General features: G+C 41.8%; 1 protein-coding gene, 1 long non-coding RNA gene and 1 pseudogene across 2 annotated transcripts; all 3 read right to left on the reverse strand.

Annotated features, from left to right (window-relative positions):
* Nucleotides 1-4,349: 4,349 nt before the first annotated feature.
* LOC112845580 (uncharacterized) lies at nt 4,350-6,621 on the reverse strand. The gene is made up of 2 exons (XR_003218425.1): nt 5,303-6,621; nt 4,350-4,599 (listed from the first exon to the last, which is right to left on the reverse strand). It is a non-coding gene; the product is annotated as an uncharacterized LOC112845580 (long non-coding RNA).
* An 8,081-nt stretch (nt 6,622-14,702) lies between these two features.
* On the reverse strand, nt 14,703-26,991 carry LOC102080101 (NACHT, LRR and PYD domains-containing protein 12-like). Its single transcript, XM_025904993.1, has 6 exons — nt 26,324-26,991; nt 21,045-21,218; nt 18,950-19,123; nt 18,481-18,654; nt 15,559-15,614; nt 14,703-14,707 (listed from the first exon to the last, which is right to left on the reverse strand). The coding sequence occupies exons 1-6, from the start codon at nt 26,857-26,859 to the stop codon at nt 14,703-14,705; spliced, it is 1,119 nt and encodes a 372-aa protein (XP_025760778.1). The 5' UTR covers nt 26,860-26,991.
* Nucleotides 26,992-59,648: 32,657 nt separating this feature from the next.
* Nucleotides 59,649-72,089, reverse strand: part of LOC102082817 (NLR family CARD domain-containing protein 3-like) — a 16,745-nt pseudogene continuing 4,304 nt past the window's right edge.

Genomic DNA, 72,089 nt, shown 5'->3' on the forward strand with positions numbered 1-72,089 from the left:
CGAGAGGATGTGGAGGGTGAAGGTAACGGTGATCCCCGTGGTAATCGGAGCACTAGGTGCGGTGACTCCCAAGCTAGGCGAGTGGCTCCAGCAGATCCCGGGAACAACATCGGAGATCTCTGTCCAGAAGAGCGCAGTCCTGGGAACAGCTAAGATACTGCGCAGGACCCTCAAGCTCCCAGGCCTCTGGTAGAGGACCTGAGCTTATTGTTGTTTTGCCTGTTACTGTGCTTGAACAGAAGTGTTACACGTTGTTTAGTGAGTGTCTGATAAGTGAAAGAGCTTAAGGTGCAGTAGGCCTTTCCAGGGTGTACACCGACTTTCACCCTGTGGCAGCTGGAACAGGGTCCAGCCCCTCATAAACCCTCAATTTGACAAGCGAAGAGAATGGTTGAGTCAAAGTTTCTACACAAAATCTTTATAACTGGAAGTCACAAGTGAAGTTTCAGATCAACCATTTCATATATTTTCATTATTCTATGTTAAATTAAAATGCACACACACACATTTTCAGGCTTTTTAAAAAAAACATATAGCTTTTCATTTTGTTCACATTGAAGAATGTTCCTACTACAGATTGCACAAATTGAACAAACAAAAACAAAACAAAACTTCTCTCTCTGCAACCTCTGCAACCTCATAGTCACAGTTTTAGATTCCCTGACACATTTAAATTTGACTGAGCTTCAAAGCAAAATCACTGCAGATATAAGTGAGCAGTTTTAATATTCATCTACTATCATTGTTCAGAGTGAAGTGAAATACAAACTCTGCAATGTTTTCCTGATCCTGGAAAAGCTGAAGCAGCGTTATGTCAAGCAAAAACAAGACTGTTTCTCGTGATTGTTAACCAAATATCCATAACATTAAAAAAAACATTCTGTAGTTTAATTTTAAGAAAGAGAACAGTAAATATCGTCCAGGTATTGAGGTAAAAATTATGTCACTGAAAAATGAAAGGCAGAATGAGGTTCAGAAAGGACAACATAGTTTTAGAAGCATGAGAGAGATTAAATACGTTTTGTTTGTCTTTGTTTTGAGTTGTTGTTTTTTTTTTTAGGGATTTTTTGTTTCTTAAATAACAAACTAAGAAAAATTATCTTTCTCCCTGCCTTTTTCAGGCCAATCAGCATTTACACCATACAAGTAAAAGGGGGGCTGCTCTAATCCCTATCACCGCTGGGGTTCTGCTCCACCGGAACGAGTCTGACCGCCACCCTTACACCTCTAAATTCTGCACATCAATAAATCATGTTCATTTGTTTCTCACATTTTTAACTGTTTTTACTCACCAGTAGATTAATATCCACTTCAGTCTTGCTCTCTTTCTCTCTCTCTCTCAACCAAAGAATATTTGAAAATAGGACGTGATTACATTAAGATCGTTTAATTACCAAAGCAACATACCAAAATGCAACAGAGGCTCTTAGATCTAGTGATGTTGAGACAAAAATACTAATATTGGGAATTTTAATTAAAAACTGCTTACAAAAACACACAAAACACTTACAGGTTGTCAACACCAACCTGGTGTTTTTGTAAATGGCTGTTTACAAAACAAAATAATATGCATTTAAAAAAGTAAAATAATCTGAAGCAGCAAACACTATAAGCAATGTTCCACCATGACTGCTCAGCAGTAAACAAAGCAATCAATAAACAAAACATGCTTGTTGCTTCCCCAGTTTAACTGAATTCAGCTGGTTAATAACCAAAGAAGCTTTTAATAAGAATAGTGCTTCTGAATATCTGAAGATCAATCTCAGATGTCCACTTCACTACTTTTATTAAGGTTGATGTTTGCTTAATTTATCTACTTCTTTCACAGAATCTTCCCCTTTTGTCTCTCTCTCTATGTTACATTCAACCACCTGTCTGATTATGTGCAGCTACATCTGCTGCAGTGCTGTGTACAGCACTGTACTGTTACAGTCACTGCAGCATTGAAGCTGTAGCATTTTATCTGCAGCTACTTCTCCACCAGTGTAGCAGCACAGAGACAACAGCTGATTGTCGATGGGGTCTTTCCGCATCACAAAAACCAAAATCACAGCCATGAAAGGATTGAACAGAAATAAATTTACGAAGATTATAGGAATGAGAAAATAAGGTGAAATTGATAAGATATAACCGATCATGAGAGGAAGGAATATCAGACAGTGATTAACTAACAACAGAACTAAGATTCCTACAATTCTCTGTTTTTCTTCAGTGGGCACTGAGGTGACAGCAGGCAGAGTTTTGAGGGTCCAAACCAAAGTGATGACGAACAGGAAAAAAGGGACGAGGTTAAAAAAAATTAACTCAGAGCATGAAATCATTTCGAAGAATGCAACAACAAATTCAGTGATAATAGACAGGATCCAGACCAGAACAGAGAGCAGCACAGAACCTTTGCATTTCCACTGTGGACGGGTGATGACCAAACACCTGCAACACAAGACAGACATACTGGTCAATACAGGAGGACATTTATCTTTAGAGGGACGCTTGAGAATGTGATTGAATGCAATACAGACAGAGAAAGACAGACCAATACCTTTCAGTAGCAATGCACATCTTGAAGCTAATATTAGCAATCACAGCACAGCACAAAATGCCAAGAGAAACATAGCGATAGAGAAATAGTTCACGGGTTTTGTTGATGATAAAAATGATGATCAGCCCGCTGAACTGGATTAGATTGGAGATTAAGAGGTTTGTGTAGTAGGTGATGGGGACTTGCTTCCTTCGTACCTGCAGAAAATATCAATGCAGCAAGTCACATTAATGCAGTAATAAACATGACATTCAGAACTAAACATTTAAATGTTTACAGAAAATGATGTAGAGAGCTAGTCGTCTTTTAATAACAACTGTATTAAGTGTCCAGAAATTTTATTTTTAGTGTGATTTAGACATAAGAAACTCAAAAATGTGGAAAAGCTGCAAAATCTTCTGATGGAATAAAAAAAAGACAGATTGGTGGAAAATGTGCAATGAAGAAGCCTTCTTACATTCATTCAGTCTGCTGTCTGTTTTTTCTTTATCAGGTGATGTTTCCTGCTCCTTTATCCCACCTGACGCCTGGACTGCTGTCTGTGGTCTTCAGCATGATCACAATATGTTATTTATGTATTTTGACTGGTTTAAAATGACAGGACAGTAAGCTTATCAGTGTATATTCCAATAAAAGCATCTAGTTTTAACTCCAACGTGTTTTTCTTTTGGCGTTGGAAAGTCCCCTGAAATTAAGAGGAATTGAAAATCAATTCCTTTCTTTTCTTCTGTGATTATTATGTGCAAAGACTAGCCATAAGAGGAGTCTTTTAGGTTCTACTGATGAGACGATGTAATTGTTTTACTTTTCTACTGGTAAAATCTGAAGGATTATTCATACCATGACACTGTCATTTACTGAGTAGTTGATTATGAAAATGGCGTGATCATACACCATGGCTTTCACAGTCACCTGATGACAACCAAGACTATTCTGTGGAAATTTGACACACATAACAGATAGATAATAGCTCTGTTAAAGTTTCCTAATCAATTCCAGGAAAGTTGTTGCAGAGGCATGTGTTGTACAAATACTTCCAAAACTTGTCTTTGCCTGCTTGTACACATTGCTTCTTTGGTTCAGGTCTGTTATGTGTTTCTACAGAGTTGTGTCTACATGTCTAAGGCAGATTAAAGCCCAACTTAGGCATTCATTAAGTAATCCCAGGACTGCAAAAGAACTACAAACTCAAGGTCTTGCATTGAAAAGAGCTTGAGTCAATATATTTTACAGTATGTCACAATTTCAAACCCTTAGTTGTACCACTACCAATGAAAGGTTAATGGTGTTAGATTTAGTGTCTACTTTTATGTTTTCTTTGTTAAGTATCTACCAGACAATGTGAGCCCCAAAACGCTCTTCAATATTATACTGTCAAAGTACATGTGTAGTATGGTGAAGAGAAAAAAAAGCTAATCAGTGACATATGAGTCTATGAGTGACCTTCAAATCATAGACTCAAGTCTACGATTTGTACAGAACCTACACAAACCTCCTTTAAATGCAAGAAGCAGTTTACGTAGTAGTTTACTCAGATATATATATAGTCCTCTATGAAAAAAGTTCTTTATTGATTTTGTCCACTTCTGCTTGTGGAATATTAAATGAAGAGTTTGTCAGACAGTATTGCAAGAACATCGTGCATTGCACAGCTGAGAAGATCCTGAAATTCCTCTATGATGCTCTGTATAGTGCTGGTTGGTAAGAGCATTTTAGCCTGCATTTTTAAATTACACAAAGCCAACTGTCTCCTAATAGATTAACTGTGTCCTGTCCTTGTATTATGGCAAATTCCCCAATTTCTTGATGCCTTGACTGCTGAACTGTCTACTTATGTTTTCGAGAAATACGGCTGGAAAATGATGTTCGGACACTGAAGTATTTAGAGCGATCTTCAAATGGACATAATACTTTTTTCCCGTCTTTGATGTGAAATCTGAGATGGGCACAGAGTTGTACAGTTTCGTGCAGCATACCCACATCCAGGAACTTGACAGCTGAGGTCACCCGTGAACTTATAAAACTTCTCCTCAGTGGTCTCCCTTCTTGTTCTGTGATTCCTATGCATATGTGAATGAAAGGCAGAAAATGTTCTGAGCGTGGCAGGACAGTTCTCAGTTCCACAAGAAAGCTTATAGTTAGCTACATGTTTGTGGCTTTTAACATGCAAAATGAACAATATAAATTTGTGTGCACGGAAGCCACATAATTTATAAACACACATAGTTGCAAAAAGTTCAATGACCAATTACCTTTCCTAAATGAAAAAAAACCCAGAAAGAAAAATAAGAGTATTGTCAATAGAGACCAATTCCCAGTTTTTACATGATCAAAATGATTAACAAAAGGCTTCAATAAACAGAAAATGTGTGCTGACAAAAGACGAGAGAGCAGTGCACAAAAACGAAAAGATATTTGAGCTTGACGCTTTAATGGGTTTATCATGACTTAGTCAGCACTCCGCACCGTACAGGTAGTACAAGCACACCTGAAAACACTGACCAGCTAACAGCTTTAAGCATTTGGGCGCAACCTCGGTAGTTCACCGATTCACCTGTTGCAAACGTCCAAGTTTCTATCAAGTCTCATAAATCCATCGGCAACTATTACCTAACTAGTCTTTTGAGTCTCCACATTCATAGATATTGACATTTTGTCTTAGCATTTGAATGAAAATAACCTGGCTGGGTAGCTTAAAAGTCAAAACAAACAGAAATAAGAACACATTTCTGACTTCTCTCGAATAAGTGAAAAAACACTTACCTTCAGACTGATTAGCTGGTGTCAGTCCAACTTTAATGTTTCCCATGTCAGTCCGTTTTAGGGAAAAGTGTTAAGTTTAGTTGTTTCATTTACTTTTGAGATACTCCCGCATGGACGAGAAATTTGGAGTCTAGCAGAGTTGTCATGAATAGCATACGATCTTCAGATATAATCCAATCAACCGTGCATTTAACCTGACTGAACTCCATCCAGTTACCTCTGACTACTTCTAAGTTCCACATGTTAACGGTCCGTAAATTGTCTCTGTTGTTCTTCCACCGTCTCATCATCACTCTGTGCTGCAGCGAGCTGGATCTGTGGCACAGAATAGTTGATGGTCATGTTGTTCTCCTGCTTTGCAGCTTTGTTTGAGTTTGAATTGCATCTTAAACGTGCAAAGCTAAGAAAAGCAGATCAATATTTTCTTCTTCTTGTTATTTAATGGTGGTTGGCAACCAGCGAAAGGAGCATTAGCCGCCTCGATCAATATCTTCTATCCGCCATTGTTGTTTTGAAAGTGTGCGCCATACGTCACGTTGTACGTCAGGTAAAGGTGTGGTCTCGACTATTGCTCTGAGATGTGTAACCAGTGCTACACACACCTGTCGCATAACACGCTTTAAAAACGTAACATTGGCTTTAAAAACACAACCCAACGCGCTAAACATGAACAAACAAAAACACCCGTGTTACATTATCATGTATATCCAGGACATCTCTTCTGAACCAAGACGAAGTGGTGCTACAAGGAGAGTGCATTTTATAGCAGTCTGGCCTGCCACAAAATGCACCGCTAAAAATACAGTTTCTGCTTGTCCCAGGATTTATTAAATTTGAGAGTGAAGTTGTAGGACTGATGCTGGTTAGTGGTGTAGGTTTCATGGATGTGACACCTGAACTTGTGTAAAATGACCACCAGAGCATATTCCGAGACTTCTGGTTAGTTCACTGTAGTTAGGCAGAGGTGTCTTAAAAGTACCACCTTATACAGAAACAATGAAGTTCCAGTATAAAAAAGAATAAGAAGAGAAAAAAGCTACACCCTGCTAAATGAAGTAACTTTTAAACATTACTCTAAATGTAACATATAGAAAGGAAATCAGTCTAAGTATACGTTACCTACATTGGCCCCTGTTTTAGTATATAGAGATATCTATAAGGATACTCCTTAACTTAAAAATGATGCTGTATATTGTAGTTTACATGTGATACTACTCTCACAATGAATTGCATTTTATGGTAATACACTCTGAATGAGGATTTAAGTAGTTACTCTTAGATCTACAGTAGAAAACAACAGAAATCCCGATGGTGTAATAGTATAATCTCAGTAACATCACCAATTGTTACATTTCCTGTATTTTACAGCTGTTTCCATGGGTACAGTGAGTTACCGTAAAAATAATGTAATCTCATGGAATTTTCCCACAATTACTTGCAAATTACACTACTAAACTGCAAACATCCTTTAGAGTTTTTTACTGTTGATTTTGCAATACTAAGCTACAGAAATTACTGCAAAGGCTAACAGTGTATGATGGTGTCTCTGGACTCTGAGGGGAACTTTGTTTGGAACAAACTAGATCAAATGTTGACGTCCTGGCAGAGGCAAAGAACTTTGATTTGATATTTGATTAGATTCATGTTTCAGCTCAGACTGACAGAAATATTTGAACTGCTGCTGTGTTAAAGGGAACACTGCTGTTAGAAAGCACCTGATTTGTTTCTGCACACTGAATGTTGCACTTCTCATACTGCAGTACTATTAACATAAGGACACATTACACTACTTTTGAACTCATGATTGCATGTTGCTGTAACAAAGCCATTAATGCTGATTCAAAGTGTTCATGGTTTCCCAGCACAACAAATGATTGCACAAGTGTGACTGATCCACTTTCTAATGTGTGTGTAGCCCACACTGTGTGTCACTGTGTCACAGGTGAGTCTGTGTATCCAGGTTCAATGAGGAGAACAGGATATAGTGACTGAGTCCAGCAGCTTAAAGTCTGACTCCATCCTCCATTTAAATAACTCACACCAACAACTGAACAGCTTTGCCTTTGTGTAGCTGACACTTCATTTTAATGCCCTTCTATTCTGGTTCATCTGGTTTCAGTTTCTATGAGCACACAGGTTTCATCAGGGACTCTGTGACCTCAGTAATCTTTGCTGGGCCTTAATGCTCTGAACAAAGCTGCACATCACAAGACTAAATAGAAACAGTCTTTCATTTCTCACTGCTGTTTGACTTCAGCTCTCAATGTCCCACCATAACCCATGGAAAGAATTACTGTCCATCCAGGCTCCTGAACATGAAGCTGATGAAGGTGGAGTATTGTGAGGGCTGATGGAGATGATGATGAAGATAGTTAGCTGGTCTGCTAGTTAGCTGGTCTGCTAGTTCTAGTGAGCTAACTTACAAAAGTTTGACATCAAAGTAAATCTAATGTCTGTCACCAAATTCCAGCAGATTCTTCATCAGGACCCTTTGTGACAGTTTTCATGTTTCATACAAACTAAAGTGATACACAACATATGCAGTGCTATACACACATATTTACATGTTTCTAAGACTTTGATAACCAAGCTGTTGCCAACATACTGCACCGTGTTCTTGTTCACATGGGAAAAACACAAGACCAGTTTCACATGAGGATTGAAGCCTTTGCTGTTTATTAGATAAGCCACATGCATTATCATCCCTCAACACAATCATATTCTGCTTAGACTTGCATTCAAATCTATTGAGCCAATATTTTCAGCTCATATGGCTGAAACATTTTCAAATGATGAACTTCCAACAATGAGTGAAACAGTAAGAGCATGTGGAGAGTTTGGAAACATCCCATTAAGAAAGAGAAATCAAACATTTGGATTCATTTTAATGAGCTCAGACTTGTTGAAAATGCAGAGGAGCTGGTTGTGAACTGAGCTTCAGAGAAACACAACATACTGAGACTCACTGTGAAGCTTTGAGTGGAAAAAGACAGAAAACAACATGTGGATCCTGGAATAATGGGAGATTCCATCTTTAAAGGACTGAAGAGGAAGAAGTTTACAAGGAATCATTTAGAAGAGTTTCAAACATCAACTGATTGAATCCATGAATGTGAAAACGTCTTTGTGAGTGAAAGAGACAGACATGTACAGACTGAACTGTTCAACAGTCAGAGTGTTTCTCTAACAGGAGACACTCTTTATACTCAGCACAGGGACACTGAGGAATTGAAATAGCATTTTACACCACCTAACATAGGTAAGAGCCCTACCCCAAACCCAGGATAAAGAGTTTGAGTGAATGTGGTGTTGAAGGTGTGGAGGTGGATCAGAGTGTCAGAGGAGACTCTGTAGAAGGACAGAGTGCCAGCAGGACAGTCCACATACACTGCTGCTCTGTTAGAGACAGAGGAGGAGGAGGAGGAGGAGATGGGTGTTTTTATCTTATTGTGCCAGACAGAACAACGACCATCATAAGAGCAGTGGAGACTCCAGGACTGATCATTGCATCCAAACAAACAGTCATCACTGATTCCTTTCCTTCTGATGCTTCTGTAACTCACTGATATAGCAACACCTCCTCTCCACTCGACCTCCCAGTAACAGCGACCAGTCAGACCATTTCTACACAGCAGCTGAAAAGAACCATCAAATCTGTCTGGATGATCAGGATATGACTGAACCTCCCACACATCACGTGTCACCTTCCTGTTGTTGTCAGACAGTTGGAGCTTTGTGTCAACTGTGTTTGTGTCGATTGTGAGTTGACAGGAATCTGATGGAGAGAACAAACACAATCCAGCTGCAGTTATTGATCCATCATCTGTTCATTGATTGACACTTTGATGATGACTCCTGACATGATGAAGATGGTTGAATGTGTGCTGCTTTGTTTTCATGAATCCCATTAAAAACACACTTACACTTCCTCAGACCTGGTCTCAACCATCGGACTCCAGCAGGCTCCACCCTGAAAGGAGGAGGGGTCAGAGCAGCACAGTCTCTTTCAACATGCACACATTTACACAGCCCATAAACAGCATTAGCTTATCAGAGTTTCAAATATTTCCCAAATGTTAGTTGCTCCTGTCTGCCTCTTTGTCACACACACAGACTGAAATTCTGTGTGTGTCCACAAACACACAAGTACGACTTAACATAGACAAAAATTAGATCAACCACATGAATAGTGAAAATATACAGATTTATTAGGAAAAGAAGAGGAGTAGTGATAATAGTAATAGTAATCTGTATTTATTACATTACTATGTAGTAGTTGTGAGGGTCAATGCAATAATGGAAATCATAAATGCAAACTTAGAAGTTTGAGCTCATAATGTTGTGCTAGAGAGTTTCTATATGTCTGTGTTCTTCACACAACTGGACAAGAAGCAGATGTGATTCCAGCAGACTGATGTTCAGCTGTGGCTTTAATAGGTCAGTACAGCACTATCCTGCACTATAGCAGCCTTATGTAACTGCTAGCTGTATGTCTCACCCCTGATTACGTCAATAAATTAAATCATGGTTAAAGTAATTTGTTTGTTTTTAAACATGGATGTCCTGATAAAGTTTATTTTATGTCATACTGAAAACAGAGTTTTTCAAAATATTGTCAATGACTAAAAATCTCTAAGATTAACTAAGTGATTCCATAAATATTCAGGCCTCGTACGTCCATATTTAGCAGATTCACCTCTGGGAGCAATCACAGCACTTCAAAGGGTCCAAGCTCTGTCAGGTTGCTCAGGGATTGGACGTGTTCTCTGTCAACTATTTCTGAGGAACTTTTCTTGTTGTCTTGCTGGAAAATCGATTTTCTCCCAAGTCTTAGTTTTCTTTAGTTCATTTATTAAAGTGTTAAAGGGCCGATGCCTAAGGTCATTGTGCTTTTCAGTCTGTCCTCCTCTCTCATTTCGCACATCCTCACCTCATGTTTTAGCTCCTCCCACCTGAGATGTGAGCAGCTGCATTTAACATGCTTTTGTTTCCAGCCCAATCTGGTTACCGACAAAACCACAGCACTAAAACACCTTTACAAATTGGACTGGTTCTACTCTAAGCACCACAAACGCTTTTATACAATGTGCCTAATTCACCCATTCATACAAGCACTTTGTTCTATGCTTTTGTTATGTTAGTGCTTTCTAACACTCACACTAATTCATCACAGCAAATTGGGGTTAACATGGATTTTCATTACCTTCATTTTGAGTCACAGTTAATTCTAACTTTTCTTCTTAATCCTTCCACTCTATTGGACTTCATTTTTAGTGTCCGTTGTATTTTGTACTTTTATTGTGCCTTGCTTTTATCCACAACATTGTATGCTGAACAAATAAATGCAGACACACATTTTTCCATGCTTGCTTGTTTGTAAATGTACAGAATATGGTTCCAAAAGTTCTAATGATAGAACTTTCCTCCTTCATCCATCTACTCAGAGTCTCAGGGAGATTTTTTTTCTAAAAATAACTGCACAGTTAAACAGAGATCTAACCAAATGGTAAATAAATGAAGAGTGATCTGTCAAAAGTAAGTACTGAATATGATGTCACTTATTTATGTGCGAATGTTTAATAACGAAGAACGATAAAACATTACTGTTGGCCACATGTTGGCAAAGTTGTGTGACATTAGTGATGTTTGTACTTTCAGTGTTGACTTAATTTTAAATATGAAGATAAATATGAAGGCATGCCGGCTCGGACGTCGCCCGGATCAACAAGGTCCGCGTCAGGTGTTGAGGAACCAGGGCACCCTGACGACAAGTGGGCTACTGGAACAAGAAGGCATCGGTGGGCAAGAGATGAAAACAGGGCGTTGTTGGAATGCTACTACGCAAGTAACCCTGGCGGAAGGGGTTACATGAATAGGATGAGGGACCTATGGATTCTTCGATACCCAACATCCACAATGACGGCGAAACAACTAGTAGCTTTCCAACATTCGAAAGAAGGGACTGCTCTCACAGCTAGAGATTGACGAGGTACAACATAAATGCTACGGCAAGGAGGAGTCAGGACGCCAGGTCAGGGGGGAGATATCATCACCCCCACCCGAGATTGGGTACATAGCCCCAAGTGCGATAGGAGAAGGATCGTTGAGTGCGAGAGGAACTGACCTGAAAGATAGGATCATGGCCAAGCTTGAAACCTGGACCCCCGCTAGCCGGTTACCAAGATTACGTGAAGTACCCTCAGAAGGTCTGCTAGATGATGTTAATGACACTAACAAGCTGATCTACACTACGGCAGCAGTGATCAGTGAGATGCTTGGCTACAAGTTGAACAGCCACAAGGGGCAGTACCCTCCATGGAGAAGGAGGCTAGAGGGCAAGATCAAAGTAGCACGAAGGGAGGTTAGCCAACTAACGGAGTTGCAGAAAGGCGCGACAAAGAAGGTGCATAAGAAATACAGCAAGACCTGAGGCCTTGGAAACTGCCAAGCAAAGACTCACAGCCTTGGCCAGCCGCTTGAGGAGGTACACCAGAGAGATAGAAGGCAGGAGAATAAACCAGCTGTTCTCCACAGAACCAGCAAAGGTGTACTCTCAGTGGCAAGGGAACAATAACAGAACAGCACCACCAAGGCTGGAGACGGAGCAATACTGGAAGAGCATATGGGAGAAGGACGCAACCCATAACGGCAATGCTCAGTGGCTAGTGGATCTGAGGGCAGACCATAGCGACCTCCCTGAACAGGGTCCAGTAACCATCACAGTGGCAGACATCCAAGAAAGGGTCTCCAGTATGAAGAGTTGGACAGCACCAGGGCCCGACATGGTTCACGCCTACTGGCTGAAGAAGCTGACTGCACTCCACGAGCGTCTGGCAGCACAAATGAACCAGCTGCTAGTTAACGAGAGACACCCGGAATGGCTAACCGAAGGTCGGACGGTCCTGATCCCCAAGGACCCCAAGAAGGGACCGGTCCCATCCAACTACCGACCAATAACCTGCCTCAGTACTACATGGAAGCTCCTGTCAGGCATCATATTGGCTAAGATGAGCAGGCACATGGGTCAATACATGAGCGGGGCACAGAAAGGGATTGGCAAGAATACCAGAGGCGCAAAACACCAGCTACTGGTAGACAGAACAGTCAGCCGAGACTGCAAGACCAGACTGACCAACCTGTGCACAGCCTGGATTGATTACAAGAAGGCCTATGACTCAATGCCCCACAGCTGGATACTGGAATGCCTAGAACTGTACAAGATCAACAGGACCCTAAGAGCCTTCATCAGGAACTCAATGGGAATGTGGCACACAACACTAGAGGCCAACTCCAAGCCCATAGCACAAGTCACCATCAAGTGCGGGATCTACCAAGGAGATGCTCTTATATCATAATAATAATCTGTCCCCACTGCTGTTCTGCATAGGCCTGAACCCCCTCAGTGAGATCATTAACAAGACTGGCTACGGATACCGACTACGGAACGGAGCGGTTGTCAGCCACCTCCTGTACATGGATGACATCAAGCTGTATGCCAGGAGTGAACGAGACATCGATTCACTGATACACACTACCAGGATATACAGCAATGACATTGGAATGTCATTCGGGCTGGAGAAGTGTAGTCGGATGGTAACAAAGAGAGGGAAGGTAGTCAGAACTGAGGGGATTGAACTACCAGAAGGCAACATTGCAGACATAGAGGACAGTTACAAGTACCTGGGGATCCCACAGGCGAATGGGAACGATGAAGAGGCTGCTAGGAAAGCTGCAACCACCAAGTACCTGCAGAGGGTCAGGCAAGTCCTGAGGAGTCAGCTGAACGGTAAGAACAAGATCCGGGCCATCAACACCTACGCCCTGCCCGTGATCAGGTACCCTGCTGGGGTAATAGGCTGGCCAAAGGAGGAGATAGAAGCCACTGACATCAAGACAAGAAAGCTCCTTACCATGCATGGAGGGTTTCACCCCAAGTCTAGCACCCTGAGGTTGTACGCTAAGCGGAAGGAAGGGGGCCGGGGACTGGTGAGTGTCAGCACCACAGTCCAGGATGAGACAAGAAACATCCACGAATACATCACGAAGATGGCCCCAACTGACAGTGTGCTCAGTGAATACCTCAGGCAGCAGAAACCCAAGAAAGAGGAGGAAGGCGAGGAACCATCATGGAAGGACAGGCCCCTGCACGGTATGTACCACCGGCAGATAGAGGAGGTGGCTGATATACAGAAATCCTACCAGTGGCTGGACAAAGCTGGACTGAAAGACAGCACAGAGGCACTAATCATGGCAGCACAAGAACAAGCTCTGAGTACAAGATCCATAGAGGCTGGGGTCTATCACACCAGGCAAGACCCCAGGTGCAGGCTGTGTAAAGATGCCCCAGAGACAATCCAGCACATAACAGCAGGGTGCAAGATGCTAGCAGGCAAGGCATACATGGAGCGCCATAACCAAGTGGCCGGCATAGTGTACAGGAACATCTGTGCCGAGTATAACCTGGAAGTCCCAAGGTCAAAATGGGAGATGCCCCCAAGGGTGATGGAGAATGACCGAGCTAAGATCCTGTGGGACTTCCAGATGCAGATGGACAAAATGGTGGTGGCTAACCAACTGGACATAGTGGTGGTAGACAAACAGAAGAAGACGGCCGTAGTGATCGATGTAGCGGTTCCGAATGACAGCAATATCAGGAAGAAGGAACACGAGAAGCTGGAGAAATACCAAGGGCTCAGAGAAGAGCTCGAGAGGATGTGGAGGGTGAAGGTGACGGTGGTCCCCGTGGTAATCGGAGCACTAGGTGCGGTGACTCCCAAGCTAGGCGAGTGGCTCCAGCAGATCCCGGGAACAACATCGGAGATCTCTGTCCAGAAGAGCGCAGTCCTGGGAACAGCTAAGATACTGCGCAGGACCCTCAAGCTCCCAGGCCTCTGGTAGAGGACCCGAGCTTGAAGGATAAACCGCCCGCAGGGGCGTGCTGGGTGTTTTATCATAATAATAATCTGACAATACCATAACATATATATATATATATATATCATAATAATAATGTGACAATACCATAACATTGGCTATATTAGGGCTGTGCGATATGACAAAAATCTCATATCCCGATATAAGACATTTATCGTCCTGACAACGATATAAATCACAAAAATGTATTATTTTCTGTAAATTCTATGAATCCCGGGCAACTCGACTTGCGTGAAGTGTTTTCAGCTGGGCGTCCTTTACCTGGAGTCGAGTGTTTTAACCGATGCATGAAACGATACATTTTTAGACATAAGTTGTAACGGCTGCTGTTATCTCTCAAAGTTTGAGTCTAAGGTTTATTTTTTAGCACCTAACGGCTCTTTTTTTGCTTCTCACCCGTAAACACTCTGCATACTCTTTCAAGTGATTCAGTTTATTTTGAAAAGTCTCAACAGGATCTTGAGCTTTATTCTGAAAGGTTTACATGGAAAACAAACAAGCGGAGAGCGGAGCCACGCGATGGTTTTACCGTCGTTGTTGCTAACGACAACATGTAAAAACAGGCGCTTGTCCGCCCGTAGTGTGGTTATATTAAATATAAGAGAAAGACAGAACTTAATATTAATAGTAATTAATATAGACACTACAGTGAGCATCAAAACGATGAAAAATATTGCTGTAAACACACACCACGAAACAACCGATAGCGTAATAGGAAACGATAGACGTTTTTATATCGTCATCCGATATATATAGTTATATCGAACAGCCCTGGGCCATATTATAATATTATATTTGCATTACCACAGTGAGATGACTTTAGTCTCATGAACAACATGAGCTAATTGTTATTTACTAGCTAATCTTAAAATGACTGTTCAGTACAGAAATGAAGCCCAACTATCATGTTTTACAGTCCCGTGGTCTCAGCTAATCAAAGTGATGTCATGACAAAAATGAATGACCAACAAAACATTTTTTCTCCTTCATTTCTGTCAAACAATGCTGTATGTAACGTTTCTCGTGGTTAGTATCATGGTTGCTAGGCAACCTGAACAGCGCGACGAAGGCTAGACAGTCCCATTTCACAAGCCTCTCACTTCCGCACTTCCCGTAGTTTTAGTGAGCACCGTACATAGTACGCGTAGTGTGCATACTTCAAGCGTGCAGACCCTGAATTGGGACACAGACATTCTCTCCATACCTGAGAGTGTCCAGTCTCCAGCCTGGATCCTTCAGTCCAGCCGACAGCAGCTTCATTCCTGAGTCTCCTGGATGATTGTAGCTCAGGTCCAGCTCTTTCAGATGGGAGGGGTTGGAGCTCAGAGCTGAGGCCAGAGAAATACAGCCTTTCTCTGTGATCAGACAGCATGACAGACTGCAAACACACAAAACAACAATCCATCTGTGAGCACTTCAGTGAAGGTTTGTCCTTGTTTTTCTTTTTTTTCTGACATAATCACCCTCATTCATTCCATCCATTTAATTCTAGTTAGCTTAGTTAGCAACAGTGGTCTTAAGTTGTGTAGCAGTAGACTTTGCAATGTTACAGAAAACACCTGAACAATCTGATAATTTCCTTAGAGCAGTAGTTGGCTACAATGGGAAAGAAAAACTTCCTTTATACATGAAGAGAGCAAGAAGGGGAAGCTCAGTAGGTAGAGTGGCCGCCCGGTGATCAGAAGGTCAGGGCTTTAAATCCACTGAAGCCTCTGCCTCCCATTGTACTTTTAAATACTCTAGGAACAACAAGTAGGTGTTGTGTTGGTTTTTCTGTCATTTTATTGATATTTCAGCACAGAAGTTCAGAGATGGACAGATTACAGATCATACAGAGGAGGAATCGTAACAGTTTGAAAACATGAGAAAAAAAACATTCAGCAATATCATTGTTTCAAGTTTTGACTTCTTCTCTTTCTTTATCAGTTCTGATCTTGGGGAGGGTATACTGGTGACCAAAGCCAGCAGTCTGAGAGTAAAGTGGTTTTTTGGACTGACTCTCGAGTCAACAGGGAGCCAATGAAGAGAAGCTAATATGGGAGAAATATGGTTGCTCTTTGTAGTCTCTGTCAGTGTTCTTGCTGCAGAATTTTTGATCAACTGAAAGGCTTTTCAGGGATTTTATAACAGCCTGATAATAATGAATTGGAATTTCAAGATTTTAAGAAGTTTATGGTCATATACACTACAAAACACAAGTGGTTACGCAGAGCAATGAAATTCTTACTTTGCAGCTTCCCTTCACAGAACTAAATAGCAACTAACTGAAATAAAGAATAAACTTAACTCTGAGCATGGAAAATAGTAGCTCATGTGTGGGTGTAGTCATGTGTGTTTGAGTGCGTTTGTATATTGTGTTGTAAATGGTCTTTTCCTTTTGTGAATGAGCAGTGAAACAGATACCATGTTCTAAATCTACATTAATATGCCCCCATAAGTTCCTGTATTCTATCGCCTATATCGTCTGCCGAGAACCCATTCAATACTAACAAAGAAGAACGTAGCACTAACGGCAAAACAGGAGAATGGAAGGAAATACAAAGAGAGATTTTTAAATAATGTAAAAGAATTTCACAGAAACAAAGCTAAATGTAGACTGAGCAAAGTGAAGCTCCCCTTTCACGACACCATGACCACAGTGCACGATATAAAATGCGGTGGAGCTATAATGTCAACACTGAATGTATCAATTTATAGAGTTAAGTTAGTTTATTGCATTGATACCTGGTCAGCTGCTGGGAACATCATCTCAAACGTAAGAGCAAGTTAGACTGAAAAAGATTTTATTTTCCAGTCTATTTAATTTGAAGCTTTATTTAATCTTATGGGCAGAAGCCATTCTTAGTTTCCTATCGGCAAATTATTTTTTGTTTAAATATTACTAGCACTTCAATTTCTATAATCCAATTTCTTTTTTTTTTCATTTATTTCAGGTCTGTGCTGTCAGATTTCTTTTCTGTTGCATTGATTATTATATCACTTTAGTAATTGTAGAATCACAGTTTCACCAGTTTTATGCATGTGCACCACAAATGGGCCTTATCACACATATATACACACACACACACAGTGGGGCTGTCTTAAGTTCATGGGAGACGTTAAAATGATAATGAGACTCTTCCTGCTTATCAGGGATGTAAATCTCCAGGTGAAAGCTCAGTGAAAAACATAGTCGTAATTTTCTTCCTTGAAGGGAATGTATAGGCCTGTGACATGGGCCAACATGTAAGAGTTGTGGAATGTCTTTGTCTGTGTGTGTATATAAGATGTGAGGGCGGTGACCATAGGAAGAGATCATAGCACATTGCAATGTGTTTATTAAGCTCACTTCAAATAAGGCTCACGAAGGGTGTTTGCAGGTTGTTTTAAAACTTCCATGACAGGTCCTATTGAGTAATGTTAAAAATCTGTTTAATTATTTTGAAATTCATGCGTTTCTTCTGTCATTATTTGAATTTGCTCTGGGACGAGAAAACAAGCTGATATTCCTACTGGAGCCTAGAACAGGAGGCTCCACTAGGAAGCTGAGATAGGACTTATTGAAATAATTGTCAACTAATCAACGAAAAATCCTTATCTTTTGGTTACTTACTTTTGGTTGTCGAAAAAACATTATCAACAACCAAAAGTAAATTTTAGTTGCCCTAGTACTGTTGTGAAAATCTTTACAGAGAGTAATTAAGACTCAAATAATCAACCCAAAGGTAAATAAAAAGCACCTCACAATAGCCATATATTTAGTAATGTAAGACTTATTCAAAAATAATGCTGAGGAGGACAGATTGAATCCTAACCTCAGAGTTTCCAGTGTACAATGTAAACTCGGCAGTGCAGCAGACAGAAGCTTCACTCCTGAATCCTCAAGGTCATTTTTACTCAGGTCCAGCTCTCTCAGACTAGAGGACTGGGAGCTGAGAACTGAGGACAGAGATTGACAGCTTCTCTCTGACAGGTTACAGCCACTGAGTCTACAAAAAAAAAACCACACGCACACACACACACACACACACAAACACAAACACACAGAGTTATAATTAAAAGTTTGATGCAGTGATGAGTTACTAGATCTGACAGTGCTTAATGTTTCAGGATTTTCTGTAATTGCTATTTCCTTATTTGAAACATGTCAGAAATTAGAAAATTGATATACAACAACAAATGCATTAAGCTAATATTTACTAGCTAAAAGTTTTCATTGGTTAATTATATAATTTGATGAAAAAATAAATAGCCTTTGATCTGACCTCAGAGTTTCCAGTCTCCAGTGTGGACTCTGCAGTGCAGCAGACAGAAGCTTCACTCCTGAATCATGTAGGTCATTATTACTCAGGTCCAGCTCTCTCAGACTAGAGGACTGGGAGCTGAGAACTGAGGATAGCACTTCACAGCTTCTCCCTGACAGGTTACAACCACTTAGTCTGCAATAAAACACACACACACACACACACACACACACAAAGGGTAAAAATTTAAAGTATACCGATGACGCAGTGATGAGTTACTAGATCTGCCAATATTTAATGTTTCAGGACTTTCTGAAATTGCAATTTCCTTATTGTAAACATCAAAAATCTGAAAATTGAGATTCAGATTTAGTAATATTAAAAAATGCTAAGATACAACAACAAATGGATAAAGTTGATATTTATAAGCTAAAAGTTTTCACTGGTTAATTATGTCACTGGATGAGAAATGAACAGTCTTTGATCTGACCTCAGAGTTTCCAGTTTCCAGTGTGGACTTTGCAGTGCATCAGACAGAAGCTTCACTCCTGAATCTTGAAGGTTGTTGTTACTCAGGTCCAGCTCTCTAAGACTAGATGTCTGGGAGCTGAGAACTGAGGACAGAGATTCACAGCTTCTAGCTGACAGGTTACAGCAACTCAGTCTGAAAAAAACAGAAAATACATATGTGTTTGTGTCATGTTTCATATGTTTTTAAATATTTGCATTGTTTGTCAATCACAATTTACTCCGAGTTTTAAAGACAAAAGTATTTGTAATAAAAGGGATTATGCTAAAGTGCATTAGCTAATGAAATCTGAACTGAATGAAAGATTAAGTGAAGTGTTTTCACGTGTGACTGAATGTTCAAATGTAATGGAATTTTCAATGCTAAAAGAGAGAGATAGAGAGATTAGATGAGGCTGAAGATCAGTGAATCTTATGTAAACACCTGATTTAGTAACTTTATATTAGAGAACGAAAAAAGTGGGGCGAGTGGGCACTTGACAAAGTATAAATTGGGGTTCTGGGACAGTCTCCGGTGTGATCCTTCTCTAATTCTGAAAAGTATTTGGACTTTCATCTTTTTCCAGGTGGATTGCAGCTTCTCAAGACTTCCAAGGTTTCTCACCACCAACCTCTCTCCCCCCAAAAATTAGAACTAAATCAGCATTAGCTCAGAGTGGGTTCAGTAAATAAGATTTAATGTGATTTGATTATTCCGCTGCATTAATAAAATCTTCTGCAATTAAAGTCTAAACTGTGGACATTTGCTTTTTAACCCTCTGTGAAACAGTGAAGGCACAAATCTGAGTATTAATCTGTTTCAGTCTAAATACCTCTAATAGGTTGCTCCAGCCTTTGAATTGTGTTTTGAATTGTGTTACACAAAAATAAGCAAAGTTTTCACGTTGTTCAGGCAGAATTAAGCATTGGAGAATTCATTCACACGTCAATAAACATTTTCATCAGCACAAGCAGGACAATGAAAGTAGGAAATACCCCAAAACTGCCATTTCTCATTCTACAACTTCAACAACTGCACATGGATTATACTTCATACACAGACCCACAGGCTCTGATTGCTCTGAAATCTCACTGACAGCCAATAAAAATAAAGAAAGGTCCAGACTGACAGTCTCTGTGAGGTTAGGTAGTGAACTGCTCACGCTGTGTTCAAGTGCATCACAAACTATTGGAATTGGATCCAACTTTTTGAAGCAGACTTCTTCTGAGCTGCTGTTTTGAACATTTCTCAAATCTTCACGAACTGTATTAAACTCTGTAAATGAACTGAGAACTATTTCTACATTTAAATCTATGGATTCATTGTCCCCATTCACTTCTGTACGTTAGTGTATAAATGAATGTCTGACTGGGCTCCATGGAAACACTTTGGCTGGTCTCAGCCTCCATCTTTCTGTAGTCAGTCCAACAGAGTCCTTTCTCTTCTCCAGCTTGAAATCCTCTCACAGAGCCTGAATCCTGCTTTGTCGTCATGTTTGGGCCTGTGTTCCTCTGCTTTAGCACACACCTCACCACAGCAGCTGTGTGGGTCGTCTCTGTAGCAGCCAGATCAGCTTCTGATACCATGAACATCATCACAGCTCCTAACTTCACCTTTATTAGCTTTGATATTCGTGTATTTCTTTTCTCTCTGTTTCCACACAAGCTCAAAGTCTCTGCAGCCTGTTTTTATCTGCTCTCATCAGATCTTCATCATCCTCATTCACATCCCTCACACACTCTACAGCCTCATCAGTACTGACTTCATCTTCACTGACTGATGGAGCACAACATGAACCTGTGGAGGCTGAAACACTGTCCTGTCAAACATCTCCCCGTCACCACTCCACTTCTGTCAGCCTTTAAATGAACCCTGCTCAAGTCTGTCACTTCTGTTTGGAGCCAAAAGGAAAAACTGTTGTTCAGTCATTTGGAAAGGCACAACATTTCTGAAAGCACTCAAACTTCTTCACATTTGTTTTCAAACACATCCTGAACAGTAAGGAACTAAAGAAAGTTTCAAACATCAAAGATCTGAAATACAGAAAAACAACAACAGCTGCAGTCAGTGAACTCACCTCAGAGTCTCCAGTCGACAGTTTGGACTCTCCAGTCCAGCACACACAAGCTTCACTGAGGAATCCAGCATGTCGTTTACACTCATGTCCAGCTTTGTCAGATGGGAGGGGTTGGACTTCAGAGCTGAGGCCACAACTTCACAGTGAGTATCCGAGAGTCCACAGTCAGTCAGTCTGTGATGATAGAAAATATAAAATGTGTTATTATAAAAGCAGAAAATCTGCATTATAAACACAGACTGAATGTATATGAAGACAAAACAGAGTGAGGTCATCATCTGATGAATCTGCTCTTCACATCTGTGCTTCAGCTCCTCTTACTGTGTTTGACACAACGATTGAGTCTCTCTCAGACCTGCAGACTTTTAATGAGAATCTTGGTGTCATGGTCCTGGGTCGAGCGACCCAGTGTTTGAGTTTATGTATCTTTTGTATTCTTTTGTGCATTAGCTTAGTTCACCTTGTTTATTTCTAGATTGCAATTTAGTCTTGTTCCTTAGTAGTTTATGTTGTCTCACCCTGCACCCAGTCTCCCTTGTTTCTGCGTCTACGTTTCTTGTCTATGCAGTTATGTTAAGTTCATGTCATGTTTTATCTCCATGTTTCCTGTTTTACTTTGAAAGTCTATGTTCAATGTCAGTGTATTTAGTTTCACTTCTCCTGTCCTGTCGTTAGGTTCATGTGTGTCAGCTGTGCTCCCATGTGTGCCCACTTCCCCTGATCATCCCTCATGTGTATTTAGTCTCTGTGTTTCATGCAGTCTGTGTCGCGTCGTCTGTGTTTCCACCCTCCATGTTGTCACAGCCAGTCTTTGTATTTATAATTCTGGTTTCACGTGTCTTCTTAGCTTTTCCTAGTATCATTTTCCCAGTTTAGTTATAGTTTAGTTTGTCACTGCGTTTCTGCCTTGTTTGCACTTCTTGTAACCGGCCACAATAAAGGCTCGCTTTCAGTTAAGTTTACTCCAGCCTACTCTCGTGTGTTCGCACCTGGGTCCACACCCACACACCACCGCACGGTCTGCCTCCGCAGATCGTGACACTTTGTTTGGCTTTAATCTGCAGATGAAGAAGGAAGATGGTGTCACATTTAGGCTTCCATAATGTCCACAGTCTGTCAGTGAGACTTCAGGTGCTGATAACAAGTTCAGATCTGACAGGAGTCTTAAATAAGTTTCTCTTACTCTGAGGAACAGACAGTAATCCACAAAGGTACAACTTAAACATAGCTTTTCTAATTTGACATGTAAAAATACAGGGAGTGCAGAATTATTAGGCAAGTTGTATTTTTGAGGAATAATTTTATTATTGAACAACAACCATGTTCTCAATGAACCCAAAAAACTCATTAATATCAAAGCTGAATGTTTTTGGAAGTAGTTTTTAGTTTGTTTGTAGTTTTAGCTATTTTAGGGGGATATCTGTGTGTGCAGGTGACTATTACTGTGCATAATTATTAGGCAACTTAACAAAAAACAAATATATACCCATTTCAATTATTTATTTTTACCAGTGAAACCAATATAACATCTCCACATTGACAAATATACATTTCTGACATTCAAAAACAAAACAAAAACAAATCAGCGACCAATATAGCCACCTTTCTTTGCAAGGACACTCAAAAGCCTGCCATCCATGGATTCTGTCAGTGTTTTGATCTGTTCACCATCAACATTGCGTGCAGCAGCAACCACAGCCTCCCAGACACTGTTCAGAGAGGTGTACTGTTTTCCCTCCTTGTAAATCTCACATTTGATGATGGACCACAGGTTCTCAATGGGGTTCAGATCAGGTGAACAAGGAGGCCATGTCATTAGTTTTTCTTCTTTTATACCCTTTCTTGCCAGCCACGCTGTGGAGTACTTGGACGCGTGTGATGGAGCATTGTCCTGCATGAAAATCATGTTTTTCTTGAAGGATGCAGACTTCTTCCTGTACCACTGCTTGAAGGTGTCTTCCAGAAACTGGCAGTAGGACTGGGAGTTGAGCTTGACTCCATCCTCAACCAGAAAAGGCCCCACAAGCTCATCTTTGATGATACCAGCCCAAACCAGTACTCCACCTCCACCTTGCTGGCGTCTGAGTGGGACTGGAGCTCTCTGCCCTTTACCAATCCAGCCACGGGCCCATCCATCTGGCCCATCAAGACTCACTCTCATTTCATCAGTCCATAAAACCTTAGAAAAATCAGTCTTGAGATATTTCTTGGCCCAGTCTTGACGTTTCAGCTTGTGTGTCTTGTTCAGTGGTGGTCGTCTTTCAGCCTTTCTTACCTTGGCCATGTCTCTGAGTATTGCACACCTTGTGCTTTTGGGCACTCCAGTGATGTTGCAGCTCTGAAATATGGCCAAACTGGTGGCAAGTGGCATCTTGGCAGCTGCACGCTTGACTTTTCTCAGTTCATGGGCAGTTATTTTGCGCCTTGGTTTTTCCACACGCTTCTTGCGACCCTGTTGACTATTTTGAATGAAACACTTGATTGTTCGATGATCACGCTTCAGAAGCTTTGCAATTTTAAGACTGCTGCATCCCTCTGCAAGATATCTCACTATTTTTGACTTTTCTGAGCCTGTCAAGTCCTTCTTTTGACCCATTTTGCCAAAGGAAAGGAGGTTGCCTAATAATTATGCACACCTGATATAGGGTGTTGATGTCATTAGACCACACCCCTTCTCATTACAGAGATGCACATCACCTAATATGCTTAATTGGTAGTAGGCTTTCGAGCCTATACAGCTTGGAGTGAGACAACATGCATGAAGAGGATGATGTGGACAAAATACTCATTTGCCTAATAATTCTGCACTCCCTGTATATTTACTTTGTTATTTTAGATTAAAATGATAAATTACAAGATAAACTTAATGAAAAATATCAAAGTTTATTGAAAGTATTCATTTATGTGCACTCAGTGTGCAAGTCATTATGCTGCTGGTTACTGCTGTTACTTCTCCTCGCACTACCTTCTCCTTTTTCCTAAAACATGTGGCGCACTTCACACGTGGAGCAGACAGAGACAGGTGAAGTGAAATAATATTAACTGAGCTCTGTGGAAAGGTGTGAGAAGCCCCGATTTATCTCTATCAAACATGACGTAAAGGACTTAACATCCAGCCTCCTCATGGTTACAGTAACACAATAACAGAAAGTATATCTGAATGTAATTCTGTTCATAGTTAATCAGGCATCATTTTAATCATATAAAATTACAACCAGGCATAAACCTGATCAACATGATGAATGACAGAGTAGAAAGTTAGGAATATCAGCTGCACGGATGTGTGGGATAAAAAGAAGAGCAATAGAGCCTTTTTAGACAGGCTGTGTGTGTTAGCTTAAGACAAATCTCTTTGGTGATTGTGGGGTTTATTTCCTACATTCAGGAATGATATTCATGATTCATGATGATATTGTACAAACTGATGTGACTTTAACTTCACAATCACAAGGAAGGATATAAAAAAGTTTATAAAACAGATATAAGTTGATGCCATGGTCAAAAACATGATTGTTTTCAGTCTCCCACAGTCTGACAGTATCTTGACAAATGTAGTGAGATTACAAATATACTCTTTACTCTTATTAAAGATCTTTTGTGAATTTCATCATCCCTTCCATGTACAAACTTTTTCCATGTACACGTTTTTCCTTTCTGATAATTCAGTCATGTGTCTCTGACTTTAAAGTTTGTTTCATGTTGAGCAGTCTTTGCAGTGACCCTTTGACCCTCACTGACTCAAAGACCTCCAGATTTTGACCAATGATGCTTCCAGCCTTGCTGATTAGTTTGTTGATCCTGCTGCATCTCTGCTGATTCAGATAGTCTGTATTGATTCTCGTCATCACACATGCTTTCAATGAATTTTGGTCACTGTCTATATTTTATATAACTGTTTTAAAAAACAGTTAAAAACTTTTCTGTTTAAACAAGCCTTTTGTTGATCTCTTCATATTTTATATTTTTTACATTATTTTCATTTGATCTTTTATATTGTGTACATTGTCTATCGATTTTATTGTTTATCTTAATATTTATGTACAGCGCTTTGTGATTGTCTATCTGCGAAAAGCGCTTAATAAATAAAGTTTACTTTACTTACTTACTTACTTACTTACATATCCTCAAGTAGAGACACAGTGATGTGAAGTGCATCTGCTTTCTTATGCATGACATGAGGCAAGATTTTCTCTCAGTGAGTATTTGGAGAATTGTACAGTCCCACATTCAGAGACATTTGGCAAATCCTGATCCTGTTAGAAATATTCATCTATAAAGTTCTGACTGAAATGATGTTGGAAATGTCAGAGTGGCAGTGAAGGGAAGATTCAGCCTTTACAACATCATGAAATGTGGAAAAAATGTCTCTTCTACAGCTACCTCCCTTTATACATGTGATTAAGCTCAAGCAAACACAGCTTATAAATGCGTACATATTTGTAAGTATATAAATATCTGATTATAATAGACTCAGTTGGTTTCCCCTGTATCTGTCTAGTTTGTATTTTCCCGCTTAAGTCATGCTCTCTTTCAGAGCCTCTGCTGTAACTGCTAAAGAATAAATCATTCCTTCATTCATTCATTCATTCATTCATTCATCTGCCTCCTACATTACTGATGTGATCATCGTAATGTACATTTTCCCATTTGTCATTTTACATTTTCTCTACATGCCCTCATAGATGCTCTCTTTGTTCTGTCCATTGTTTTTGAAATGTATGTTTCATTATCATGAAGAAAAATAAAAATCGAAACAACAAACCAAATTACATTATGATGAAGTTTTTACAAAATCTCCTGTCACAATGATAGACAGTGAGAGATTTTTTTTCACTTCAACAAGTCAAAGAAGGGTCCAGGCTAATGTTTTGACAATACTTTTTTAGATTCAGGTGTTTAGCTGATATCTGTCCATTGACATTCACTAATTACTTTAATCTTAATTACTTATCTTTGATGTTAAAGAAGTTAACAGTGACTTATTCCACATCACTACATGATAAAAATTAATAAACCTGGGATAACCAAGGGCGCATCAAAATTAAGTCACATAAAACCATGAAAACATTATTTATAAATGTATCTTAATGGCTTTGTTAAGTATTCATATAAAATATAATACTGACAGCTAATTTAATTTGGAAATCTGATCTGAAATCTGTAATTTTCCTTTATTTTAATTTCAGCCTTTTCAATAACCTACAGAACCCCTGGTGTATTTCTGCATAAGAAATCTACTGCTCTACCCTTATGATATTGATGAACCAATCTGGACTCACCGAGCCTTCCTGCAGTTGCTCACAGCTGGAATCAGTCTCTGTCGTCCCCAAAATGATGTGTTGTACTTCTGCAGGTCCAACTCATCCAGAACCTCCTCTGACATCTGCAGCATGAAGGCCAGAGCTGAGCACTGGATCTCAGAGAGTTTATTCTCTGATCTGTTCTCTGACTTCAGGAACTCTTGGATCTCCTGAAATAATGAGAGGTGGTTCATCTCCATCAGACAGTGGAAGATGTTGATGCTTCTGTCAGGAGAGATTTCATCACTGTTCATCTCCTTCAGGTTGTTGATGACTCTCTGGATGGTTCCTGGACTGTTCTCTGTCTGACCCAGCAGACCTACTAAGACTCTCTGGTTGGACTCCAGACAGAGGCCATGAAGGAAGTGAACAAACAGGTCCAGGTGGCCATTTTTACTCTGGAGGGATTTCTCCATGGCTCGTCTAAGGAAAACATTGAGAGATGACTCAGTGTAGTCTGTTCTCATGAAGTCCACAACGACCTTTGTTGTCGTGTTGGTGAAACAGTGGAACATGTAGACTGCAGCCAGAAACTCCTGAATGCTCAGATGAACAAAGCAGTAGACTGGTTTCTGGAAGATCACACACTCTCTTTTGAAGATCTCTGTACAAACTCCTGAGTACACCGAGGCCTCTGTCACATCCAGACCACACTGCTCCAGGTCTTCTTGGTAGAACATGATGTTTCCTTTCTCCAGATGTTCAAACGCCAGCCTCCCCAGCTTCAGAAGAACTTCCCTGTCAGCCTCCGTCAGCTCCTGTGGACTCGTCTCATGTCCCTCATGGTACTTGTTCTTCTTCCTCTTTGTCTGAACCAGCAGGAAGTGTGAGTACATGTCAGTCAGGGTCTTGGGCAGCTCTCCTCTCTGCTCTGTAGTCAACATGTGCTCCAGAACTGTAGCAGTGATCCAGCAGAAGACTGGGATACTACACATGATGTGGAGGCTCCTGGATGTCTTCATGTGGGAGATGATTCTGCTGGACAGCTCTTCATCACTGAATCTCCTCCTGAAGTACTCCTCCTTCTGGGCGTCAGTGAAGCCTCGTACTTCTGTTAGCCTGTCGACACATGTAGGAGGGATCTGATTGGCTGCTGCAGGTCGTGTGGTTATCCAGACGAGAGCCGAGGGAAGCAGATTCCCCTGGATGAGGTTTGTCAGCAGCTGGCTGACTGATGACTTCTGTGTGACATCAGACAGCAGCTTCCTGTTGGTGAAATCCAATGAAAGTCTGCTTTCATCCAGGCCGTCAAAGATGAACAAAAGCTGAGAGACAGCCAGCTTCTCTGCTGTGACCTTCTGTAATGTTGGATGGAAAACATGGAGCAGCTCCAGAAGACTGTACTGCTCATCTCTGATCAGGTTCAGCTCCCTGAATGAAAGCAGAACCACCACACTGACATGTTGGTTCTCCAAGCCCTCTGCCCAGTCCAGAGTGAACTTCTGCACTGAGAAGGTTTTTCCAACACCAGCCACGCCGTTGGTCAGAACCACTCTGATGGGTCTCTGTTGGTCAGGGAAGGCTTTAAAGATGTCCTGGCACCTGATTGGAGCGTCATGGAGGGCGTCCATCTTGGAAGCTGTCTCCAGCTGCCTCACCTCATGTTGGGTATGAACCTCTTCACTCTGTCCCTCTGTGATGTAGAGCTCAGTGTAGATCCTGTTGAGGAGGGTTCTACTTCCTGTTTCATCACTTCCTTCAGTCACATGTTCACATCTCCTCCTCAGACTGATCTTATGTTCATCTAAAACCTCCTGCAGACCAACATCTGCTGAAAGAAAGAGAAAGAAAACTCTTCAATGTCTGAACAACAACAAGAAGTCCAGTTTTCAGAAACGAGTCCATCAGCAGACAGATGTTCAGTCTTACTTTGTACACAGCTGCTCTGACTGGCTGTCTGCAGTCCAGCTCTGCTTCTGGATCTTTCTCCACACTGGGGACAGGAGGAGTCTCCTGATGAAGCAGACTGGTCCCAGTATGAGGAGATGCACTGTCTGCAGAACCAGTGTCCACAGCTGGTAGAGACTGGATCCTTCAGGACGTCCTGACACAAAGCACAGCAGGACAGCTGCTCCTCCTCACAGACACCACTCCTCTTCCTCCCTCTGTGAACACATTTCTTTATCACTAACATCATTCACTGACAGATGCTAAAACTATTCAAATTTAAAAGATGGTTAAGAAGTTGTGATGGTCACAGAGTAAAGTGGAGATACTTTTCTGTTTGACGGTCTGGAAACAAAGTGATGCTTCATTGATTTCATCAACACTAATGAGCTGCTTTTCCTGTCTGCCTGTCTTATTAAACACTCAGTGATCTGCCTGCAGTTTGCTATGAATATATACTTCCTGCAAATACTTCACAATAAAAGTCTTCCATCAGAGGGTGCTGCTTATATTCTTCATGTTTTCCAGTCAGTGTGCAGATTAGCTTGGTTTAGTTCATTTTCAAGAAGTAACTGATTAGTTACAGAAACATATCCAAGATGAGCAGGTTCCCCTCCAGCATCAACTCTAAGCAGCTAAAACAAAAGTGTCCCAGCTGTCAGTCAGACTGTACTCGGTGCCACATTACAGATGTGGTTTCTGACAGCTGCTCCAGCTGCAGGATCAAACACACACAAGTCCAAACATCTTTGTCTTTACTGATTCTTTATTATTTAACACAACATGTAAGCCTTGTCCCAGTATTAGTTATGCAGCGTTTAACATTAGCATTGTTAGCATGTCTGCAACAGAAACATGGTCAGAAACTGTTGAGAGGGGACAGCACAGGAGAAGCTATGACAATCAACCCACCGCTGACTCTGTCAGAGTCAGGGGGTCATGCAGTGGGCCAACCCTCTCCCACTCAGTCTGAGGGGAACCCACACTGCACACTGGTCCTAGTGTCAAATCAAACAACAATTACTAAGAAGGAGGAGAGATAGGAAAGACTGAGGAAAGGAAGCAATCAAAGGGAACACTAACAGATCAGCTTCTGTAGCGTCTCTGGGTTGTTGTGACTCCAGTAGCTCCTCTTTATATATTTATTCACTATTATTTATGTGATTCTCCTGTTCTTTTCCCACAACCTCATTTTGATCAGGACAAGTTTTCCTCTGAGTAAAACTAATGAGACTGTTCTCTGCTGTGAGATGAAGGCTCCAGGACATCTACATAGGGTTTAAATATTTTACAATACTTCCTAAGTTCAGTCTCAGGAGTGAAGCGTCACCACCATCATTTTCAAAGTTTTCTCTCCACTGATCACACTACAACTGTTAGATTAGAACTAAAGACTTTAAATGATATGTTAGGAAACTTATTGTCACAGGACAACATGACAGATTGTTTCCATGTTTGTCCAAATGGTTTTTTCATGACTTCCAGCAGTTAATATAGTTTTTAAATGAGTCGTATCCAGGAAGAAAAAGAAAACCTGTTCCAGGTGATCATTCATTGCAGTACGATCCATCTATAAGATCAAATAAATATGGGAAACATTGCTGACAGAATCTGCTGTGACGACTTTGTACAGCAGCTCTAAACATTTCTGTACCTGCTGATCGTTCATGTCAGTTTGAAGCTTCTAAAACATTTTCTTACTTTTCTTTGACGTTCTTTGGAACAATGACTTGTTTGCTTTGTGTCTGTCTTACTTTCTTCAGACACTTACTTCATATACACAATATCCTCGTGAGAAGCAGCCTATTTATGTCCTCTGTAATGGACATTTGTTTTCGGTCTATATCTTTTGAGTTATTCAAGCTGCCCTACTAACTCCTGCTGTGCTAGATAGAGGACATCCTGGGCTTTCCATTGATATCTCATGTTTCGTGGCCTCTTTTAGCTCCAAATAGGCAGGAAACCACAAGAAATGCTCAATTTTTGCCTCGGTTTGAAGGAGGATACTGCCAACAGAATTCACTCACCATCCAAAACACTGAACTCAGGTGTTCCAGTCTCTTCCGTGACCGTATACGTACCAAATCAGCACCTGGGCATGCAGACTGCTTCTACAAGTATCTGTGAAAGAATGGCTCTCAGGAGCTCAGTGAAGTCCCGCGTGGTGGAAATCACAGAGTGGGGTCAGTGGATGGTGAAGTGCAGAGTTTAATTTGGCCTTCAGATGAGCTCAAGAACAAAGTGTCATTAAAGAGGTTTCCATGGCAACCAGCTGCATCCAAGCCTTACATCACAAAGCACACGGCAAGTGGAGACGTGTTCTCCAGAGTGACCAATCACACTTCTCCATCTGACAATCTGACTGAGGACTATAGGTTTGGTGGTTGCCAGGGCGACAGTACTTGTATGACTGCACTGTGCCAAAAATAAAGTTGTCATCAACTCTTGTAGAACAGTTTAAGCTGTTATATGTTGAACTCATAAACTGACATCATATTAAATGCTGTGGATTCAGAATATGATGTCACTCAGGTTTACATGTGTGTGAAGGCAGACGAGTCAGTACTTTTGGTAATATTATAATAATAATAATTATTATTATTATAATATTCTCTATTGAAATCTGCATCGTCCACTCCAAAGGTCACAATCTGAGGTAACATCTGGTTTTGTTCCCTGTGATTAACTCTGAGCATCAGTATGGTGGGATTTATCCACTACATCCACCCACTGTGGTTCAGTGTTGTCCTGATGGAGTAACAGCAGCCAGTATGATCCAGGCTTTAGCTGCTGGGTCTCTGTGTGACCTCTCAGACTGTTTAACAGATCAGACACAAAGAGAATCAGAGCAGCTCTTTAAAGACAAACATGAACCCACTCAGGTCACACTTTCCCCACAGATATGAGCATCACTGTCCTCAAACAGCAAATGATCAAGTCTAACATTTGGATCTTTTCTCTTTCATTGTTTTCTTTTTAATGAATCTTTGTAACAATCTGAGGATGTTTCAGGTCAGATTTATTCAGGAAACACAAACATGTAAAGGAGTCATCACAGCTCTCTGACCTCGTTGGTCCAGGTTCAGCACTGAAGTCTGGATTTTTATCTTTGGACCGGTCACTCCTCACAGACGGACAGCTGGACCCTGCAGACTCTGCTCTGTCCTCCTCTTCCTCCATCATCATCTTCTTGTGGACCTCAGTCAGTCTGAGAGGCAAACCACAAACACTCAGTGAGTTCACATTAACAGGAGTAACTGAGTTACAGTCGCTGACCTCTGACCTGTCGTGTAACCTAGAAACCAGGTCACATGATCCAGATCAGGGATCACAGAAATCTGATCTCACCTGCTGACTCTGACATTTAAGACCTTCCAATAACAAAACACAACAAGCAGAAACTGACAGAACATTAGGAACAGCTCTGAGAGTGGTTTCGGTCGTACCTCTCCAACAGATCTTTTAGTGTTTTTGCGAATCGGTTTATGTCACATTCTAAGGATCTGACATGTGGGGTACCGCAGGGTTCAGTTCTGGGTCCTATTCTTTTTCTTTTGTACATGTTACCTCTAGGACTTATAATTAGGCAGTTCCCTGAGGTGTCTTATCACTTCTATGCGGATGATATCCAGCTCTATTGCTCTTTTAAGCCGATGGAAGTCCATAAACTGTCCTCTTTAATTAATTGTTTAGCTTCCATTGAACAGTGGCTTGGTGACAACTACTTACAGTTGAACTCTGAGAAGTCAGAAACATTAATTATTGCCCCCGACAACCAGATATCTCTAATCAAACAGCACCTTGGTTCTCTTGGCTCATCTGTTCACTTGAGCCTCAGATACCTTGGTGTGATCTTTGATTCTGCCATGTCCCTAGAGCAACACTCTCGACAGTTAATTAGGAATTGCCTTTTTCAGCTAAGGAACATCTCCAAACTGCGAACTTTGCTGTCTAAATCTGAGTTAGAAATGGTTATTCATGCTTTTATTTCATCTCGCTTAGATTATTGTAACAGCCTTTTTCTTTGTTTGAGCAAAAGGAATCTTGAGCGTCTCCAGTTAGTCCAGAATGCTGCTGCAAGGCTTTTAACCAAGACACGAAAAAGAGAGCACATTACACCAGTGTTACGTTCATTACACTGGCTTCCAGTACATTTTAGAATTCATTTTAAAATCTTGGTACTGACTTTTAAAGCTTTGAATTGTGATGCCCCTGCCTACATTTCCGATCTTTTAGAACCCCACACTCCCTCTCGCAGCCTGAGATCTTCTAATCAAAGGCTGTTGGTAGTCCCACGAACTCGTTTTAAGACTAGAGGTGATAGATCTTTTAGAGCGGTGGCCCCCAGGTTGTGGAATGCTCTCCCTCCATCTTTACGTTGTCTTGATTGTATTTATTCTTTTAAAAAGCAGCTTAAGACTCATTTATTTAGATTGGCTTTTAATTAGATTTGTGCTGTATGTTTGATTATTAATGTATTTTAATGTATTTTATGTATTTCTGTCTTATATTACTGTGAAGCACTTTGTGGTTTTTATCCTGTGAAAAGTGCTATATAAATAAATTGAAATTGAAATTGAAATTGAGTGTGATACAGTCAGCTCACTGTAAACTCCGACCTCAGTATGAATTAAAGCTCTTTTATGGGCTCTCAGACACTTTAGGATCACATGATGTTCACACATGATATCTGTGACTGTCCTAGTGAACTTCATGTTGATGCAGATCTGAGCTCCACATCAGCTCTGCTGAATTATGTAGTTTGTCTGACATCAGGAATCAGACGCTGTCATGAACACACCTCCATGTTTCTGTTTCTCTGACACACTGAATTCAAACAGTCTGAGGAAACAAGGATGAACTTGGAGCTCCTGCAGGCTCTGACTTTATTCCTGGAGACACATGAATCACATGGTTTTATCCACATTTGGACTGTTTTATCTCCTCAGTTTGAATTGAAGATGTTTAATCCTGAGTGAAACTAACACATCAGCTGACAGCTGTAATCAGCACCAATCAGCTGTCAGAGAGACTCATTCACATGCAGCTCAAACTCTTCTTTGCTGAATTGGAGAACTTTGTTTCTGTGACTGTGTGAAACTCTGATCCACAGCAGAAGAGTTCACCTGATGTTCACATGAAGTGGATCCACAGTGAAACTTCTCAGTGTAGAAACACTTTGGAGACCTGATCATTAGGGCTGTTCGATATAACGATATACATCGGATGACGATATAAAAACGTCTATCGTTTCATTTTACGCTATCGTTGGTTTCGTGGTGTCGCAAAATAAACTGTTTACGGCAATATTTTTTCATCATTTTGATGGTCACTGTAGTGGCTATATTAATTTCTTAAACCAGAGGTTCCCAAAGTGTGGGGCCCGCCCCCTAGGGGGGCGCAGAGCCATTGCAGGGGGGCGCGGTATGAAAAGAAAAAAAAAAAAGAGCGCTTGGACACTGTGGACAGGTTTTGACGGGGCTCCCACACAAACGCAAAGCAGGAGATGAAGCATCGCCAAATATGTTTCCAAACCAACTTCCTTCCAAGCCAAAGACAGGAAAATATGGTGAAGCATATCTTCCCTTTGGCTTCACCTGCACAAGTGCCGAGGTAGGTCTCCCCTGCAAATAGTTTTCCCTGCGGGAGCACGGGCTGGGCTCTCCAAATCACGGACAAACAGTATCCCACAGCTGTTTGTGTGTTTAAACCCATTTTGCACAGAGAGGCATTTTTTGAAAAATGTATTGATAACAATGTTGAAAATTATTACACAGGGAAAAAAACAACTACACGTAAAATAATCACACCATGACGCCTCTGCCTTTCTAAATGCAGGGACAGTAACTGCGTGTGTGTATGTAAGCGTGTAAAACCTGCAGATCGTCAGATTAACAGTAACAGTGTTTTGTCTCTATCTGCCATTCTGCAATTCATCTCATGTAAACAATAACGTGGCGCACAGCGTGACGTGAAAAGAGGCACATACCTTTGACGTTGCGTGACGAACTCTGTATTCCTCGTCCACACGTAAACGCAAAAAAGGAGTTTTAAATAATCTCCGTTTTCGGTGAATCGCAACGCCGTTTACGTGTTGACGAAAAGCCCAAACTCATAGAAACAGCTGAGTTTTCAAAAATACCCCTGTAGGTGTGGACGCAGCGTAAAAGAGTTAGTAGTTTATTTTATTACTACCTGTAATTTATTGGCGTTTACTTGTATTTGCTTAATTGTTTACTAAATGTTTGAGGTGTGAAATAAACCGCAATGGAGTTTGTAAACAAAACATGGGTGTGTGTGTTTGGAGGATGTGTTTGTGCGGGGGGGGGGTTAGGTGGTGGGGGGCGCGAACATTTTTCTTGTAAAAAAGGGGGCCTGGCAAAAAAAGTTTGGGAACCACTGGATTAAAGTTCTCTCTTTCTCTTATATTTAATATAACCACACTACAGACGGACAAGCGCCTGTTTTTATGCGTTGTCGTTAGCAACAATGATGGTAAAACCACCTCGTGTCCGCTTGTTTATTTTCCACATAAACCTTTCACAATAAAGCTCAAGATCCTGTTGAGACTTTTCAAAATAAACTGAATCACGTGAAAGATGCCGAGTATTTACGGATGAGAAGCAAAAAAGAGCCGCCAGGTGCTAAAAAAATAAACCTTAGACTCAAACGTTAGAACAGGCTTTTCCCCGCAGCACGCTGTGTAATAAATACTCAAAGAAAACGGCGGCCGTTACAACTTATGTCTAAAAATGTATCGTTTCATGCATCAGTTAAAACACTCGACTCCAGGTACGCGACGCCCAGCTGGAAACACTTCACGCAAGTTGAGCTGCCCGAGATTCACAGAATTTACAGAAAATGTTACATTTTTGTGATGTATATCGTTATCGACGATAGATGTCTTAATATCGGGATATGAGATTTTGGTCATATCGCACAGCCCTACTGATCATTGTTCCCATACTGTCCTGACTCAGATCATTTTCTTGTTGCTTAGTTTTATACATTTGTGCACACAGGAAGGGTCTTGAAAGAGAAAATGATCAGAATCTTGAACAGATTTGTGCTGTTTGTGCTCAAAGTAAGAAAGTAAAAGTAACTCGTTTCTACCACCTGTTTTGGTTCAAAGCTCACTGAACTTTGTGCTACAAAGAAAATTAAATCAATGAGAGGTACAATTTGAGGGGGTAGGGAATAAGTGTATACTTCTGCCTACTCCTTTTCAAACAATGGAATTATTTTTTGTAATGATTGTGAATGACCCTGATGAAGGCCACAAGCTGAAACGCGTTGGTCAATTATTAAAGCTGTTTGATAGGTCCGTAGCTTGAACCCATTCGCTGGAACGTTGAAGGCAATGTAATTACACAGCAAAGAACAAGACACAAGTAGGCAACGTTCTTTGTGTTACTCATGCATGAGGAGGCCTGCCTGGAGCCAAGTGTCGTTCCACCTACTTGACCTCCGTCAGACTCTCACCCAGGTTCCCCATAACACTCCTTTTATTGTGGTTACATGAACATACATAGGTTCATGAACATATGACGTTTCATATAGGTATACATGTGGAGAAAGAATACCCTGTGTGTGTGTGTGTGTGTGTGTGTGTGTCTGTCAGGAGTCAGACCATGTTTCTTTTTAGCTGAAAAACCTTACACCCAGGTAACCTGCAGTGTTGAGAACGTGTTTCCCGACTATGTTTGCTACCCTACAATCCGTCCTGCTCTGTAGTAAAGTCAGCGATATTTGACCGTGCTGTTGCTCCCATTGACATTTATACAGCCTATTTAAAATCTAAAACTTAACATTGTCCGTAGCCTGCCGTTGTTACCACTGTCCTGTTTGAAATGTGTGGGGTCAAGATGTGACCCCAGGAAGACTCCCCAAAGCTGGTGCCAGGAGTCTAGCGGTCCATCTAAACAAAAGACTCTTATGCTTAACCAGATACAGAGTAGGTGTCCTCCTATACCATAAAACAATAAGACAAGGCACGGCCTCTCCCATGCTCCCAGGATGTGGGTGTGAAAGCCAGAGAGCTCTGGAATGCACACAACGTGTGTCTGCAGACTACTAAGGATCAAACTTCTATTAATCTACAACTAATTATAAAACTCTAAGCATATATGAGTAGATATTTCTAAGCATAAATGACAATCAACAATACAAAACCTAACATTGTTCTTCTTTCTTCAAGTGTTGCTGGAGTTCCTGCTTTTTGTAATGATTGTGATGCACATGTTTGAAATAAAAATGAACTGGACATTAATATAATAATTAATATCAGTAGATGTGAACACAAACTTTTAATTCTGATTGTTTTCAGCTTGAATCAAACACAGTTCGCCTGCCTCAGTTTTTTGCAGCACGTTTCACAATATGAAAATAACATAATGTCACATGTACAGACCCGATATCTGATTTAAAAACATGTATGAGATTTACATTTACAGTTTATCCAACACTAATGAGCAGTCTGCACCTTTAAATGTAAGCTCTCTTATCCCTGTCCTTATCTTTCTTCAGCTCTCTTTCTTTTTGTCTGAGTTTGTCAGCTGAAGTTTTTGAGCTGATAAAAATGCTGCATTTGAAATTACCTGCAAAATAAATCACTGTCCCACTTTTAACCACTTTTAACCCACGGCTTTGACATACGTCGTCTGTATTTATGTGACATCTCCTGGTGATAAATGAAGGAACAGAAGCCTTTCATGTGTTTCTTTATAGGCTGAGATGTTTGACAGCTCGTAGTGATGTGAAATAAGAACGCCCCAAAAATGTGTTACACAGAAAGTACCTGTTATGGTCCTCTGACCCAGTGTTTATGTGTTCTCTGGGTTCATTAATATTCTTTGATTTAGTGTTAATCATGGTTCTGTTTCCTCTCCTGTGTACAGTGGTGGTTTTTGATACAGGTGACATCAGGGCGGCATCGTGGTGGGGGCGGAGTCAGTGTTGGCATTGGCAAAAAAAGGTTGCTCACACCTGTGCTCCCCCAACATCATGCCAGCACATTTTTGTGATTACATGGGCACCGATCGGATTTCTATCGCTCATTGCGGGGAGTAAAGGCGCCCTCCATTTGTGAAGTACGCCTGCTGCTTGCTGCACATGGGGAGAGGGGCGGGGCGGCGGGGGGATTCTCAGCATCTAATAACCAGCTCGCAAAATAAAACAGAATAAAAACAAACCAACAAACACAAAAACTGAAGACATCATGATAGAAACATGTTTTTAAGAAACAGTTTAAATGGGATTAGAGGGAATTACTTGTTTGCACTCCAGTTTATATCAAACAACATCAAGCAGTTAAATCAAAGAGTTTATCTTACTAACAGCTCACCTCTCTGCAGCAGAGACTTTAAAATCAAAGATGACATCTTTAGACTGGTCACTCTGTAAGGACACACAGCTGGGTGGAGGTCCAGGCTGGTTCCTGTGAATAATGATGGAGCAGTGATATGAGTGCTGAGCTGTGACATGGAGAAGAGTCATGGACAGTTAGAGATGGTCATCTCACCTCTGAGCTTTGGTCTGGCTCTCATGTTCCCCACACAGAGTGCTTTTAGAGGGAGGGACTCCCTCCTCTCTGTCCTCACACTGATCCATGCTGCTCAATTCAGCTCACACACACTTTCTACCTGCAGAAGAAACACAAATCATTCATGTGCACATCAGCTGAGAGCTGCAGAGGTCGTGTCTGATGTGTTGGACTAACATCCATCTGAGACACAGCTTTCATCAGTTCACTACAAAAAGTGTCACAGAGCCCAGTTCAGCCTCCAAATCCTCCATTACTGTAGTCCTACAAAGGTCAAACATGGCTGCAGCTTTATGTCAGTAACAATGTCCAGGACCAAGCTGACTGCTTACAGAGTTCATGCTCTGACTGCTAGCTGCACTGCTAAGCTAACTCATGTTAATGCTGCTCAGAAAATGTTTATAAAACATTAAAGAGTGAAAAGTAAAGCTTGGAGTCACAGGATGATGCTGATGTAAGCAAACAGAGCACTGAGTTCTTCATCATTGTTACAGTTCCTTTCTTTTTCAGCAACAAAAAAAACCTTAAGGAAAAAAATGAAAATGCTGATAAATCTGTTTATTTGTAAAACAAAACGTAGCTTAGTTTGTGGAAAGCTGCATGAAGCTGGCAGCGTGACATTTATCTCAAAACTGCACGTGTGATGGAGAGAAATGTTTTAGATATTTGTGCAGACAGGAAGGTTTTTGATTGGTGAAGCTGAACTTAATAAACTGAGTATAAATGATGAGGATCTATTCAGGTTGGGATGTGTGGATTGCAGCACACACTTGTGAGTCCTCAGATGAAACACACAAATCACTGCACACATGTAAATCTGTGGATCATATGGTTTCCAGTCGAGTTACTCTAGAGACCAGTTTGTCTGTTAATGAGCTGAGATCTTTTATTGGGACTCTTCATCCAAGAGAAACCCTCCCTGTCACCTGTATCCATGGTTACTGACTGTCACCTGTGTGCACTGAGAGCAGAGAGGCTGTGCAGCGCTGACGTCAGTGCATGAGGGAGTTTCTCCTGTTCTCCCGAATAACTCAGTGACGTAATGACGCTGGGCCTGCGTGTTTCTGTTCCTAACTATTCAGGTTGATTCCAAACCATCTGTTTCTGATGTGACTTCATCCCAGACACACGATGACAAACAGCTTTACTTTAACTTTACATTTAAGTCCAGATTCCTACACAAACACTCAGAGCCTGAAACACAGAGACTAACGGAAACGTTTTTTCCTCTTAAAATCAAAGCGACAGCAGAGCGAGCAGAGAAACAAACGACAGAGCAAATATTCACAGTATATTTCTTTTTTTTAAGGCAGAAACATGTTTCCACGTCACGTACAGCGGCCTCACTCAGAGCTCAGGGCGCGGTCAGCCTCTTGGTCCAGCTGTGAGTCCGTTACTCACAGCTATGTAGCGGCAGATTTGTGCTGAACTAAGCTGCACACAGCTGATGTTAGCCAGGAAACATTACACACTGCTAACGTTACCTTAACACGGAGCTTCACACGGAGACGATCAGCGTCAAAGTTCAGGAGAGAAAAACTTCGGGAGGGAAAAACCAGGGAGGGGCTTGTGGGACAGAGGGTCCACAATCCCACAGCCACAAACATTCTGACCAATCACAGCACTCCGTTTCACTCCGCTTTTGTTAAGTCCCCTCCGCTTTTCCTCAGCAGTAAACTGCGTCAGTAACAGAGAGGATGGAGTCAGTGAACGCAGCACATAAGATTTTCTATTGAACGTAGAAAAACACAGAATAGATTAGTTGAGTGAATGAACAGCGCATGTTTGTCTGCACAGACCATAATAATACTGACAGCCGGCTGTTTGTTCAGAGCTGATTTATTTCTGCTCATTTTCCTGTTTGAAACACAAACATCTGTCAGCACTTTGTTTCAGCTCCACATTCATCCAAACATCCTCAGAGTTCTATCCTGACAGTCAGACATTTAACCTGGGAGCAGGGGCGATTTTAGCCCATGAATCAAAGCACCCCCAAAGATTTCGTACTTTTTTTTGACAATATTTGCTGTTTGTGGGATACACTACTAAAAATATAGAAATCATACAGTACGTAATTGAGATGGAACATTTTTACAACAAAAGTATAGATAACCCCTCCCCCCTCCCAAAATGGTTTGTTCCATCTCCGGCTCTCCGCTGCTGCCAGAGCGATGGTGGCTGAGACGCAGCGGAGCGGAGGTGGAAGTGCCTGGCTTAACCTTCAGTTACTCTTTCTATAGTTAGGTATGTATATATAGTTATATAGTTAGGTAGGAGTCAGGCCATGTTTCTTTTTAGCTGAAAAACCTTACACCCAGGTAACCTGCAGTGGAAACCTATGTTTGCTACCCTACAATCCGTCCTGCTCTGTAGTAAAATCAGCGAAATATGGCCGTCCTGTTGCTCCCATTGACATTTATACAGCCTATTTAAAATCTAAAACTTAACATTGTCCGTAGCTGCTGTTGTTACCACTGTCCTGTTTGAAATGTAATGAGAGAAGCTGCTTATTTTGTCATATGTGCTGATATTGAACCCAAGGTACTAACTAGCTAACTGACTGGATGCCCATTAACCTTATAACTCATGTTGTGTGTGTGTGTGTGTGTGTGTGTGTGTGTGTGTGTGTGTGTACAGAGAGACAGCCAGGTTCATAATGCAAGACTTTTAACTAAGACACAAAAAAGAGAGCACATTACACCAGTGTTATGTTCATTGCACTGGTTTCCAGTACATTTTAGAATTCATTTTAAAATCTTGGTACTGACTTTTAAAGCTTTGAATTGCGATGCCCCTGCCTACATTTCTGATATTTTATAACCCCACGCTCACTTCGCAGCCTGAGATCATCTAATCCAAGGCTGTTGTCCCACGAACTCGTTTTAAGACCAGAGGTGATAGATCTTTTAGAGCGGTGCCCCCAGGTTAATTCACTTCCACCATCATTGCGTTGCCTTGATTGTATTTATTTTTCTTAAAGGCAGCTTAAGACTCATTAATTTAGGTTGGCTTTTAATTAGATTTGTGCTGTATGTTTGATAATTAATGTATTTTATGTATTTCTGTTTTATATTACTGTGAAGCACTTTGTGGTTTTTATCCTGTGAAAAGTGCTGTATAAATAAATTGATTTGAATTGATTTGTTAAGGGATATGAGGACGTTTTTTCAAAAAAACATTCAGGTAAAAGTGTAAGATCAAATGATCCATCAATAAAAGATAATGTTGGATCAGTGTTTCAGTATTTATATCTTTTATTAGATGTACATGTGGTTTGGTTATTTGCTTTTTGGTTGAAAGTACACTAAGAGAGGACTTTTTATTATTAGTGATCTTAATAGTATTTTTTATTCTAATAGAATACAATCTATTTGTGTATGATTGTCAGTCCAAAGAGGGAGAGAGGAAAGAGGAGAACATGAGGAGAAAGTACAAGGTCAGGAAGAACCAGGTAAGAAAACAGACAGGGAGTACTAACAGGCAAAACAGAAACCGTTAAACTGGCAAAGGAAAAAAACAACAACTAATTTTACTCATAAAATTAGTAAGTTGTGTTCTCCCTATATTAAAGCTGCTATACAGAATCTGCAAAACAAACTGGGTTGTCAGCCCTGGCACTGCATTACCATATTGAGCTTCAGTCAGAGGAAGGCACGGTTGCCAAAAACGTTTTGAAGCTCAAGAGTGAGGCTGGTGCCATTCCAGATATGTTAACATTGTACAATCTTCTGGATAATCAGATCTTCCCCACACTGAAAACTGTTATTCAGGTTGGCCTAACAAACCCAGTTAGCAGCTGTAGCTGTGAAAGCTCTTTTAGTGTCTTGAGTCAGCTCCATACCTGGCTGAGAAGGACCATGGGTCAAAGCATGAGAGCATGGGTCAAAGAGTAAGACCAAGATAGCGCCGAGTATGGCAGCCTCGTCGCGAGCCCCCCCAAGCAACAGCTGTTTTTTGTGTTTAATTTTACTTTTTCTTTATTTTTTCACGAGTAGCACATGTCTCCTTGTGTACGACCGACAAACCTTACTGGACATAAAAGACGGACTTTCTCATCACTTTCCGGAGTTCAAGTTTTGCAACACGGACCCTCCGTTTGCAGACCCCCCATTCATCTCACCTGAGACGCCTTTGTTCTGGGCCCGTGGAGGCCGCAAACGCCGACGCAGAGGGAGAAGATCTGGTGTTCTGGTTCGACTGAGACGGCACTAACAGACCACCGTTACCCAGCTTATTACTGGCTAATGTGCAGTCTCTGGAGAACAAGCTGTGCGAGCTTCGGGCACGGATCTCATTCCAGCGAGAGATGCGGGACTGCTGCGTGATCTGCCTCACAGAAACCTGGCTATCGGACAAGGTACCGGACTCCGCAGTACAACTACCGGGGTTCTCTGTGCACCGCACGGACAGGTCACAGGAGCTTACTGGGAAAAGCAGAGGCGGTGGTGTGTGTTTCATGATCAACAACAGCTGGTGTGATTATGCGAACGTGCACCCGGTCAAATCCTTCTGCTCACCGGACCTGGAGTACCTGATGGTTAAGTGCCGGCCATTCTGGCTACCGAGGGAATTCACAACAGTGTTTATTACGGCTATTTACATTCCCCCACAAGCCGACACTGACCGAGCACTCAGGGAACTGTACAGCGCGATCAGCAGTGAGGAAACCGCACACCCAGAGGCGGCGTTTATCACGACCGGGGACTTTAATAAGGGTAACCTGAAGAAAGTCTCACCAACACATCCATTTCAACACTCGTGGGGACCGGCTTCTTGACCACTGCTACACCTCTTTCCGGGATGCGTACAAAGCCCTCCCCCGCGCTCCATTCGGCCAATCAGATCACCGCTCCATCCTGCTTCTACCCGCCTACAGGCAGAAGCTGAAACAGGAAGCTCCAACCCTGATGGCGGTGCATCGTTGGTCGGACCAATCGGAGTCTACGCTGCGGGACTGTTTTGATCACGCGGACTGGGAAATGTTTCACGTGGCTGCTAAAGACATTGATGAGTACACAGACTCAGTCTGCGGATTTATCAGGAAATGCGTGGAAGATGTCGTCCCATCCAGAACAGTTAAATCCTTCCCAAATCAAAAACCCTGGATTAACGGAGATGTTCGCACGGCGCTGGCGGGCACGGAGCACCGCTTTTGCCTCCGCGAACACATCGGACTACAAACACGCACATTACCAACTCCGGAAGACGATCAAAGCAGCCAAACGTGAGTACAGGGACAGGGTAGAGCAACAGTTTGACAACCCTCGGAGTATGTGGCAGGGACTAAACACAATCACAGACTTTAGAGGGAAAACCAGCACACCGCAGACCACGGCCTCTCTGTGTGAGGATCTAAACGTATTCTACGCTAGATTCGACACAGCGAACACCAGGAGACCGGACAGTGTGCGCACCGCGGATGACGTCAGTGCGCACACTGTGTCTGAGGAGGATGTGTAGATTACAGCTCAGCATTCAACACCATCGTTCCCTCGAAGCTGGACAGGAAACTGAGCCAATGATCATCAAGTAGTGACTAAAGCAGAGCCCTGACGTTCTGACATTTATCACACAGTTAGAACAAATGTCTGCTGATGACTTCATCTCATGAAATGACTGATAGATGTCAATTCATTGATCAGCTGAGCTGCTGATCTTCATCGTGCACAGAAACATTCAGCTTGTTTCAATCAGTAAATAACTCCCACTACTCTCAGTTTGAACTGTTCCCACTCAAAATGCTGTCAGAACAATGATCATTGTAGAACTTCACAAACATCACGTGTTGTTTTCCACATGTAAGATCAGCAAACATACAGAAACTTCCTGTTGCCACACACGGCCTCTAAAATCTCTTCCACGCTTTCTGTCTGAAGTCCACTCTCTGTGTCGGATCCACAGGAAACAACAAGATCTTATTAACATGGTTTTCAATGTGTCTCCTTCCAAAAAGTCCAACCAATGAACAAATGTGTATATTTGTGGAGGCCGAACAAAAGCATGACACATTTGTCTGTTTCTATAAACTGGTGTCAAACACAAATATGAAGAGTTTCATTGACAGACTCCAAAATGCCCCCGCAGTGAATCACAGGGAAATCCTACAGTGTGGCAGAGAATCTTAATGGCTCCAACATCAACACATCCACAATGTTGGATCCAGTTCTACCTCACAGAGTTACTAAGACACACCCTCTGCCAGCATTACAACAGCTCCACCTGCTTCACCTGCCTCCTCAGCCTCTGTACACCTGAAGAGAAAAGAAAGGCTCCAAAAGCTCAAATCTACAAAGGATTCATGAAGTTTCATCCAACAAGAACATGTTTGCCTTCCACAGTGTGCTGTTAGACACCACTGTACCTCTGCCATTTCAAAAAGAGCAGCTTGGGAACATTTTGGCTCCAAACACTTTGTGTTTAAGTTCCTAATCTTTGTTTTCTTTGTGAACAACATCTGGAGCTTTTTGACTCATAGAAACATCATTTTGTTCTTTAGATGACAGCAGATTGGGACTGAATAATCAATCACTATCAAACCAATAAAGATGCTGATTTTACAGGAACTTTGTTGGAGAAGATGTAAAGACATGAAACTGGTCCCAAACCAGTTGATAGTGCTGATTATTCCAAATAAAGCTGTTTTCCATTTGAGATGAAATGACTTTCTGTCCTGATATATAATAAAGATGTTGGTTGTTTTTGAGCCCCTGTATTAAAAGTAGATCCAGTTTAAAGTCAGCTTGAGTTTGATGTCTTTATGTCAAAGCTGCTCATGATGTTGAGCTGCTGATGGAATAAAAACAGGTAAAAATCTGCCTCAATATAAAAGCATGTAGTCCAGACTTAAATGGAGCCTATTGTTAGCTGAGGTCCACACACAGTGTTTGACAGTGTAAACTGTGTGAAAGGGCTGCTGGTGGAGCTCACTAGGATGAGCAGGTGACCATGTGCCACGAGGTGGAGAGCAGCTGGCCTGGCTTTGATTCTGACCACGCCCCCTTTCTCTCTCCCTCTGCTTTGCTGTCACTTATCTTCACTGCTCTGTCCGATAAAGCTGAAAAAGGCCCCAAATCAAAGAAATCTGCTGCAGCCTCTGAAATGTCTTCTGTTTCCTTCCCGACGGCTTTTTCACCGTCAGCCCATCAGACAGTCCAGCAGCATTTATGATGATGTCATGATGTTGAAGAGACTGCTATGGTGGCCTCCCATGACCCCCAGCCTCATCTACACTGAGATGCAGACATTTGAAAACAACTGAATAATAGTACAACACAACAGTCTGTGTACAGACACACACTGAGCTTTCATAGAGTCAAAGGAGTCAATCACACACAGCTAGTTGAGTCATTTCTTGTGTGAGTCTAAAGTGAATCTAGTATTTGAAAGTCCACTTCCTGTATTTGTTGTTGAAGACTTCTTCAGCTTCTTCTCAAGGACATCAGCTGCTTGTTTGGCAGCAGAGGCAGTTAAGAAGCTTCCTGAAAAACACTGAACAGTGAGTTCACTGTGGCATATGACAAATTCAGCTTTCTATGTGCAAATGTGTCTGTGTCAACCTTTCAAATGCTGTTGAATCCAAAACATCAGCGGCTCCTTGGCTGCTCACTTCATGCACTTCTGTCTTTGTGACAGTCCAATGACATCACAGCTGTTTCCACCCCCAGTGTCTCAGGACTGGACACCTTTAAACATGTGGAGGATCAAACAGCCGTCCAGCTAAACATACATGAAACTATCAAAGCTGACAATCATTCCAATAACATCTAATGGTACATATATATAGACACAGGACTACAAGGAAATGGCTCTCAGCATCTGGCTGTGGGAACAAATGATCCCTGTTTGTCTTCAAATTGTGTGCATGTTTTAGACGTGTGTCACATGTAGAAACACAAAAATCCCACAATGACACAAAGATGTGTTTGACACAACTGTGCAGCTGTAAGTTGTTTCTAATGATTCATTGAAGCTCTTCTAACATTCTGGAGACAATCAGTCCATGAATCTGTTCAACACCACAACAATTTGACTTCAATGTGAACGTTTGCCATTAAATAACCTTCTTCATCCAGCTGACAGCATCCTTCATTCTATGATATGAACAGTTCCTCCTGTTGATGACAAACCTCTGACATGATCTGCTTGAGGAGCTTTTTCATGTGAAGCTCTCTGAGCTCAGGGCTAAGTTGCTGTGTTTCATCTTTAAGAGCTGCTGCCTCCTCGCCGTTCTTCTTCTCCTAATGACACCATTTCTGCTTCAGATCTTTCACTGGGCCTAAAACAGATGAAGAGTAGATCTACTGCTGTTCACTGTTTGTGTCAATATGGAGAAATATGAAGACAAACACAGCACATACAGAGAAATGTAGACAGAATGTGCAGCCAGTGCAGTAAATGGTCTAAATATCAGCTCTTTAGAAAATGATCCTGATGAACATGAAACTAACATCCAATGAGAAACACAGCTTCCTTGTTTCATGTCCAATAACAATAAATGAAGAGCTAATAAAGAGCTATTCTATTGTAAAATGCTGAGATGATTATTAGACAGAACCCAGCGGCTCACCAAAAGCCTGCATTGCAAATCTATATGAAAGTAATCTATGCTCATATATGGCAAAATCCTTTAAGTGTCACTGTGTTTTTCATCTGTGCTCTTGTTGGTTGGACAAGTTTGTAAATGACAAAGAGCTCAGTGGACTTTGCATCCATCAAATCCTGTTAGATGTTTGTTTTTCCTTCACAGCTTTGTGATGAAGGCTAAAGAACAGAGATATGAACTATTGCCAATATGAATCCTGATGCATGACGTGGGCACAGACCCACCAAAGCAACACTCAGCTCACCTCATTCCAGGCGCTTGTCTGCTGGAGACCATGAGCCTTGTTAGTCACACATTAGCACCGTGGTAGGAAACAGCCTCCATCATTTCATTAGATCTGAATTTGGACTGTTTCCCTCTGGATGAGAACCAAGTCTGTCAAATCTATTGATCCAACACAAACTATCAAACACATTGGCTCACAGTCAGATTGGCTTTGTATGGATGGTGTAACAGGGGCTGGGAAAGGATGCTGAAAGCTGAATATAATACAGAACAATAACAGGACATATAATCATGTAGAAACATGATCTTCAACAGGCACACTTCTATTATTCATGATCACAAAGAACTTGTGCAGCCCTGATATCAGCCCTAATATATGAGTGTGTTTGCCCAAAGACTGAAACAGCATCAACATGACAGCTGTAAGAAATCTTCTCTCAGCCTTGTTTGGCAGAAGATCCCTGCAACAAAGATTGTAGCTGAAAGATGACGTGTGTAAAGTTTGTCTTTGGGAGGGTTGAGGCTGTTTTTAGACCTTTGATAGTTTCAATCCAGTTCTGAAAGACAGAAATAAAAACAACATCATTAAGATCAGATCATGGAGCTGTTTCCTGCCTTGTTTCTAGCTTCACATTACAAGACTTTACTACAATAAAGATGCTAACATGTATCTGTAGGAACAACATCATTGAATCTAGAACAACTGGAGCCAAACCAGTGGCTCTGCTGGGATCACTGGTGAGCCAACACTTCCTTGTTGATGCAGATTTCAGGGCTTCCTGTTGCTCCTCCGTTATAACTGTTCTCTCTTCTCAACACATGATGACACAAAGGAATCAGCAGTGACGAAGATGATGCTGAAGCACACATTTCACACATATAACAGAGCAGTGCAGTTACACACACCTCTGCTTGACATTAGGCCTCAAACAAAGACACAAAACACTAACTTGACTCTAAATAGAAGAAACTGGCAGCTTTTTCTGTTCTGTGCTTATTTATATTTGACACACATGCTTCTCTTTGTGCAAACACACATCGCACTATAAGGGTAACCTAGCACACAATGATTGGACAGCACAGTGATGATGCTGGGAGATCCTATACGAAGCAACACAGAAACACTGAGAACTTTAAACATTGATTATATTGAGATAAGCAGCCGACCCAGTCTAGATAAAGGCGAGCAGCTGGGACCGCTGCTGCACCAAAAACAGGTTCAGTGTTTCCATGTGTGTGTGTGTGATGTCTTTACTTATACTGGTCAATAGACTTTAGTCAACACATCATTGAAAGGTGTTACACATGAAATAAAAACAGTGTTTCATCTTTATTCCTCTGAAGCAGCTGCATTATAACCAATCTGCTCCTTTGTGGCCTTTAAAACAGCTTAAATAACTGTTGTTATATTTGTTTCTGCTCCTCTTGGACAGACGACTCTTGAAAAGACATTTTTGAATTTCAATGTGACTTTAACTGGATAAATATGGGATATATAAACGTCCCTCTGCAACAAACTGATTCCAGCTTCTACCTCATGATAGGAATGTTTTTGTGGCTCAAGATGACCTGATATCTTTCATGATGGAGACATTTGACACATGTTTCACATATTATAGACCAACAAGTTATTCATAGCAGTTTAAATACGGGGAGTCACTTTTGGGCCCAGCAGATAAAACAGAGCCAATATTTTCTTCTTTATTTAAGTGACGTGTGTCACAGATGTGACCTAGTAAAGTGTAGCTGAACATTAGTAACGTTATTAACACTCTCAGCTCGTCCTTGTTCCAGACCTGAAGATCCTCTTCTTTCATTCAGCAGCAGCTTCAGGTCTCTGATGGTCCAGGCTTGTTGTTGGGAAACAGCCCTGCTGGGATGATGGTGTCCTCACAGAAACAGTCAGTGATGCTGTTGATCTCCATCACAGAGCACGTCCCAGTCTGCAGTCTCAGTCCTGCAGGGCCTCGCTGGCTTCCTGACTCCACCCAGTCAACAACAGGAAGTGTTTGCAGGAACAAACTGAGGCTGTGGTCAAACAGGAGTTTTTATCTCCTGGCTCTGACTCTCACTGCGGCCCCGCTGCTGTGTCAACATGTGTTTGTGCTAAACAATGATGGAAAGTGTTATAAATGACTTGTTGGCCTCTGATCTGTCACAAACAGCTGAAACGTGTCTCTCATGAGTCACATGAAGGTTTCTGACAGAAAGGACAAAAAGTAGCTGCAGTCAGTTTGTGTCATTTTTATATTTATTCATCTGGGAGAAAAATCTGAGGGACATTAAAATGTGTTTTTCAACAGAGACAAGAACATAAATATAACGTCACAGGTAAATGAACATATTTCAAGTAAACAGCTGGACTGATCAGGTCCAAACACAGAGTGATCAACAAACAGCTGTCATATCTTTATATATAAGCTCTTTATAAATCCTGTTCACTGCAGTCTGTTTACTAATAATGTCAAACTGTTAGAAACACAGAAACATCAGAATCGTCTTTGTTGACATAAACCTGTCTGGGATCCTTTGTTGTTCTTTTGATGCAGAGTTACATTATAAATATAAAGAGTTATTTCAGAGTCTCATCAGTTTTCCTGCATGTCTTTATTGAACACATCAGCAGGGCTGAAGCTCTCATGTTAAACACACACTGATCTATGGACACGTTCATGTGTTTCTAACAGAACCAGGCTGTTATCAGCTGCACTAACATGATGTCACACACACTGAATGTAACAGTGACATCATCACACAATCAGCTGTGATTGTTTCACTGTCATCAAACTAGTCAACAGGAAGTAGAATCAATAGAAACCAATCATTTACTGACAGCATGTCTGATTGAAATAAGTGCAGATTATGTATGAAGTATAACTGCACACAGTAACTGTGTTACAATAAGGACTTAACAGCGCCCTCTGCTGGAGTGTTTCAGTACTGCGTTAACTAGAATACACCACCTCCTCCTCCTCCTCACACCACCTGCTACAGCTCTACTCTTCTATGACTACAGGAAGTGTGTTATCCATGAGCTTCTTTGTTTCCTGCTGTGTTTCCTGTGGACAAACACGAGTGTTTCAGCTGAGGACGTGGTTCCTTCCACCTGTCCATACAGGACATCACGCTGTCTTTTCTCTTTAAATGCAGCTCCAGGTCCTTCCACGTGCTGCTCTGTATTTGTGCAGTTTGTAGTGTGTCCTGGGAAACGTAGCACACATGGTGTTCTTCTGCTGTTTCCTCCTTTCACTGAGTGTGAAACACTGACGCTGTGCTGTTGTTCACAGAGCTGATTCTAGCTGCAGCTGGACTCTGTCATCTAACTGAATGTGTTGGTGCTGATCACGGGGCTCTGAGGGGGGAGCAGCAGGAGGACTCTGGATGCTGACGTCAGTGTATCTGTGGAAGCTCACACAGCGTCTCTGTCATTCAATATTGTGCTATATATTGTATCTATGCAAAGATGAACAGACTGTGTGTTCACTGGTCTCTGTGCTGCTGACTGCTGCAGCTCTGATGTCATCATCACTCCCTCCTCCACCCTCAGCAGTCCCAGCATGCTGCTGTGGTGCACCCCACCCTCACTCTACACCTGAGCCATAGACCACACCCTCCACCTCAATATACACCACAGTTTTCTCTGCTATGGAAATGAGATCAGGAGGAAATCATTATTATTATTATTTAATAAATGCTCACATTAATGTGGGCTTATTTGTTTCATATTAGAAACATTAGTCGAGTGTTTTTAGTATAAAATGGTGAAAGTCCCTCTTTTTGCTCCTCCCCTCACCTGTGGATGGACGGTGCTGTTACCATGGTGACAGCTGTGATGTGTTTCAGTCCTGCCTGGTTATCACTGCAGGAATCTTTCACATTTATTACAGGTAATAACTCTGATTTTTCTGTGTATTATGAACTAAATGTATCCTGATACACACAGAGATGGATGAGCAGAGGTCACATGATGAAAGAAAAAACATGGAGTCTTTGATTTATTTAGATATTTATTGATGAATGCAAACAAACCCTGACACTGAACCATCGTCCAGCAGAACAAACCTGATCACATGACCTGCTGACCCAAACAGTGAAAAGCTCCATGGCAACAACAACAAACAGCCTCACATATGTTAACAGAGGCTGTTAGAAGCACAGAGTCTTTACAGTCTTTCTCCTGTTTGTACACAGATCTCTGCACATCTTCATCACAGTTACTCACAGACGTGCAGAGTGTGTGGATATCAAAGCTAAGTTTCCACCATGTTTGTAGTCTGTACTGGGTATTGCGGCTCCTCCAACCAAAGGCCGCGGCAGGCTAAACATGAGGACACAGGTGACGCGCAACAATAAACGCATAAAATACACTCCTGTAACATTTGCTCCTTTATTCCACATGCACCGTCCAATATACAAATCAGCACATGGGATCAACTTCTAACCAAATACACAAAAGCACAGGCTGCACAAACAAATGACTGCCACTCACAATGATGGCACTAACTACTATGCCAAACTAAAACTTTTCTATGGCATCAATTAGTTCATAACCATACAAAACCATGAAGTTACAGACAAAATCTATCAAATAGCTCAAGTTGCGTTCAGCTGCGGTCAACAGAAAGTTTTGCCTCATGCTCACCCTACCTTCTGCTCATCAACATCAGGTGCTGTGAACAGGTGAGTGCAATCACATTTATCCTCTACCACACCCATGAGACACGCCCCACACCCGTGCACCAATACAGTGAGTCCATTTAAACCAACCCACTTAGACAAAAAGAGCAACTCATATGGCTCCTACATACCGGCCCCTAATTATTTTAGAGCAATAATTACATCATACTTACCATGTAGGAGACATATTGATAAACATGATCAATCCTTTATCAAACGTTCAAAAAAATACAACTTCAATTCAAAATAAGCAAACACACATTAATACAAATAGACACTTGAAAAAGTCAATCTTCATGACTCTTCTGCTTCCTGTAGAAGACGTACTTTAGTGATTGGCCTGTCCAAACAACCAGTCTTTGTTTTAACACGAATCCGACGTACAAGTCCTTTACCGTCAGAAATTGCTTCCACAACTCTACCAGTCACCCAAGAGTTACGAGGCGCAGAATCATCGACAACGATAACCACATCTCCAGGAATGAAGTTCCGTCCGATTCTCTGCCACTTCTGACGCTCTTGAAGCTGGGGCAGGTACTCCTTAACCCAGCGCTTCCAGAACAGGTCAGACATGTACTGTACTTGCCCCCATCGATGTCGTCCATACACGTCCCCCTTCTGGAACACTCCTGGTGACATCAATGGCTTGGTCTTAAGCAGTAACAGATGGTTAGGAGTCAAGGCCTCCAAATCATTAGGATCAGTAGAAGCTTTGGTTATTGGCCTACTGTTCACAATAGCCTCTGCCTCACAAAGAACTGTACAAAGGCCTTCATCATCCAAGTTCTGCACTTTCAAAACAGAATTTAACACCTTCCTGACAGACCTTATGAGACGTTCCCAAACACCGCCATGATGGGAACCAGCAGGAGGATTAAAAATCCACTTTATGCCCTTTTGCAGCAGCATCTCATGAATCTGTACCTGATTCCATCCTTCCACTGCCTCTTTCAACTCAGGTTTGCCACCCACAAAGTTCCCAGAGTACACTTCTTCCAGTGTAACCTTCAGGTCTGGTATTGTGTCATTTCTTCTGGGAATATTCCTGTCCTGTTGCTGTCGGTTGCCACCAAACATGAACCCAAAGTCACCAAAGAAGCTGGAGAAGATATCTCTGTGAGAGCTGTGGTGACCTTCTTGGAGCCCGTGCTCTCCATACATGTCAGACTGTTTCCTTTTCTCCTTATCTGAGAGGACCTCATAGGCTGCCCGCAAGTCTGCGAACTTGTCCAGGACTTGCGGGTCATCTTGGTTCTTGTCAGGGTGTAACTGCAAAGCCATCTTTCTGTAGGCCTTCTTAATGTCCCTGATTGATGCCCCCTTGTGTTCATTTGCACCAACAGCATTAACTAAAACGGCCATTTTAATCTGTGGATCATTTAAAGAGATCTTTCCAAAATCAAGGTTCACTGGCCAATTAATTTCTGGTTCAGCAAGAAACTGTGGCCCTGTCAACCAGGAATCATCTTTGATAAACATCCTTTTAAGGCTCATAGTTCGCTGTTCTACGACCTTATTATTTGGCATTTTTACCTGATTGCACCTAAAAGGTAAACCAATGGTGTAATGACCATCAACCAACTCAGAGTCCATCACTGACTTCATAAACTGCTGATCTTCTCTAGATAAAGCAAAGTGCTCATCCTGAATACATTCTGGAAAATCAGCCTTAATTTGACGTTCCCACAACTCATCCAATCTTGCCACGGAAATCCTATTGACGCTCACATCAAAAATGTCAGTCTTACGATCCTCTCTGAGAGGACCATTCACTGTCCAACCCAGCACAGTTTTCACTGCATAGGGACCTCCATACTGACTTCTAACAACCTCCCATGGCTCTAAAGCCTTGGGCACATTGGTCCCGATCAACAGGTCTACCCCGGAATTTATCTCCAGTATGTTAATATGGCGCAAATGTGGCCATCTGTCCAGATCTTCCTGTCGGGGAATATTGCATTGATGAACAGGCATGCTTTTCTGAGTAAATAAGTCAGGCAAGTCACAGTAGTGATCTAAATCTAAACCAACTACTTCCAAATCTGAAACTACATAGCTACTGACCATTTTCTCCTGACCCATTGTCCGCAACAGAATGCCAGTTTTCCTTCCTGAAAGATTCAGCCTATTCATGAGCCCTTCAGTACAAAATGAAGCTGAGCTCCCAGGATCTAGGAAAGCATAAGTTATCAGTGACTGATTACCTTTCTTGGACTTCACTCTAACTGGTATTATGGATAGAGCACTGTTTTGCTCACCGGCCCCAGTAACACCACTGCTTTGCACAGCACATGAAGGACCTTCATCTGGTGGTTCTCCCCCTCCTATAGTTTGCACTGAAACACTTTCCCTCTGCTTGGAGTGGATATGTAAGAGTGTGGGGTGTTTGTGATTACAGACTTTACACAAGAGACGTTTCCTGCAGTCCTTGCTTCTGTGCCCAATGCGCAGACAACCAAAACACACACCATTCTCTTTCAAAAAAGATAATCTTTCACAGTGCAACTTTCTTTCAAATGAAGGACACAACTCCAACATATGTCCTGCTCCACAAAACAAGCAAACCTTGGTCACAACTGAACCACTCTCTCGCCTCAACGCTGGCTCAATCTTCCCTTCCACCTTGGCCACTGTAGTAGCAAAACTACTCTTCTTAGCCTTGGGGTAAAACTGAGACTTAACATTCCTCGCCTCCTGTCTGATGGCTGTTGGAGGATCCTTTATGTCTCCAAACAATGGGTCACTTGCGATCTTAACTTGCTTTTCAACAAACTCAACAACATCGCTAAAACCCACTTTACGTTGAAACCTCTCCTGCAGATCGCAGGCAACATTCCTCCATTTATCCCTGAGCTTATAAGGCAACTTTTTTATAACTGCTTGCATGTTAGCAGAGACATCCAACTCATGCAAGGACTCAACGTCTCCCATTGCATTGCAACATTGCCTTAATAAGAACCCATATTCCTGCAAAGCCTTCACATCATCAGATTTTATAGAAGGCCATTTACTGACCCTTTCAATGTAGGCAGCAGCAATTCTCAGCGAATTGCCAAAGTTCTCCTGGAGCAAAGATTTAGCTTTAGCATATCCATACTCAGCAGGCATATACTGACAGCTTCTGACCATTTCTCTTGGATGGCCTCTAGTGTATTGCTCGAGAAAATATAAACAATCCTTCGCACTGTGAGCTTGACTCTCCACCATGTGCTCAAAAGCTCTCATAAATGTTTGATATTGCAAAGGATCACCATCAAAGAACTGAATGTCACGCCTTGGTAGCAAAAACAGAGACTGCTGCTCAGCCAATAAAGTTGTAATTTCATTTTGTTTCTTCAAAACGGTGACTAGATGATCATGACCCTCACTACCTTGCTCTGTATGTGTAAGATGTTTTGATTGTACGTGAGACTGCGACATCATCTGAGTAGTCGAAACTACACCTGGAAACACTTGTGGCTTCGTCTCTGACTGTTCCAATGAAATGACCTTGGGCTGAGAAATATTTTTAACCTTAGGCCTTACATCCAATACCTGCGCTTGATGATCACTTGCATCAACACCCTGATATGTTCGCTCTGGTAACACAGGTTTGAACGTCGGAGCATTAGGATTTAAAACGCCTAAACGCCCCTGCTCTCGTTCCAAGTACGAATTCATTCCATCAGATTTACCATTAACGGCACTTGAGACTCGGGACATCTCAGAAGCTTTCAAAACATTCACCTTTGCTGCTGAGGCTGCTATTTCAGTTTCTAAGTCAAGCAGCTCCTTTCTTTTCTTAAGCTGTATTTCTTGTTCTTCCAAAGCATGCTTTTCTTTCAACAACCTCTGTCGAACAAGAAGGGCAGCCATGTCAGCCTCTGCCGTTATGCGTGCTGACAAGGCAGATGAAACCATAGAGCCACTGAGTGATGATTTGCTTTTCCTACCACTTCTGTTTCCAACATTAGAGATGCTATCACCTGGATTAACATCATCTATTGCAGCACCTTTACCAACATTCCCGGTGTGCCTAGAAGCACCAGAACCATTTCCAGCAGGTAATACATCAGAAGATTTAACATCAGCTGGATTTAACTGAGGCAAATCAAGCTCAGACACCTGATTTTTACTCTGAGAGTTTCCCTTTGTATCATGAAGCCATTTCTTTATCCCTTCCATAAACTCAGTATTATGTGCTCGCACACTTATAAACCAAGCAGTTTGTTTTTCTTGCTCTTCTTGCGGAAGCAAAGGAAGCAAGGTTTCATGCAGACGAGTTGCCTCACTAAGCAACACAGACAAATTCTCTAACTGAGCCTGAACAGTGGAAACATTATCTTCAGACTGCTTTAATTCTTTAATCACCTTTATGACCTTTTTAATTTTATTAATCTTAGTGTGACGTTCTGTTTGAAGCCTTTCAATCTGGTTCTCCAAAGCCTTAACAGTCGGTTTCGGCTGTCTTTTCTTTCCGTCTTCATCAACACATGGTATTAATTGGTGTGTCTCCATTTTTCATCAAAGCATTTCAAAATCCAAACGCTGAAATGCACCTATGCCACACAGCTTCATGACATTCACTTAATAAAACCTTGGACACACACAATTAACAGGAGCAATATCCCCCACTATCTGCCTATTAAACCTAACTAACTCACCCTAGTCTTCCGTACATACTAGCGGTGGGTATTTATGTACCTCCATACCGTCAGCTGTGAGGAAGACAAACTGTCTTAAACACAAACTGCGGCGGTACTCCCAAGCCAATGGCTTCAGCCGCCTGATGCACAATAACTAGAAAGCAAACCAGTACAATGCCTAATGCAGCTGTACTGCTAAAACCTAACAGGGGAATAAGACTCCCAAAAGAAATCTGTTTTGTGTCGCCAAAGGCTTCATCTAAAAGCTGGGTGGACAAAGGCAACAGCAAACTATAAAACTCTCACCAATAAAACTCATCTATGAATAAATAATCCAATAAAACCTACAAACTTTTCTGTTGACAAATTATTGCGGCTCCTCCAACCAAAGGCCGCGGCAGGCTAAACATGAGGACACAGGTGACGCGCAACAATAAACGCATAAAATACACTCCTGTAACATTTGCTCCTTTATTCCACATGCACCGTCCAATATACAAATCAGCACATGGGATCAACTTCTAACCAAATACACAAAAGCACAGGCTGCACAAACAAATGACTGCCACTCACAATGATGGCACTAACTACTATGCCAAACTAAAACTTTTCTATGGCATCAATTAGTTCATAACCATACAAAACCATGAAGTTACAGACAAAATCTATCAAATAGCTCAAGTTGCGTTCAGCTGCGGTCAACAGAAAGTTTTGCCTCATGCTCACCCTACCTTCTGCTCATCAACATCAGGTGCTGTGAACAGGTGAGTGCAATCACATTTATCCTCTACCACACCCATGAGACACGCCCCACACCCGTGCACCAATACAGTGAGTCCATTTAAACCAACCCACTTAGACAAAAAGAGCAACTCATATGGCTCCTACACTGGGACTCATGGAGCATCTCTCTATGAGCACTCAGTGCTTTAAACAGTGAGTCCCAGTTTAACCAGCAGCCTTCACACCACACATCACACAGACATGGAAACTTCAAACCCTCAGACTGAAGTCACTGGCAGCCTCTGGCACCAGCGACTGCGCTAACAAACATACAGCAAACAGTGAAGGTTTGTAGAGAAAGCTGGTTGGATAATACCAAGTATCCAGCGGAGGAGGCGGGGTTACATTACTAGATGATTAAACATGGAACTATTTTGCTGATAATAAATGAAACGATTAAAGAAAATCAATATAATTCATAATTTTATAAACTGGAATGATGAAATTATATTGGCTGGATCTGATTATTGGGGGGTCATGACCCCCGTAACCCCCCTGGAAATGACGCGCCTGGTCCTGAGGTCAAATCCACCATCTTTGTTTCAGTGCTGAGCTTCATGTTCTCCCGTGTTTGTGTGCGTCCTCTCCGGTACTCCGGCTTCCTCCCACAGTCCAAACACATGCAGTTAGTGGGGTCAGGTTAACTGTGAGTGGTTGTGTCTCTCTGTGTTATTCCACCTTAATAAATGACTTCCTGTTAGCATTAAGTGCTTCTGTAGGACTGATGTCATTTTCATGGTTGGATCATTTAAATGAAGCTGGACTCAGATGCAGTAAATAAGTTGATTGATCATTAATGAGTAAAGCTGGTCAAATCCATCACGTGGACACATGTGATTGTGTAGTATTGATCCCAATGCTGGTATTAGTCCTGGATCAATAACACTGGATGGATGCGTTCAGCATGGAGCCCTGAGCTGTGTTACAGACAAACATGAAACTGACAGGTCTGTGTCATTCACAGTCTGTAACACTTCTAAACAACAGAGGCTGACCCAAGTGCCTCAGAGCCAGGCACGCTCACATCACAGCTCTCTAAAGAAGTTTCAAAATAAGAGCTGAAAGCTGTGTTTGCTTGTGTTAGCTTATTATTGTGGAGACTAACATTCAGTGATCATGTGTTCAGACTCATAATGATTACTCTCATAAATCCTGATCTTTGTATTTACTGTGTGTTGGATCAATAACTGAGATTCATCGTATCACACAGCTGTGCTGCTGCTGCTGCTGCTGGTGATGTCAGCACATCTGGAACAATACGAGGTATCTGCTACCAGACTGAGCAGGACGTGAGACCTGTGGACTGTTTAAAGCTGTCCCTCCACAGGTCACTCAGACCTGATCCACACCTCAGTGAGATTCTCTGACTTCCTCAGTAGAGACAGAAACCATTCAGATCTGGGACCATCAGCTGACTGATGATGTCACACAGACTGTGTTTTTCAGGAACAGTGATTCTGATGTGAGCCTGCTAGCTGACAGCAGACCTGATGAAAGCACATGTTGACATCTGTGAGGACAGACTGGACTCTTTGACTGCACCTTGGTTCTCCTCAGAGGTCTGTACAGGAGCATGTCCACCCCCACTGAAGATCTCAGTCACTGTGAAACATAGAAACCTGCTTGTGTGGCCTCTGCCTCACATGTAGATGCAGCTACAGGTTTCTCTGTCAGTCAGACTGAAACAGTGTCCTGATGCTGCATCATTCAGCTCTGTGCCCCAGTCAGCATCACTGTGTCTCCCAGTGTCAGTGTTTCTTTTCCTGTAACACTCAGCACAGGCTCAGCTGGTATCCAGTGTTGGACTTTCAGCTGCTGTGATAGATCCTCTAACATAGATCAGCTCTGCTACATGTTGTTAGATCAGTGCAGCTGCCTGTCATGTCCTGATGTTTCTCTGGGTCAGCAGCTTCTCCATCAGAGGTTCACATGGAGCTGATCCAGTATCTCCAGTAACTGTGTTCTGTGCCTCACTGGTTCATCCTTCTGTCTGTGTGACGTCAGTCAGATGTTAAACTCTGTAATCTTCACTGTGTCACAGAGTTCAGTGAGTCCCGTTATTCACAGGATCAATCAGATCATCAGAGATGATCAGCAATCAGTGGTGCCAACAGCGCCTCCTGTGGTGAGAGGATGCAATAATGCAATGTAGCATTTTTACACTGAACACTTGCAGTCATGGAAACTGTGTGTTGGATCTGTGTGACGTTGCTTTCTTGTGTTGCTTTCTTGGTTAGAGTTCCTCACAAATGTCCAGATGATTCTTCTAATGAGGCGTCGACCATGTTTTCAGTTCTTTGGAAGAAAACATCGCCCTTTGCCATCCTTACTTTTCTTTGACTTCTTCAAATGCAGCTGAACTCCAGCTGGTATTTGATTGGACTCTGCAGCTGTTTCTGGTCATCAGTTCATTCCTGCAAACCTCTGAACCTGAACAACAATGATGCTGCATTGCTGGCTGATCCCAAAAGCTTGATTCTGTTCATCTGGACGTTTTCACCTTTGCTCACTGATCAGGTGACTTCTTCAGTCTCAGCTGACTGCAGCTTTACAACCTTACAAACAGCACATTTGCACAATGACTGAAACCAGCAGCACCTGATATATATGATACTAATATAATACATATACATATATAATCCATACTAATGATGAAGGAACTGAGCTCACAGTGTTCATTCAGTGAACTACTCAGTTTATTTTGGCCTCAGAAATGCTCACTCTGTTTGTACATCACTGTCACCAATAGACTCATTCTGCTGTGTGGACAGGAACACATGTGACATCACTTCCTGTTTGTTTGTGACTGAAGAAGTTTACAAGGAATCATTTAGAAGAGTTTCAAACATCAACTGATTGAATCCATGAATGTGAAAACGTGTTTGTGAGTGAAAGAGACAGACATGTACAGACTGAACTGTTCAACAGTCAGAGTGTTTCTCTAACAGGAGACACTCTTTACACTCAGCACAGGGACACTGAGGAACCAGGAGTCCGGAACATAAACCCAGGATAAAGAGTTTGAGTGAATGTGGTGTTGAAGGTGTGGAGGTGGATCAGAGTGTCAGAGGAGACTCTGTAGAAGGACAGAGTGCCAGCAGGACAGTCCACATACACTGCTGCTCTGTTAGAGACAGAGGAGGAGGAGGAGGAGGAGGAGGAGGAGGAGGAGATGGGTGTTTGACTGTTATTGTGCCTGACATAATGAGGACCATCATCAGAGCAGCTCAGACTGCATTCCATCCAAACCAAGAGTCATCACTGCCTCCTTTCCTTCTGATGCTTCTGTAACTCACTGATATATAAACGTCTCCTCTCCACTCGACCTCCCAGTAACAGCGACCAGTCAGACCATTTCTACACAGCAGCTGAAGAACATCAAATCTGTCTGGATGATCAGGATATGACTGAACCTCCTCCACATGTGTCACCTTCCTGTTGTTGTCAGACAGTTGGAGCTTTGTGTTCACTGTGTTTGTGTCGATTGTGAGTTGACAGGAATCTGATGGAGAGAACAAACACAATCCAGCTGCAGTTATTGATCCATCATCTGTTCATTGATTGACACTTTGATGATGACTCCTGACATGATGAAGATGGTTGAATGTGTGCTGCTTTGTTTTCATGAATCCCATTAAAAACACACTTACACTTCCTCAGACCTGGTCTCAACCATCGGACTCCAGCAGGCTCCGCCCTGAAAGGAGGAGGGGTCAGAGCAGTCAGCATGCACACATGGACATTACATGGCTCTCACACACACACTGTTACACACTGATAAAGGAACAGTCCAACATTTTCACAGATACACTTCAATCCATCTGTGCATCAAACTGCTGATGATTGGACTGATCCTTGATCAGTACATCACTGTATTGAATGAAATATGACTGATTCAAACTGTGACCTTCATTATCTTTATATTCCTCTCCTGTTTAGGTGGAAAGGACACCTCCCTGCCTTTGCTGCCAGCTGTTTTTCTCCTCTTGGAAACACATTTAACATGGCTGACACTTTATTAGGTACACAGTGGCCACTGTCTCAGGTACAGTACACCTGTGACCTAATAAAGTGGCGGTCACTTGTTCATGAGCCATCTCCCTTCAGCTTTTTTAGCTGTTTACCTCTAACTTTGTATCAGCAGCAGCGAGTCACAGACCGAGTCCGGCAGGAGCAACGATCCACCACAACTTCTCCAGAAATGACCTCGTCTGGTTTCATTGAGTTATTTTATTTCCACACAGTACAGACTGGATGTTATCAGCACACAGAAATCACATGAACATGTGCATTAAAACATGTTAGTGGATCATCCACCAACAAATGAGGAGATGTTGGACGTGTTAACAGATGACAGATTAGGCCTGGATCTGTAATACTGTTAGCAAACACAGAATATTAACCAGGAACAACTCATTCATTTCCATCATTTAAGTTGGCTGATACAAACCACACCTCATCTCCTAATGCACTGAGCTTTCCTTATTTCTGACTCTAACAGACTGCTGGGTCCATGGTGTTCCTCCCCCTGCTGAGAAGGTGCAAACAGCTGCCTTCTTTCAGTCACATACGTCAGTGTAATGTTATGTGCACGTTGAGAATTTTAGCATCTCCTAGTGGTTAGCTTGGAGACTGCGGTCAAGTGAATTTTTATGTGGTTTGGCTTGTATTCCTATTGGATGTCTGTGGTCACATGAGTGGGGTGATACAGGAAGAGGTTCCTATTGGATGTTTAGAGTCACATGAGGGGGGTAATGCAGGAAGCCATTTTAGTATTGGGATTTGCACAATGAGGCATACCAGAAGTCTCCCTGTTTAATCCTTCAGCATCCACCTGTGTTATGCCATGGAGAAGCTTTGTTTGTAAGTTTGAATTGTGTTTCATCTTTATGAGTAGTGAGTTGTGTATATTTTATTGACTTTATGCATATGTGGAGAGATTTATATAAAAATGCCTAGATCTGTTCGCCATGTGAAGCAAATGCATAATTCTTCATTGAGCATATTTCTTTTTTGTATTTTTGTAGTTTAACAAGTACTGGGAAAGCACTGTAAGATGTACATTGATGAAGACAAACAAGTAAACAGCCCTCAACTTTACTTTCACGTCTGACTCATCATTCAACGCTTCCAGTGCCTACAGCATATGTTTAGCTATCTGTCACTTCGTGTACTAGAACCACGCACGCAGCAGACAGAATAGTCAGTCTGTCCACTGTCATTCTTTCCATGACTTTCCCTACATGAGATGTTAGAGCTGTAGGCCTAAACCCTGAGGTCTTAGTGGGGTCTTTCCCTGCTTTCACAGTTCTTTCCAGCTTCCTGATATATTCTATTATAGAAGAGCAGCAGAGCATCCTCTTAACTGCTTCATCATGATGTAACACACCTGATCCTTCCCAGGTGGAGTCATTTTTATGCATTTAAGAGCTGCTTTGAATTCAAACATTACAAACTGAACATTAGAACTATCCTCCTCTCCAGGATTTTCCTGATTTAACATTTCAATATGATTCATTTTTGTTCTCTCACATCTGCCGTTATCACTTTAATTATTCCCACTGTGGATTTGATCAAATTGTTTGGCCAGCATCTCTACATTTTCCCATCCACACTACCTGTAGCTCATTAATACTGGAAACTGCTGTTGAAGCCTGATGCTGACACTTTCTGGTGAAGAAGTTAACTGCAGTAACAGGACTGATTGGTTTATGATGCACTGGACATTTCCATCAGTGCATTTATGAAGCCACTGTAAGTAATAACAGGTTTATTACCTGTCAGGACCTTTGTGGTTATTAGTTTATTGCCTGACCTGTTAATGTGTGTCGAGACAAGTTGTTGTTGAAGCTAACAGTATCATTATTATTGTAACTGTTTAATAGGTATTATGTAAACTACATTTATATTTCACTCATTGTGGGAGAATCAAAAGTGCTTTGTTTCCTCTGCTCACAGACAACACAGATACACGCATGTATATACAGCACACGTCCAGCTCTGCATGTTCTCCTTCTGCTCCATTTCTATAAACAACTTAACAGAATCATTCTCCATTGTTTCCAACTCAACCAGCTGCATTTAATGAAGGAGTTTGAATTTACTTTACGACAGCTGCTGTTGTTTCTGCATTCATGTTCTTAACTGTACTCCACACATTCTGAATTGGTGTAGTTCTTCCTAAAGTACTGCAGTATTCCTGCCAGTGCATCCTTTTAGTTTTCCTAACTGTTTCCTCACCTCTGATGCTCATTTGGATTTTTTCTCAATGCAAATTCATGCTAAGCTCCTTCATATCCATCCCTGTTTCTGAACCTGTAATAATTCCTTTAATGTGTCTTTGGCCTAATTATGGGTTTGTCCACGTTTGTAGTTCCCCACTTGCTTTGGTTTCTTAGCTCTGATTCTCTGAAATTTGTCCTTGAAATCATTTACTGGCATCTCTCCCTCTCACTCCCACTATCCCCAGAATACCAGAGTATTCATCTCCTGGTTTATCATATGGCCTCTTTACATTTTCTCCAATCATCCCTGCTTCTAGAGTCTTGCCCCATCTGCAGGCAGTCCAAAAGAAACTGCCTCTGCCATTTTCTTCTTCTTAATCTTTGATTTTTCTCTTCACTTTCTCCATTGGGTCTTCTTAGACGCACTTTCCAGAAAGCAGCAACATTTTTTGTGCCCCATTTTTCAAATTGTGCATCTTACTTCAGCTTAATTTGTTTACTGTTTTGTTTTTACACAGGTCATGTAAAAAAAAGTGTCTGACATTCAAAAATCCTACCAGAGGTTCGACAAAGCTGAACTTAAAGACAGCACGGGCAATAATCATAGCAGCACAGAACGTAAGCACACGGTCCATAGAAGCTGGGGTCTACAGGTGTACCAGGAAAAGCTTAGTGGAAAGTCCCACGAAAAAGTTTCACTTGTGCTGTTTCTGTGTAAATTACTGTTTTTTTTAACAATTTCATCAGCTGAACCATAAATACTCCAAAACAATCTCTTTGTGACTCAGTGTGATTTTGCATTTTGTAATATTAGCATGCCAAACTATACATTCTCTACACAGATGAGAAATGAAGTGTATTTAATAATAAAGTTATCTCTCACAGACAAAGTTAGTGTCTCAACAAATCATAAACAAATCATTACGTAGCAGATGTATGGTGCTGCTGTTTACCTGGTATCTTTGTCAAGATGGCGCCGGTGTGTTTGGCAGGCCGTCTCCACTGCTCTCTGCTGCTTCTTACTTTTCTGCTAATATGCTATTCAGGTGGCTCTGCATTGCTAACCTATGACCGGCTTACTCTTTTAAGTCTCCGGCCACCCTATACCTACGGGTCATATTTTCATGGATCGGACCCGTGGTGCAATTTAGGAGATGCTAGTCTGCCGCGGACGGATCACCTCTCAGGAACGTGCCGCCGATCTCTGCTTCCTCCGCTTCCTTCACGCAGGAGACGCTACAGGAAAAGGGGTAAACGGAGTGGTGTCCGTGTCCGCATTAAGGCTTACCTAAAGGCACGGTATGTGGCTGGCTTCGACGTCGATGTGGATCCTCTCCGCCTTCCCCCGACTTTCTGGGAGCACTTTACCTTTAGATTGTTTAGGCATCGATGGATTCGCCATGCTGAATTCCAGGCCCGCCCTGCCGCCGCAGTGGTTTATTCGTCGGCTCGATGTTGGATTAAGCCTCCTAAAGGCGGTGTGTGCTATGGCAACCTCTGCCGCCTGAGACGTGCTTCCAACTGCGACTCGGCGACTTCGACTCGGATGGCGCTATTTAATGTTAGGTCGTTGACGAATAAGACTTTTATTGTGAGCGATTTTTTTACTGCTACAGGACTGGATTTGCTATTCATGACGGAAACTTGGATTCATCCCGGTGAGTCTTTCCCGTTCTCAGAGCTCCTTCCTCCGAATTGTGCCTTTTTTAGCTCACCGAGACCTTCGGGCAGGGGTGGAGGACTGGCAGTGGTCTTTAGGAATAAATTCCGCGTACGGCACCTGCCCTCCCCAATGTTCCCCAGCTTTGAAGCCCAGCTGCTGGAACTTGCTGGTACCCCCCTGACTCTCTGTGTTGTGATTTACCGTCCCCCGAAATATAATAAGACTTTCATTAACGACTTTGGTGACTTTTTAGCATCTCTTTACCTAAATTATGATCGTGTTCTTATCACTGGTGATTTTAACATTCACATTTGTTGCAAAGATGATGTGTTTGCCAAGGATTTTCTAACCTTAGTTGACTCTTTTAATCTTATCCAGTGGGTTGATGCACCTACCCACCTTAAAGGTCATACTCTTGATTTGATTTTTTCTTATGGACTGGACATTTGCATCAGGGACATCAGCAACATTGGAATTTCCGATCATTTCCCAGTCATCTTTGATGCTGATCTTTGCAAATTGGACCAGGGCTTTGAGGGTCCTCGACGTCTTGTGCGCATTATCAATCCTGGGACTGTAGCTGAATTTTCAGCTGCTTTCTCTAAATCTGTTCTCCCTGACATTGATTGTTCTACACCCTCTTCAGTTGATGACTTTGCTAGCTCCTTTCTCTCTACCTGCTCCTCTTTACTGGACGTTGTGGCTCCTATGAAAGTAAAAAGGCCTAGAAGCTGCTCTCAGCCGTGGCTAAATGAGTCTTTATGCGCTTTACGACGCGTTTGCCGCCAGGCTGAAAGACGGTGGAAAAAAGATGGGCTCCAGGTGTCTTTTGATATCCTTCGCAGGACCCGCCTGGAATTTCAGAAATCTGCCAAGTTGGCTAAAACGGCTTTTCTGTTGGGTGTCATTGCGGATAACAGTCACAACCCACGCTTTTTATTTAAAACTTTTAACTCATTGATCAATCCTTGTCCAGAAACGCCTAGATTGGCTTCCTTAGCCCTTTGTGAAATTTTTTTAACTCATTTTACAGGCAGAATCTTATCTCTTAGAGCCTCACACCCCCCTGTGATGAGTCAGGCACCAGCATTAAGATGCTCTACTAACCTCAATCAGTTTAATCCAGTTTCGCTTCCTACTCTTAAGGGTATAGTTGATCACCTAAAAAACTCAAACGCTGCTTATGACATCCTTCCATCTCGCATTATTAAAGACGGGTTTAACATTATCGGGCCCTGTATCTTATCATTAATTAACCTGTCATTGTTATCGGGTTGTGTTCCGGCTGCCTTTAAACACGCTGTAGTGCAACCTTTACTCAAAAAGAGCTCCCTTGATCAGAATGACCTCGCTAACTTTAGACCTATTTCTAAGCTCCCATTTCTGTCTAAAATCCTAGAGAAGATTGTTCATTCCCAACTTCAAGCTTATTTGGATGCAAATAATATCGGGGAAAAATTCCAGTCGGGGTTTAAGCCACGCCATAGCACAGAAACTGCATTACTGAGAGTCTTTAATGATCTTCTCTCAATTGCTGATTCAGGGCGCCCTGTGGTATTAATTTTGCTTGATTTCTCCTCTGCTTTTGATTTGGTGGACCATAGTGTCCTTTTAATGAGGCTTGAGCATCTGGTGGGAATCACAGGCAGTGCCCTTAGCTGGTTTAAATCCTATCTCTCAGAAAGGTCTTTTTCTGTCACCATGGGTACCTATGCCTCCTCCATTGCCCCTGTTACCTCTGGTGTCCCCCAGGGGTCTGTGCTGGGTCCCATGCTGTTTTCATTATATTTGTTACCCTTGGGTCGAATCTTTGATAAATACAATTTCTCTTTTCACTTTTATGCGGATGACATTCAAATCTATTTTGAACTAGCTGAGGATGTCACGTCGTCATTGCAACACTTCTCTGATTGTATGAATGAAGTTAAAAACTATTTACTGAGCAATTCTCTTATACTAAATGATAAGAAGACTGAAATTCTAATCTTTGATACTCCCTTCTCCCGGGCTGAATCAACTGGTGTTTTTGGGCCCTTTGCTGATTCCCTTTCTGACACTGTGAGGGACCTGGGTGTTGTCTTGGATAGTTCCTTCAAGTTGGACAAACATGTGTCCTCCGTAGTTAAATCGAGTTTCTATCAACTACGTCTAATCTCTAAGGCCAGGCCCTACATACCACGTAAGGACCTGGAGAAACTTATCCATGCCTTTGTTACATCAAGGTTAGATTATTGTAATTCCCTTTATACTGGTCTCCATTCTGCCCTCATTCATAAACTGCAGCTTGTTCAAAATGCGGCTGCGCGTCTCTTAACTGGAGCTGGCAGGTTTGAGTCTATTACTCCAGTTCTTTCTGACCTGCACTGGCTCCCTATTAAATTTCGTATTGATTTTAAAATTTTATTGCTCACTTTTAAAATCATAAACAACACCGCGCCCAGCTATCTTACGGATCTCCTCAGTTTTTATATCCCTGGGAGAGCGCTTAGATCAGCAGGCCAAATGCTCCTGGTGCAACCGAGATCTCGGCTCAAGACCAGAGGTGGCCGCGCATTCGCCGCTGTCGCACCCTACCTCTGGAATAACCTCCCCCTAGCTATTCGGGCGTCTGATTCAATTCAATCTTTTAAATCTCGATTAAAAACTTATTTGTTTAGCCTTGCCTTCCCCAGCTCTTAGAGCTCACATCCTTAGTGTATTGGAACTTATTTTTATTACTTCTTAATGATTATAATGTTTTAACCTTCAGCCTTTCGGGTTGTGCCTACTATGCCTGGTCTATTATTGGTTAGTTATGTCACCTGCCTGTTAGTATATTTTATGTGTATTTTGTATTTTATGCTTTATATCTGTATTTATTATTGCTCTTAACTCATTTTGTGAAGCACTTTGGCATGCCTGTGGTTTTTAAATGTGATATATAAATAAAATTGTATTGTATTGTATTCAGGTCTGTATCTGTGTAGTCTCAGACACATGCAGTGCTCATACTTGCTGTTTTATTTGTCACTCAGACCTCTTCCTGACAGGGGCAGCAATTCCATTTAAAGCAACATTAACTGATACAGGCTGCTAGAGCTCTAACCAGGAGGGTACACACATGATCCAGGGGAAAAAATCAGGTTAATGTTTTTGTGCTGAAACTTGAACGTATGTTCTCTTAGATAAATATTAAGAGGTCCTGTGTTTTACTACAAAATCAAAGTAGTAAAACACAGGACCTTTGGGTTAGATATAAGGTGATTTGACAAATCATGTCTGTTGTAAATGAGTAAGCCATTTATCGACCTCACTCAGGTTTTAAATCATCAGAAAAGACTGAATCCTGACCTGAGAATTGTACACTTTGGACTCTCCACTGAAGAAAATAGAAGCTTCAGTCCTGAATCCTGCAGGTTGTTGTTACCCAGGTCCAACTCTCTTAGACTAGAGTACTGGGAGCTCAGCACTGAGGACAGCGTTTCACAGCTTCTGTCTGACAGGTTACAGCCACTCAGTCTGAAAAAAATGATGAAAAGAAGACATGAAACACTTGTGTTAAAGTATATTCACGGTGCTCTGACCACCACCGTGAATATAAATGATGATTAAATGATGTTAATCATCATTTATAGCTCAGCCACCCCTGAGCTACGGGGTGGCTGTAGCTCAGGTGTCAGAGCAGGTCAGCCACTAACCAGAAAGTCGGTGGTTCGATCCCAGGCTGCTCCAGGATGCATGCCAAATATCCTTGGGCAAGATACTAACCCCATGTTTGCCTACTGGTGGTGGTCAGAGGGCCCGGTGGCGCCAGTGTCCGGCAGCCTCGCCTCTGTCAGTGCGCCCCAGGGCGGCTGTGGCTACAATGTAGCTTGCCATCACCAGTGTGTGAATGTGTGTGTGAACGGGTGAATGACTGAATGTAGTGTGAAGCGCTTTGGGGTCCTTAGGGACTAAGTAAAGCGCTATAAAAATGCAGGCCATTTACCATTTAATTGATTTAAAAAATCGATATTGCTTGATCTGACCTCAGCGTTTCCAGTTTGCAGTGTTGACTCTTCATCCAAGCAGACAGAAGCTTCACTCCTGAATCCTGCAGGTTGTTGTTACCCAGATCCAGCTCTCTCAGACTAGAGGACTGGGAGCTCAGCACTGAGGACAGCGTTTCACAGCTTCTGTCTGACAGGTTACAGCCACTCAGTCTGAAAAAATGATGACAAGAAGACATGAAACACTTGTGTTGAAGTATATTCATGGTGCCATGAGGAGCTACTACATTTACAATATTTCAACACTGTTTCAGGACATGCTGGAATCCTCTTTGCCTCATGTTACAAACGTCAATTGTGGCAGTTTACTGTGACGTGGCTGGATTCATTAAAAAATAACAAAACACACAATGTTAATTTTTTCCAAATGAAATTAATTAAATGACGTTAATTGATGAAAAAAAAAAATCGATATCGCTTGATCTGACCTCAGCGTTTCCAGTTTGCAGTATTGACTCTTCATCCAAGCAGACAGAAACTTCACTCCTGAATCCTGCAGGTTGTTGTTACCCAGATCCAGCTCTGTCAGACGGGAGGACTGGGAGCTCAGGACTGAGGACAGCGCTTCACAGCTTCTGTCTGACAGGTTACAGCCACTCAGTCTGAAATCAAGCGGGAAGGGAGACTAGATCAACATAACAAATTAGAGCTTCCTTGATGCATGCTCAATCATCCAGGAAAGTAAATCTCTAAAAGTTGAGATTTTTGTGGGAGAAACGTTTTGTCACTCATCCAAGTGACGAAATGTTTCTCCCACAAAACGCTACGTCCAGATGAACAGAATCAACTTTTGGAAATTAGAGCTTTATTGATTTTTTTGTTGTTTTTAAGCAGAAATCAGTGAGGCCCTGGTAAATTCTGTTCTTTTGGTTTATTACCTAATAACACATACATACACTAATATTTGTGTCTTTTGTAATAGTAGCATTTCTAATGCAAAAAAACAGCAATCACAGATTGAAGGGGCCTGAATAAAACTACAATGCAGTGATTTTTAAGATGACCTGTTCTTCCAATTTCCAACAACAGATTTCTCCAACCTTACAGTTAAAAATCATTCTTTATCTCATACTGAATCTTGGTGCACCTCCCCCCAGTTTATTAAAATGAAGTGGTACTGAAGTTGCTGTAAGTGATGTGTGATGCCACTGATTTCCTTTCTGACCCAATACAAAGTAAATTCAGGCTGGTATCTGCGATACTGATGAAAACTATTCCTTCAGAATCAATATCATAATCAACATCACAAGAAAATATGATGTTTTGTAAAACATAAAAAGCCTGAATTTTAAAATATTCAATTAATAATCAAAAACAGATGTGACTGAAAATAACAAAACTGAGAAACATTTTATGGCCATTGCTACGGGCCATTCGATCCTTTTACAACCATTGCAAGAGCTTGTTGGCATAGCCAGCAATATGTTGGATAGTAATAAGTCCGGTGGGTGACGGGCTCCGACAGGGCTGCCCTTTGTCACTTATTCTGTTCATAATTTTTATGGACAGGATTTCTAGGCGTAGCCAAGTGGCGGAAGGCTTTCACCTGGGTGGTCTCAGGATCTCATCTCTGCTTTTCGCGGATGATGTGTTTCTGTTGGCTTCATCGGGTGATGGAACGGTTTGCAGCCAAGTGTGAGGCAGCGGGAATGAGGATCAGAACCTCCAAATCTGAGGCCATTGTCCTTAGGGTGGAGGGCCCACTCCGGGTCAGGGACAAGTTCCTGCCCCAAGTGGAGGAGTTTAAGTTTCTCGGGGTCTTGTTCACGAGTGATGGGAGAAGGAGGCGGGAGAACAATATGTGGATTGGTGCTGTGGCTGCAGTGATGCGGACCATGTACCAATCCATCGTGGTGAAGAGAGAGCTGAGTGTAAAAGCGAAGCTCTCAATTTACCCATCGATCTATGTCCCTACCCTCACCTATGGACACGAGCTGTGGGTAGTGACCGAAAGAACAAGATCATGGATATAAGCGGCGGAAATGGGCTTCCTTCGAAGGGTGGCTGGCCTCTCCCTTAGAGATAGGGAGAGGAGTTCAGCCATCCGGAAAGGCCATTGAAAGGAGTCAGTTGAGGTGGTTTGGGCATCTGACAAGGATGCCTCCTGGGCAAGGTGTTCTGGGCATGTCCCATTGGGAGGAGGCCCTGGGGCAGACCCAGGACACGCTGGAGAGATTATATCTTTCAGCTGGCCTGGGAATGCCTTGGTGTTCCCCTGGACAAGCTGGAGGAGGTGGCTGTGGAGAGGCAGGTCTGGGCTTCTCTGCTTGGGCTGCTACCCCCACAACCCGGCCCTGGAGAAGCGGAAGAAAATGGATGGATGGATGGATCGTGTTATTTTCTCTCTCTTTCCTATATTAAATATTTTGAATTGTATTTTTGTTGCTTAAAGCCAACAGCTACTGTTTTACTCCAAGTGCACTGTATATTTTTAAAATAACGAGTCTATAGTCAACTTCAAATGCTCTACAATTTGAACAAATGGGATTCTGTAGTTTTAAATATGCAGTGAATTCCCATCATTTAAACATAGACAGAAAAACCCGGAGCCTGGATTTTAGTCACTTTACAAAGTTCAGCAACCGTGCTATACAACACTGCCAGCTCCATATTTCCTCCCTCTATACAGGGATAGTACCTGCCTGCAGCACTACTCTGTGTTAACATTTACTTTTATTTGTGTTGGATGAGGTTGTCACCCCTGCCACATTTCTCACAACTAGCATGTTGGCAGTTTGTGGAGCTGAAATATCTTCACACATGACTCGCTTATGATCATCACCTGAGTGAGCGAGCACACGTGAGCTGTGAAGCATTTTTACAGCTGTATTTCACACATTACTGTGACAGGTGGAAGAAGTAGTTCCTACTAATCATTTAGACAATCCCAACAATGCAGTTACTTTCATCCTTGTTCCTGTTAATAATAAACCAAAAAATACCCCAAATTACTAAAATGTTGATATTTTAATAAATGCTAGAACAGAAATAATATATATCAATAAATAACAATCAACACACCACACCCAGCAGCCTGGACACCCCTGATTCAGGTGAACAAGCCCAAGGCTACATACCGAGAGAAACGCCAAAGGAACCAAATTCTCAAAAATCCAAACAAAGAAATATTAGCACACATGTGATTCTGCACATGGGTCCATCCTACCAACCAACCTCAGATCTCCACGTATGCTCACATTGATGAACATACATTTGCAGACATACAGATTTTAATGTTCTGTTTTTAGAGTTTAACTAGAGTGTTTAATGTGGGTTCATAGATCAAAACATTTTAAGCTCCTTAAGTGTTTAAAGGCTGTATCAAAAGTTCATTCAAGTTACAATATTGTGGTCAAAAGTTCTCCTTTTTTTCTTTTATACTATACAACTAGTATATAACAGATACATGGTTTTAGGACATGGATCTGTTATGGAAGAAATCTATGACCACTTTTAATCAACATTTTAAAACTAAAGGTATGATCACATA

Source organism: Oreochromis niloticus, unplaced genomic scaffold (genome assembly GCF_001858045.2).
Source record: "Oreochromis niloticus isolate F11D_XX unplaced genomic scaffold, O_niloticus_UMD_NMBU tig00007971_pilon, whole genome shotgun sequence".
Lineage (NCBI taxonomy): Eukaryota > Metazoa > Chordata > Actinopteri > Cichliformes > Cichlidae > Oreochromis > Oreochromis niloticus.

Coding starts and splice junctions, on each gene's coding strand:
- LOC102080101 (XM_025904993.1), bottom strand. CDS start 26,859: ATGTTCCACTGTTTCACCAACACGACAACAAAGGTCGTTGTGGACTTC. Junction 21,219..26,323: donor AGCAACTGCAGGAAGGCTCG/GTGAGTCCAGAT, acceptor CTATCATCACAG/ACTGACTGACTGTGGACTCT. Junction 18,655..18,949: donor TGGAAACTGGAAACTCTGAG/GTCAGATCAAAG, acceptor GTTTTATTGCAG/ACTAAGTGGTTGTAACCTGT.